Here is a 72089-nt window from a genome sequence, read left to right as displayed (position 1 = left end):
AAGTGTTTTACCTTGCCGCATGGATTTCAAATTCCTTCCCTCTTGCACATGTGTTTAAAATTTGAATTTAAATCAGATTTGGTTGAGATCTGATTTGGGTTGTTCCTATTCCTTTGCATGTGCCAACTAAAAGAGGTTTTCTGAAAATAAATTTCGAATTTTGAATGAAAATTCGGAGGCCATTAAAAGGGGTCAAACATGGGCACCAAAAACACATCCATTGCAGCCTTCTTCCTCACCTGCCTCCTCCTCCTCTTCTTCTCCATTTTAGATAGGGTTTTCAGGGTGAATATCTAGAAGATTCAAGATCAGATCTGAGTCCTCTACTTTCCTTACAAACCTCATCTCTATCTGCTTCAAGACGATTGATCAAGAGTTGATTGAATCCCGGCGGGCAGATTTCAGCTTTCAAGTGTTCTGCAGCTGCTAGCACTGTTGCGGAAGAAGATCCTTCAGGACTTCGCGTGTACTTCTCGTAGAGGCCATTCGTGTGCGTGGCTGCGAAGTCAAGAATCAGATTCACAACTTTCATCCATCATAAAAGGTATTAATCTAGCATTAATCATTTATTATGGTGTCAAGGTCTAGGTCCAATTCTCCGAGGTTTTACCCTCTTTTGGGGCTCCTCACGGAGATATCTCCAGAATCCACTCGATGGATATTCGGAGATTAATTGGAATAGAGTTCTTAAGTTTCAGATCTGATAGTTAATCATGCATAAAAGTTTTAGCATAATTGTTTAAACGATTCCGGCATAATCCTATGTGTTCTTAAGGTGCTGATTTCTAGATTTGATCTTGTAAGCATGCATGAATTAAATTGTTTGATTCGGTTTTTCCGCTGCGTTTTAAAACTAAAAAAGAACTACGTATGGCTTGATCCCCCTTATGAAGGGGTACGTAGGCAACCCGATCAGGTTCAGCCATGGTTTTCAAAAAAAAAAAATTCAGCATGCTAAACACCGAAGAACCTAGGATTCACTTTCAGGGTCGACTCGAGCAAATCTGGGATCGGCTCAAGTTACTGTTTATCAGGCTGGGGTCGGCTCAAGCTTTTCTAGGGTCGGCTCAAATTACTGTTCATCAGGATGGGGTCGGCTCAAGCTTTTCTGGGGTCGGCCCTCTCAGGAAATCCAGAGACTTGCTTTCTTGACATTTCAATCTAGGGTCGTCTCAACTTTTTCTGAGGTCGGCTCAACCTAGGGTCGGCTCAAGCTTTTTTGGGGTCGGCTCAACTTGGGGTCGGCTCCAACTTTCTTAGGGTCAGCCCTCTCAGTGAATTGCAGAAGGCTATTTTTCTGATGTCTGAAGCTGGGGTCGGCCCGAGCATTTTCTGGGGTCGACCTGAGCTGGGATCTGTTAGATGTATGCCCTAGAAGCCAATCTGGCTGACACATTGTTAATTCTAGGGACATAATTTTGTACTTGACTATTTATTATTGAATAAATAAAAGGCATCTTTTCATTCATATTAATTATGTGTCTATGAATCGTCCAAAAAATTAATAAGATGATGATGCATATTCTCAAGAGTTGAGAATTTGAGCCATGTATCATTGGTGATTAATTTCTAAATGCTCCTGATCAATGGATCATCACGAGGACGGTGATCGATCCGATCAGTGCACAGATCACTTTCCTTCTGGATGGACGAGACTTGAGTCCACAGTGTAGGGACACTGAAGTAATAGTGCAGGTGCTTGTTAGAGAACAAGGGTACTGAGCGTGACCAAGACAAGAAGTTACTTGGACGTCTATCCACTCGTCAGTGACTTGCTTGATGTTGCAGTAGTATGACTGGTCCTTTAACCTGCGGTGCTTCGGCTACTCACAGTGAGGTTATTGTAGTTTGACTACACGTATACATGGTCTCTAGTCATATGGGTCCTTGTAGTGTAGATTGGCTGCAGTAAGTTCACTGTAGGAGTAGGGTATGCACTTACATGGAATCTATCGACCTTGATAGAAGAGGAGTGATCCTATGTGATTTGTTAGACTGAGTTCTAAGACCTTGGCCAGGGCAGTAATATAAAGTGGAGAAAGAGTTTTCCACTATCGAACTCGAGTCAAATAAATCTTGACATATGACAGACGAAAGGGTTTGACGAGTTATCCATGACCTCCGTCCTGTAGGGATCCACGATAGAAGGACTGTATCACATGATAACTGCACCTAGAGGTTCATCATTCTATTCTGCTGGGTAGCCACTACATGCTGCTAGGTGTCACTGGTGGATGGTGGGACTCATAGGGATTATCTCGATGATCGATAAGCCCTAATGAGTAGAGTTGGAATCATTCCGACCCATTGAAAGGAGTTTTCAATGATATTGTGATAGAGATCACAATATATCTCACTACCAGTCAGAGTAGAACCTATGGGGTCACACACACTAGAGGCATTGACCGATCCGATGGTTGAATCGTGATTAGGAATCACAAGTAATCAATTCGATTGATAATAAGCTGAAGAAGGAACAAAGAGAATTAATTAATTGGACTTAAAACAAGAGTCCTACTTGGAGTAGGATTCCTAGAGTCCTAATTGGATTAGGACTAGGAATCCTACTTGGACTGAGATTCCTACTTGGACTGGGATTTCTACTTGGACTGGAAATCCTATTTGGAGTAGGACTGGGATTTCTACTTGGAGTAGGATTCCTACAATCCTAATTAGATTAGGAGTTTTGAATTAAATTTGGATTCCTACTTGGAGTAGGATTCCTAGAGTCCTAATCGGATTAGGACTTCGAATTCAAATTAGAGTCCTAATTGGATTAGGACTAGAATTAAACAAGTCCTAATTGGATTAGGATTTCTTAAGTCCTAATTAATTATTAATCTAATGAATCAACATGACTCCTAATTGGATTAGGATTGAAGAGTTCAATTGAGTCATGGTTCATTCAAGTTCTAATTGGATTAGGACTAGCATAGATTGAACCCAATTGATTCATGATTTGGACTAAACCAAATAGGAGCCCTAGATGCCTTTATAAGGCTTTGAAAGGAAGTGCCCTAATGATAAGTGAAGCCCTCCTCCTCTCCATCACGTGGCCACCCTCCTCTCCTCTCTTTTCAGCCACCAACAACAAAGGGAAGAAAAGGATCTTGGTGGCCTCCTTCTTCCTCCACCGTTTGGTTCCAACGCAAGGAAGAAAAAGAAGGCTGCAGGGCTTCGTTCCTCTTCTTCTCTTCATCCTTCTTCTTCCTCCTCCCAAGCACAATCAAGGATTGATTGAAAGGGAGGATATCAGCCATCAAAGTTATCTCTGCAAGGGAGCTAGCACCCCGGGGAGATAGAAAGCTTGGATCGGTTTTCTGCTTCGTGTGGATACCCGTAGAGGCCGGGCACTTGAACGGCTTCAAGCGAACCTTCATCCTAAACCACGAACTTCAGTTTGCGGTGATCATCTACCCGCACAAGGTGAAGATCTGATCTTCTAAAGTTTTTAAAAGTTTTTAATCCTTATCTATCTACGAACGGTTTTTGAACAACGTTCATGCGATGAACGGTTGATCCCGCGCATGCCTCTTCCGCTGCATCTGAATTTTTTTAAATTTCAGCGGCATGATCGGGGTATTCTAACAGTGGTATCAGAGCCAAGGCTTCGTAGATTAAGGTAAGGATTAATTATTAGTAGGCTTATTAGATCTAAAAATTGAAAGATTATGCATGCTAAAAATTTTCTGCATGCAGATTTTTTCTAGGGTGCTGATTTTTGCATGCTGATTTTTATGTGATAAGATGATGATTCTATTTGCATTGTTAATGGGATTACAAAGTTTAGAATCATGATTAGCATGATCAGCAACCTATGTCATGAGATAATCAGTTAGTTTTCAGATCTAAAAATTATAATTGCTGCATGTGGTGATGATCATAGGATTCAAACCCTTTTGGTATTAAATGTAAAGACCTGCGATGTGATCTGCAATGTCATGTAATTTTTCAGATGCTTGCATGCATCTTATTTGATGTTTTGAGAGGCCTACGTGCCTCCTAAAAGAAGATGTAATTTATTATTATTTTTATTTTACATCTGGTTGTATTTCTGTGATGTGATGTACGTCAACGATCAAGTTGAAGACAGGGCATGAGATGAACAGGGGTCTAAGCGGTTGATGGCGATTGGATCAAGAGTTGGTCAAGGATCGAATCAAGAGGTTTGGAACCAATTCAAGAGTTGAAGACCAATTGATCGATTGACGTGCATGTTCTTGTAATACGACCTAATTAGAATACATGATCATCACCCATTTAAAGTTTAGCTTTAATTATTGCTGCGATTATAACTGCCTGCAATGTGCCGTTTGCATGTGATGTGAATGAGAGTCGGGTAGATAGGTTTACATGTGATGTAGCAAACCCAATTGAGACCTAAATTAAAACCTCCTCAATCAAGTCGAGAGTGAATCAACATGAGCAAGTCATATTAGATTAATTGATCTAATTGGTGTCTAGGAAAGCATGAAAGGTGGTTACTTAATTAGGACCTTACTCTCTGAGTAAGGGGAGCCTCTCACCTGCTTACCTGGCCAATTGTTCGATTACCTCTTATGAAGAGCTCAAGTTGCAAACACTAAGACCTGATTAACCAATATTAAGTCAATAGGTCTTCCACTGTAGTAGAGCTGCTAAGACCTTTCTGATGTTGATTTGTCTCGGCTGGATACAGTGGTCAAGTTGCATCGGGGGGCTGGACCTCTCTATAGACATGAGATGTTGTAGGGTAAAGGTGGGGTTGGGCACCAATAACTGTTAGGTGAGGACCCAATGACGACTTTATTCCTACGGTTATACGGTGGGTCTGACTTAACTAAGAAATGGGACCAATAACTGTTAGGTGAGGTTTTCATGGCTTAGAGACCAAGTAGCACTGCAACATGCTTGAGAAGCATTGTATAAGAGTTGTACATTCATCAATCTATGTGTCACCAATAACTGTTAGGTGAGGTGGCATGTAAATCGATGGGACCGCAGTACCCACTAGAAACCCTAGTCGTGTGGGATTTCCGTTTTCCTACCAGGGGAGTGTGAGGAATTCGAGAAAATAGTGGGAGTTACATTTGTTCTAAAAAGACCTTAGAACAGATTAGGATCAAGTACAAAAGTCTAACTAGAATCTTTACTCTCTAAGGATTATAAAGTCAGCTTCTAGACTTTTAACTCATATCCTATAGAACAACCGTTTGACCAAACCCAATTATAAAGATTGGCTCAGCAAATTTCAAAAAATAGTTTTGAATTGTGAGAAATTCGGGTATATGCTAGACCATGGAATCCCCATGTTACCAATCCATCCGATCATTGATCAGCGTAAGACACTTGTTAAGTGGACGAACAATGACAATAAAGTTAGGTGCTGCACAATGGCATCCATGTCCAATGCATTACAATGCCAGCATGAGAACATGAAGACTGCCAGGGACATATTAAATCACCTACAAGAGTTGTATGGTGATCAGTGTCACGCAGCTCGGTTTGAAGTGTCCAAGAGGCTCTTCAAAGCCAAGATGCACGATGGGCAGTCTGTCCATGATCATGGTTTGACCATGATAAAGGACTTAGAGAAGCTTGAGAAGCTTGGCATGACCATGCACAAGGAATTGCAAACGAATTTGATCCCGCAATCCCTTCCAGTTCCATATGAATAGTTTATAGTAAACTACCATATGAACAAGGTTGTATGCACTAAAATAGAATTGTTAAATAAATTGGTAACTACCTTAGGGACCTTGAAGAAGTTCAAGGGGCATCATTTTCGCTGTCAAGTTGGTTTCTACTTTCAAGAGAGAGTCTATTTGGAAGAAGAAGAAGCCTGCGAAGAAGTAGAAGACTAAGAAAACACCAAGTAAGGAAGTTCCAAGAAAAAGGCCAATTGCAAGGAAAAGTGTTTCTATTGCATAATGGACGACCATTGGAAGAGGAACTGTCCTACATACATGGGAAGCATAAAGAACATGAAGGGTGACAGACCTTCAGAAGGTTTGTCAGATATGCTCAGGATACTTAGGGACTGTTACCTATTGCTAGCAGAAATTTGATTTCTGTATTTTATTTAGCACAGAAAGATTTTTATTTATTTGAAAATTAAATTGATTCAAAATGGTTTTATGATTGACAGTCTCTATCACATACATATGGATGTATCTGTGAATATATCTGAGCAAACAGTGAATACCATAGGATCTAATAGATTCAAAAATGAGATAAATCTAAAGTATTCATGGCACCTCAGGCTTGGCCATATAGGAGAAGACAAAATAAACAAATTGGAGAAACATGAGCTTTTGAGCTCATTGACTTTCGAGTCATATTTGATTTGTGAATTCTGCCTTCAAGGAAAGATGGCCAAATTATCCTTTCGTAGGACACAGGGAGGTCCACTGAAATACTTACCCTAGTACACACTGATGTGTGTGGCCCATTCGATGTGCAGGCTAGGGGTTGTAATTTTTTACTTCATTTTACCGATGATTACTCACGGTATGGATATGTGTATGAGACACAAATATGAAACTTTTGAAAGGTTCAAAAAGGCTTAGATATGAAGTAGAAAAATAAGCACAAAAACTCATTAAGGTTCTTCGATCAGATCGAGGAAGTGAATACCTTAATGGAGAGTTTCGTGATTATCTCAAGAAGAATGGTATAGTTTCATAATGGACTCCTCCTGGTACACCTCAGCTCAATGGAGTGTCAGAGAGGAGGAATCGGACTCTATTGATATGGTCCAGTCCATGATGAGCTTCACTGATTTACACTTGTTTCTTTAGATAGATGCCCTATTTCCAGCTATTTACTTGTTGAATAGAGTTCCCTCTAAAGTCCATTCCTACCGCACCATATGAGATATGACATGGTAAGAAATTCAAGATTTGGGGATGTCCGGCCCACGTCAAAAGACTACAGGCGGACAAGCTAGAGGCTAGGACCATAAGTGCTCGTTTTATAGGATATCCTAAAGAATCATTAGGATACAGTTTTTACGTCTCAGAGGATCACGATGTGTTTGTGAGCCGTCATGCCATCTTCTTGGAAAACCAGTTTATCCTTGATAGAGGCAGTGGGAGGAAAATTGAGCTTGAAGAGAAAGTCTCTGAAAAGCAACGAGTCATGGATCCTATCGAACCCATTCATACAGAGCCAGTACACGATGTCCCTCGACCACCTCGTAGATCTAGTAGGGTCTCCCATCCTCCCGATAGATACTTAGGTATACTAGAAGAGGATACCGAGGAAATGTTCCTAGTGGGAGATAGGGATCATACACAAGATCCCAAAAATTACGACGAGGCGATATCTGATATCGATTCCGAGAAATGGCTAGAAGCCATGAAGTCAGAGTTAGACTCCATGCATTCCAACCAAGTCTGGACCTTAGTAGACCCACCAGAAGGTATTGTACCTATTGGATGCAAATGGATCTACAAAAGGAAAATAGATTCGAATGGAGAGGTAGAGACCTATAAGGCAAGGCTTGTGGCGAAAGGGTATAGTCAGCGCGAAGGCATTGACTATCAGGAGACCTTTTCACCTGTAGCCATGCTAAAATCTATTCGAACATTGCTTGCCATTGCAGCATTTCATGATTATGAAATCTGGCAGATGGATGTGAAAACTGCTTTCCTGAATGGATATCTTGATGAAGATATCTATATGGAACAGCCTTTGGGTTTCACTTCCAGTGATGGAGATCACAAGGTCTGCTAGCTGCAAAGGTCCATCTATGGACTAAAGCAAGCATCTCGGAGTTGGAACACTCGTTTCGATGACGCAATCAAAACATTTGATTTCATCAAAAACAAAGAGGAACCGTGTGTTTACAAAAGGGTTAGTGGGAGCGCTGTCGTATTTCTCGTACTGTACGTGGACGACATCCTCCTGATAGGGAATGATATTCCCATGCTAACCTCGGTCAAGGTCTGGTTGTCAAAAAGGTTCTCCATGAAAGACCTTGGGGAAGCATCCTATATTTTGGGAATAAAGGTCTATAGAGATAGATCTAAAAGGATGCTTGGCCTATCACAGAAGATGTACATAGAGGAAGTGCTGAAAAGGTTCAGCATGGAAAACTCTAAAAGGGGTCTCTTACCCCTAAGGCATGGAATTAATCTCTCCAAGAAGATGTGCCCCAGCACATCTGAAGAGATTCAACGCATGAGCAAGATCCCCTATACATCAGCAATAGGGAGCCTCATGTATGCCATGCTATGTACATGACTTGATATAGTACATGCTGTGAATGTCACGAGCATATGTCAATCAGATCCAGGCAAAAAGCACTGGATAGCTGTGAAGAACAGTCTTAAGTACTTGAGAAGAACTAAGGACATGTTCTTGGTCTTTGGGAGAAGATCAGAGTTGAAGGTAGAAGGATGCACGCATATTGATGATAGAAAGTCTATATTAGAATATGTGCAATGGTGGTTCAGTAAATTGGAAGAGTTCCAAACAACCGATCATTATAGATTCTACCTTAGAAGCTGAATGTTAAGCCGTATCTAAGGGTGCAGTGGAAACCTTCTGGTTAAAAGTTCATTGCAGAGTTAGGTGTAATGTCATTAGATGCCATAACACTTTACTGCGATAACATTGGCACCATAGCATTAGCTATGGAGCCAAGGTCTCATCAGAAGTCCAAGCACATAGAGCGGCGCTTCCACCTCATACGCGACTATATTGAGAAGAAATATGTAGAGGTGCAGAGAGTAGACTCCGCGGATAACATGGCAGACCCATTCACTAAGCAGCTAAGTCAGCAAAAGACTGAAGCCCACCTTGAGAAGATGGGGCTTAGATATATGACTGATTGGCTTTAGTGCAAGTGGGAGATTGTTAGATGTATGCCCTAGAAGCCAATCTGGCTGACACATTGTTAATTCTAGGGACATAATTTTGTACTTGACTATTTATTATTGAATAAATAAAAGGCATCTTTTCATTCATATTAATTATGTGTCTATGAATCGTCCAAGAAATTAATAAGATGATGATGCATATTCTCAAGAGTTGAAAATTTGAGCCATATATCATTGGTGATTAATTTCTAAATGCTCCTGATCAATGGATCATCACGAGGACGGTGATCGATCCGATCAGTGCACAGATCACTTTCCTTCTGGATGGACGAGACTTGAGTCCACAGTGTAGGGACACTGAAGTGATAGTGCAGGTGCTTGTTAGAGAACAAGGGTACTGAGCGTGACCAAGACAAGAAGTTACTTGGACGTCTATCCACTCGTCAGTGACTTGCTTGATGTTGCAGTAGTATGACTGGTCCTTTGACCTGCGGTGCTTCGGCTACTCACAGTGAGGTTATTGTAGTTTGACTACACGTATACATGGTCTCTAGTCATATGGGTCCTTGTAGTGTAGATTGGCTGCAGTAAGTTCACTGTAGGAGTAGGGTATGCACTTACATGGAATCTATCGACCTTGATAGAAGAGGAGTGATCCTATGTGATTTGTTAGACTGAGTTCTAAGACCTTGGCCAGGACAGTAATATAAAGTGGAGAAAGAGTTTTCCACTATCGAACTCGAGTCAAATAAATCTTGACATATGACAGACGAAGGGGTTTGACGAGTTATCCATGACCTCCGTCCTGTAGGGATCCACGATAGAAGGACTGTATCACATGATAACTGCACCTAGAGGTTCATCATTCTATTCTGCTGGGTAGCCACTACATGCTGCTAGGTGTCACTGGTGGATGGTGGGACTCATAGGGATTATCTCGATGATCGATAAGCCCTAATGAGTAGAGTTGGAATCGTTCCGACCCATTGAAAGGAGTTTTCAATGATATTGTGATAGAGATCATAATATATCTCACTACCAGTCAGAGTAGAACCTATGGGGTCACACACACTAGAGGCATTGACCGATCCGATGGTTGAATCGTGATTAGGAATCACAAGTAATCAATTCGATTGATAATAAGCTGAAGAAGGAACAAAGAGAATTAATTAATTGGACTTAAAACAAGAGTCCTACTTGGAGTAGGATTCCTAGAGTCCTAATTGGATTAGGACTAGGAATCCTACTTGGACTGAGATTCCTACTTGGACTGGGATTCCTACTTGGACTGGAAATCCTATTTGGAGTAGGACTGGGATTCCTACTTGGAGTAGGATTCCTACAATCCTAATTAGATTAGGAGTTTTGAATTAAATTTGGATTCCTACTTGGAGTAGGATTCCTAGAGTCCTAATCGGATTAGGACTTCGAATTCAAATTAGAGTCCTAATTGGATTAGGACTAGAATTAAACAAGTCCTAATTGGATTAGGATTTCTTAAGTCCTAATTAATTATTAATCTAATGAATCAACATGACTCCTAATTGGATTAGGATTGAAGAGTTCAATTGAGTCATGGTTCATTCAAGTTCTAATTGGATTAGGACTAGCATAGATTGAACCCAATTGATTCATGATTTGGACTAAACCAAATAGGAGCCCTAGATGCCTTTATAAGGCTTTGAAAGGAGGTGCCCTAATGATAAGTGAAGCCCTCCTCCTCTCCATCACGTGGCCACCCTCCTCTCCTCTCTTTTCAGCCACCAACAACAAAGGGAAGAAAAGGATCTTGGTGGCCTCCTTCTTCCTCCACCGTTTGGTTCCAACGCAAGGAAGAAAAAGAAGGCTGCAGGGCTTCGTTCCTCTTCTTCTCTTCATCCTTCTTCTTCCTCCTCCCAAGCACAATCAAGGATTGATTGAAAGGGAGGATATCAGCCATCAAAGTTATCTCTGCAAGGGAGCTAGCACCCCGGGGAGATAGAAAGCTTGGATCGGTTTTCTGCTTCGTGTGGATACCCGTAGAGGTCGGGCACTTGAACGGCTTCAAGCGAACCTTCATCCTAAACCACGAACTTCAGTTTGCGGTGATCATCTACCCGCACAAGGTGAAGATCTGATCTTCTAAAGTTTTTAAAAGTTTTTAATTCTTATCTATCTACGAACGATTTTTGAACAACGTTCATGCGATGAACGGTTGATCCCGCGCATGCCTCTTCCGCTGCATCTGAATTTTTTTAAATTTCAGCGGCATGATCGGGGTATTCTAACAGGATCGACCCGAGCTTTTCTGGGATCGACCCGAGATCTGTGCCATTTGTGCCAGAATGTGCCAAAGTGTGCCAAATTGTGCCAAATTGTGCCAGGATCGACTCCATCTCTTCTGGGGTCGACTCTAACCCTATTTTTCTGCATCTTTAGGTTAGATTTGCACATTAAACATATAAAAAAAGTAACAACATTGCAAATCATTTCTTTCTCCTTAGTATGCTTGGCACATTAAGGTTTAAGCTCATTAAGCATATAAATGACAGAGTTAAGCTTCAATCAAAATAACTTGACTCTAAGGCATATTAAACTGTAAATTAGTTCTTTTGTCAAGTTCTTCCAATATAATTTATTTTTAGATGTACTCTTGAAGGTTCTTTTAAATGTATCAAGCAAAGTGTATCAAGGATGTATCAAATCTTTCTTCCTTACTCACTTATGTACTGGATTAATTGATTTAATAGCATTAGCACTTCCATATGGCCTCAATGGCTTTGTAAGCATCAAAATAACACTAGGATCCTCAATCTCTCCCTTTTTGATGATTACAAAATATTGAGTATAAGCAAATTGATATTCATGTGAGAAGTAAGGTTTAATGTATAAAAAATACTTCTGGTGTAAAAGTTTCAAATAGTCCAATTTAGAGAATATATCAATGAACCAAAAGCTTCCCCTATTTTATCCAAGTAGAATGCCTAATGAATTTTAGCTTTGCTCCCCCTTAAAGCAAGAGTTTCAAGCTATGTATCGAGGCAAGAAAAATCTCTATGATTATGTGCAGATTCAGATTTTCTCTTTATCAAATGTCTTCTCCTTAAGTGTATAATACATGTCTCCTCTGTAAGTATACAATATATACCTTTTATATTTTCTTCCTTATACAGTCTTTTTTTTTATAGAATTATCTTTCTTATAGAATTTGTTTCTAGTTTCTCTCTTATACTTTCTCCCCCTTTTTGTCATCATCGAAAAGAATGAATAGCAATGGATAGTATTGTAATGACACAAAGATCATGAGTAAAGAAAAAATGTATTTCATCATCTTTGCCAAAAGTATAATATTCTAGAGAAGAAATGCAAACAATAACAAAGAGTAGATACTAGTCAAAACAAATACAAAATCTAGAAGACACTAGTCATAATGAGCATACTTCATTATGAGCATATACTCAGATATTATTTTCTTTTTTTTGATAACATCAAAAAGATTGCAAAATAATGAAATATTAAGCACAAGACAATATTTCATTCATTGCATGCCAAATTATCGCAAGAATATGAATTATGTGACTCAAGGCAATACTGTCAGGGCAAGATAATGAGTATAGATCAGAGCCAATTAAGATAGTTTTAAAATTATGATTGGATCACATCAAAATCAAGGATGAAAAGTTTGGCTTTAAAAATGAGACATTTAAGATGTGAGCCAGAAGAGATCTCTAAATGTAGATTCCAAAGATAGTTTTCAAATCAAGTGTAGATGAAATCTTTTTTAAGTTATTTCAAGTAGTATCAAGAATAATATTCAAAGAAGGCACGAATGAAAATCCAACACCTCTTTTTTTTTAATATATTAAGTATATAGCAAAATGAGAGCAATCTAATTAATTTTCAGAGTATAGTATAAGAGCAGATAAAGATCAAAACTTATATACTCGAAAAACATAAGATTATGTTGAATCCTTAATTCTTAATGACTTCAAAGTTCTTTCATGATATAAAAGTGTTGGGGCATAGATACCAAAATATGAATTTATGCAATGTAGGATACATAAAATTCAAGATTTTGAAAGTTCTTTTAGAGCTCTTTTAAAGATTTTATTTTACTCCTTTAAAGATCCTAGCATCAAAATCAATTAAAATGAATTGGTTCAGGATTGAAACACTAAAGTGCAACCCAATAAGAACTCATAAGTAGATTCCAAGATAAATTTTCGATACTAAGATAGATGGAATCCTTTTCAATTAATTTTCAGAAACAAATGATTTACCGATGAATATAGATGAAAATCTAACTTTCAAAAGATATTCAATGAAGCACAGAGTTTAATACCACTTTACATTTAGTATTCTTTCTCTCATCTTTAGTTGTGAATTTACACGATTAAGTTCTATATGATCTCTCCCTCTGAAATTTTCTTTCTCCCCCTTAATTAATCATTCCATTTGAGAGTTTAGAGTTTGAAGATAATTTTCAATAAAGAGATTGAGTATTTAAAGCTCTCCCTCAAAAGATTCATTTTCTTTCAAACTTTCTTTTCTTCTATAATATCAAGAATGTAGAGTGATCCAAAAATTTTCAAAATTTATAACAATAACTCTTTTTAATCTTTCAAGAATAAATTATATTTTCTCTTATTTTTTTTGAATATGTATGAAAATATTAATCAGAAAATAATTCTTTTGAAGCTCAAATTTCTTTCAAAAGTATTTACATTTTCTTTCCTATAAGAATTATTGGAGTGAATTAAAATATTTTAATCTTTAGGATCATTAACTCTCTTCTTAAAAATAGCTTTTCTTTTTAATGATAGAAGCATTTAATTATGCAGGAGTGTATATTCAAAATATTATTTTCTTAGTCATAGTTTTTCAGCAATATATATATGAAGCATGATAAATCTTTTTAATATCAAAATAATATCGTATGTTTAGAAACATTTGTTCGCAATCAAGATCATTGAAAAACACATCATTTAGACCAATTTCAGTACACTTATAAGATAAAAAATGATATGTTTCAGATGTGTATCGGAGCAAACAACCAAGGTATCAAAATTAATTCTATTTTTCTTAAGCTGTAGTTTTTATCTAAGAATCATAGTAAAAGTATTCTCCAGCATGATGAAATCTTTGAAGCATATAATGAAAATTACAAAAATGTAAAGATATAAGCATTTTATATGGAGTTTAAACTTTTATACTAGGTCATATTCTGAATTTCATAAAAATTTTTAAGGAGGCTTTCAAAATTTATAATTTGAGATATGTATCTTCTACATTGTAGCTCATCTTAAGTCATTAAGACTGAAAATACATATTTCAAGCACATCAGAGCACATTCAGAATCTTTATTTTTAATATTGAGTTTTGGTACAAATTGGAGAATATTTTAACATGTATCAGAACATTATGTACCAATTTTAGGCAAAATGGAAGATAAATCCGAATTAATTCATTCTGCCTAATTTGCAAATTCAGATTGTTCTTTTCTTTTATTTTTCAAAAGATATTTACTAAAACAAAATGATGTTGTTGTTGATAGAAACATGTTTCAATCAAATTATCTAGGCATAGAGCATTACAAATTATATTTGAACAAAATCCTCAAATTTTTTTTTCAATATTGAAAACTCACAATTCAAAACATCATACTACATGCGAAATATAGTATGCATACCATTAAAGCATTAAGAACAAGTATGCCAAGGATTAAAATCAATTCTTTTCAAATAAAGTTTCCTTATTTAAATACAATTTAGCACTGATTTTATCCTTTCCAAAAGAATGCTCACACAAGTCTCACAAATGTGCCGAATATATTATGTTTGTTTTGCCTTTCCTCAAGATTGGAGTATTTACTTTTACTTAGGTTATACTTTCCTTAATTAATGTTCATTTTCTTTTCTTTATCTCTCTCTCTTTTTATTATTCTCAAGTAATTTACATGAAAGAGTAGAATAAAGAAATAATCTAATGTATCATATAGATGTATATCATGCAAACAACATTTTAATTATGCTCAAGAATTCATAGTTTATCATAAGTTATTTTAAATCAAAATTTGAAGCATAAACTTGTGTATTTCATGGTTATGCATTATATAGGCAAAGGTATATTTCAATTTAGGCAAACCATAAAACAATTTCCAAAAGCATAAGTTAGTCAATACATCTGTAGGCATGATATTAAGAAATTAGTAATTAAAGACTTTAATCATACCACAATCAGATTTAAGTTATTGACTTTGCTCAGTTAATTTACAAGAGAGATATCTGAAGTTACCAATTCATTCTGCATTCTTCAAGTCAAATACCTACTAGATTTCTTATGTATAAAGTTTTTGGCTGAAGAAGATCCTCTCTCTTGTTTGCATGTGAATGTTTATTGTACCTTACGTGAAGGTATCCTTCAAGTTGAAATCTCTCATTTCTTGCTCATAGATCCAGCATTATTAGTAAAATCTTTTTCTTTCTTGAAGGAAAGTCATTAGTTTCTTCAAGATACAAAACATTCATACAACATATTTTTTTTTAACTAGATGACTCAAAATAAGACATGGCAATCATTGAATATTGAGTCATTCTACTCAAGAGATTGCCTAAATATAAGCAAGCACAAGTCACTTGAACTAAAGAGATAGTTTCATTAGGTAAGATGGTTCAAAGATAAGCATGTGAGGCAATAGGAAGATTCATCAAGGTCAAATCAATTTCTTGTTTTCAAAATTAATTTAGCTTAGATTTTATTTGCTTAAGATAATTATCAATAAGATATACAAGTTAGGTTTTAATCAAATTATCTTAAACAATTGTTTCTATCAGAATTCTGATTATGTTTCAACTTTCAACACAAGTAATCATGTTTCAGAGAGATAAGCAATCTTCTTTTAAAGCAGATAAGATTTTATTTTTGACTTATGAGAGATAGTTCAAAGGAATTAATATTCATGCTTTAAAAGATTTTTATGCTCAGATTAAACGTGATAGGTTAAAAATAATCAGCAGAGTTCGAGATAATTTTAGAGAAAGATATTAATCATGGATACAATGATTATGCTCAATGAAATATTTTAGTGATCAGATTTATTGATTTTGAATTTTAGAATAGTCTTGAGCATTACTTGTAAGAGGGAAGACGATTTGTTATTATAAAAATTTTTATGTAAGTTTCTTATTATGATCATAACACATTAATCATTTATGATTGAACCAATTTGAGATGATTATGGTTTAACCTATGATGCATATATGAGACTTATAAAACAAATCATAATACATTTCAGATAATCATATAAGGAATGAATGGTATAATAATAACATGATGAATTATATTCATACCTTCACAAAGGATAACATAAGATTTCATAAGTATTATGCTCAATAAAGTTTTAGCATGAAATCAGCATCAAACATTTATACTAGAGAAGAAATTTAGATTTTGAAAAACTTAAAGGGGAAGGTTATACATATTCATTCATTGTTTTCTTATTATCATGCAAGCACTAGAAAAATTTTATGCTAAGATTGTTGAGATAAAAATTTAACATACATATAAGACATTTAAAGCTTTGATGTAGAGAGTATCGTAATTTTAATATATGATGTAGAATGTTAAATCTGATACTAGATTTAATGAATAAGTTGAGACTTATTTTAAATTACGTGTCAGCGCACCCATTTGTATGAGAGTTCCATTTATTCCATGGGTAACTTGGCACACCTATATCTACACCCTCATATTTTCATTTTAGGTACCCAAACTTGCTTGGGTCCTTGATGGTTAGTGCATATGGTTCCTTTTGGAACCCAAATTTGTTTAATAGTAACAACTTTACCATTTGTTTTAATAGTATTGGAACTATAGGCAAAGTTGTTATACCCAATCTTTTCATGTTTGAAATAAGTTATCTTATTTGATGGTTTGCTTGGTGAATTGATAACCCTTTTATTTAGGGGTTTAAGTAAAGAAGTCCAGCCAAGTCTTGATTTATCAAAAATAGCATGTTGGCTTTCAAACATCGTTTTTAATCTTTCTGAACTTACAGTGAATTTGTTAATAAAAAAATTTAGTTAGTTAACTTTTTCATTTAAGTTTTGATTTTCTTCAATTAAATTTTGATTTTTCTGAATCAATTCTTCTGAATTTAACCTTAAGTGTTCATTCTCAGAATTTAATTTGTCTTTCATTTCAGTAGTAGAATTTTTTTCTTCTGACATTTTAAGATGTAGCTTTTTATTCTTTAAACTAAGCTTCTTATTCTTAAATTAAGCTTCTTGTATTCTAAGTATAAATCAGAAAATGCATCATGAAGTTCATCAAATATAAAATCAGATTGAGCTTCAGTATGTACTTGATTTTTGAATGAGAAATCACTTTGTATTCGAGTATATATCTTATCTTCATGTGCCACAAAGCATAGATTTTCAATTTCAGTTTGCTGCTCTTCTTCTTCGGAGCTAGTTTTAAATTTACTAGAAATGTTAGTGTATTCATATTTAACTTCAAGCATACTCCATATTTTCTTAGCAGTTATGCAAAAGATATGTTATTAAGTTCACTATCATCCAATGCACAATATAGAATATTCATGGCTTTTACATTTTGCTGAGCCATTTTCTTATCATGATTAATATTTGTGTGTAGCCCATTGACTATGATACTCCATAAATTGTAGTCATGTGCTTGAATGAAAATGCGCATGCGTACTTTCCAATGTGTGTAGTTTATACCATTAAATAATGGAGGTCTATCAATTAATTGTTCCTCTCCTAGAAAATTATCTATTTGAGTTGTCATGATCTTTGGCTCTTTGACGGTTAGGTCAAAGTCACAAGGTAAGAAATTATACAGCACCTACTCTGATACCACTTGTTGCCCAAGGTGACAACCCAAAAGGGGGGGTGAATTGGATTTTTCCAAATTTTTAGTGCTTTAAAAAACTTCCTTAGTTGAGTGCGGTGGATGCTTTCTTAAATTACTTCAATGAATTAAACTATAGCAAAGATGAAAGATAATGCAAGAATAATCACAAGTGAAGCCACAACACAAACATCACGATGTATAGTAGTTCGGTGCACCCTTAGGCACCTACGTCCACTCCCCAAGCATTCTCTTGGAAATTTTACTATAATCCCTCGGATTATAGTAGGATTATTTTTCGGGCTCACAATCCAAAATCTTTACAGTTTGGTTTTCTGGGATCACCAATAACCTACGTTGGTTTTGCGGGCTCACCAACAACCTAACGTTGGTTTTGCGAGCTCACCAAAAACCTATGTTGGTTTTACGGGCTTACCAACAACCTACGTTGGTTTTACGGGCTTACCAACAACCTATGTTGGGTTTACGGGCTCACCAACAACCTACGTTGGTTTTATGGGCTTACCAACAACCTACACCAAACCTTACAATGAATAAGAAATCAAAGGTATAAAGCTCCTAAATGAGCAAATATAACAAATATGCACTAACGAGAAGAAAAGAAAAATGTTATCTCTTCACAGGCTCGGGTGTTGGAGCTGATCGCGGGCATGGGAGCGTTGATCGCGGGATGATTACGGGGTAGCTGGGACGCGTTGCAGATCTGGTTGTGCGAGAGGAGCGGACGGCTGGGAAGAAGCTGGGCGATGGCAGACGGCCGGGCGGTGATCGCGGGCTTGCGGGAGCTGTGGATGCTGGGAAGAGGCGCACGCGGAGGGAGGTGGAAGCACAAAAACATCACGGACGGCTGGGGAAGGGAACGCCCGATTTGGAAAGTTTTTGGAATTCTTCCCCAACTACACGTGATCTTTCTTTATTTTGATCCCCAATGTGCTCTAGAAGCTGTGGCATGTAGACATGTGTAGCTCCGGTGCAAGTATACTCAATGAATGGTGAATTCGATCAGACCATGACGGGGTTGGGCATACGCGGTCTGAGTTATGCATCTGTCTAAGCCCAATCTGTACTAAATACGTATTTTGGCCTCGATTTACGATCACCTATACTTAACAAAAATATAATATTAATCTAGTGAGATTATCATTATCTTGTTAGCGATAATACTAATTTATGTGGTATGTAGATCGCACTTTTGTGCTCTCATCACACCCCCCAACTAGCTTATTGCTAGTCTCTAGCAATTTAGAGTAAACAATATCATGAGAGTACAAAAAGTGTTGGTTGATCCTTTGATGTTTTATTAGAACTAATTGCATAAAATTAAGATAAGTACTCACTTTCGTAGGAATCACGATTGCACTTAGCATGTGCAACAAGCCGTTAAACCCCTAGGTTACCCTAGTGGACGAGTGTTGTCTCGTGAGGGTTTGCAGTGATGTTACCCACAAACATCATTCATAAAATGATATATAATGAAATTTAAGTCAATGCACACGTGATATATATTTTTCTCAAGCATGGCAACTATCAAAGCAAGGGTAATACTAAAGTGTAGTATGCATAAATAGATGACTTTCTTAGAGCACTAATACATCCACCACAACATGGTACCACTTGACTTTTAGGTGCACTACTCAAGTTCACAGGTGTTTATTACAGTTTATTGGAGCCTGATCCATCAAATTTTCAGAATATCACATGTTGTCTACATTCGTCAAGAATGGTTCGTATGTAAAGAAAGAGCTATCAATCCCAACTAAATATCCAAAGTACACAAAGGTCCAATACAATGGAGTCAAACCAGCCATTACCACATGTCACTGGGTTCAACCCGACCAACCCTATTCATGCTTTTTTTTTTATTTTTTTTTATATATATATTGGAAACACATATGGTGATTACAATAGTCCAACCCCCTTAGGCTCTAGCAAGGTCCATGCAGCGAGTTTTCGGCCAATGACTCTTGATCCAGTTGGCTCAAGGCATTAGGTGTAAACACCCCTCGAGCTTAATTACTCGAACCAAACTAAGCCACGAGGTTAGACTTGTCATCTCCTCATTTATTTATTTATTTAATTTTTTTTTTCAAAATAAAGAAGGTAAACTGAACCATATAATGTGACTGCAACGTGACTATAGGTCAACCAAGATCGGAACATAAGGCACATAGATGATCTAGCTGGGGTATTCAACCTCGATCTTTATGTGAAAACCAAATCAAGAACCTTATAGTACGGACAAGGATACTCGTACTTCTTTTACAGATATAGCTTAATAAAAATGCATTAAACAAATGTGAACTCCTGAGGCCTTCCTATAATCATTAAATACATGTGCGGGGATCTAATAATAGGTCTCTAATCAGTCATAGTACGCATGTATTCCTTGCCTTAATAGTTGCACAAACTCAATATGAAAATACATGTGCATTTGCTAAAAAAAAAGAATGCAAAAACATTTTTTTTTTCTTTTGCAAAATACTTCCCTCCCCCCAACTTAAACATTGCATTGTCCTCAATGTAATAGATACAAGAAAATTATAATGAAAGACAGTAGAGAAAATAACATTGGAGAGAAGAGGAATACCTTGAGCTGTTGATATCCAGAAAATGAAACCTACAAAACTAGAAAAATAATCCTAACTGATATACACATACCTTTGCCTTCATGTTCAGTCATAAGAAGGCTCCCCCAAGAAAAAGGAGTCTTCTTCATCTGCAAAATTCTCAAGAAAAGGTTTAAGTCTGTGTCCATTTATCTTAAAAATTCTACCATTCCGTGGATTCTCAATCTCAACCGCCCCATGTGGAAAAACAGTTTTTATAATGTAAGGACCTGTCCATCTTGATCGCAACTTACTAGGAAACAGATGTAAGCGAAAATCATATAAAAGAACCTTTTGCAAAGGTTCAAAAGATTTTTTTAAAATTGATTTATCATGTAAGATCTTCATTCATTCTTTGCAAATTTTAGCATTGTCATAAGCATCTCTGCGGATCTCATTAAGCTCGTTCAATTGCAATTTTATAGCTAGACCGGCATCTTGTAATCAAAATTCAATTTTCTAATTGCCCAATACGATTTATGTTCTATTTCTACGGGCAAATGACACGCTTTTCCGTAGACTAGCCGGTAGGGAGACATGCCAAGAATGGTTTTGTATGCAGTACGATAAGCCCATAATGCATCTGATAGTTTCAAGGACCAATCCTTTCGTGATGGGTTCACCGTTTTCTCTAAAATACGCTTGATCTCCCTATTGGCTAATTCTACTTGGCCACTAGTTTGCGGGTGATATGGGGTAGCAACTTTGTGGGTGACACCATACTTTTTTAATAATGTCTCAAAAGGCTTATTACAAAAGTGTTTTCCACCATCACTAATTATGACCTTAGGCATCCCAAATCATGAAAAAATATTTTCTTTTAAAAACTTCAGGACAGGTTTGTGATCATTGGTCCTACAAGCGACAGCTTCTACCCATTTGGACACATACTCGACACCAACTAAAATGTATTCATATCCAAAAGACGGTGGGAATGGGCCCATAAAATCGATGCCCCAACAATCGAAAATTTCGATAATAGTAATGGGTTGAAGAGGCATCATTTGCCTACGAGTTAGACTTCCAATACGTTGACATGGATCACATGTCCTGTAGAACTCGTGGGCATCTTTGAACATAGTAGGCCAATAGAAACCACATTGCAAGACCTTTGCAATAGTTTTCTTAGAGGCAAAGTGTCCACCGCAAGCATCAGTATGGCAGAAAGAAAGTACGCTTTGTATATTATGATCCGGTATGCATTGTCTAAAGATTTGATCATTGCAATATTTAAACAAATAGGGTTCGTCATAGTAATAATTCTTTACTTCGCGCAAGAAAATTTTTCTATCTGTCGACCCCCAATGCTCCGGCATCCGGCTTGTAACAAAAAAATTTACAATATCTGCATACCGTGGTATACTAGAAAGTGCAAACAACTGCTCTTCAAGGAATGAGTCCTTGATGGAAAACTGTGGCACTGAATCATGAAAAACTAATCGTGATAAATGGTCAGCAACCACATTCTCTACTCCTTTTTTATCTTTGATAGTGATGTCAAATTCTTGGAGTAGAAGTATCTATCGTATTAAGCGTGGTTTGGCCTCTTTCTTATCCAACAAATATTTTAGTGCCGCATGGTCCGTGAAGATAACAATAGGAGCACCAAGGATATAAGAGCGAAATTTATCTAAGGCAAATACTACTGCAAGCAATTCCTTCTCGGTGGTAGTGTAATTCATTTGAGCATCGTTTAAGGTTTTGCTTGCATAGTAAATGACATATGGCTTATTATCCTTGCGTTGTCCTAAGACAGCTCCTATTGCATAGTCGCTAGCGTCGCACATAATCTCAAAAGGTAATGACCAATCGGGTGGTCGAACGATGAGTGCAGTGCTAAGCATAGACTTTAACTTCTCGAATGCATCTTGGCAAGTTTCAGTCCAATTGAACGGTGTATCAAGGGATAGGAGATTACATAATGGTCGAGATATGATACTAAAGTCCTTGATGAATCTCCTATAAAATCCGGCGTGACCCAAAAATGATCTAACATCTCTAACCGTCTTGGGTGCAGGTAGCTTAGCAATTAAATCAGTCTTAGCTCTATCTACTTTCATGCCCTTCGATGAAACAATATGTCCTAAGACAATTCCCTTTGGCACCATGAAGTGGCATTTCTCCCAATTCAGTATCAAATTCTTTTCCATACATCGAGCTAAGACAGCTTGTAAATGGGACAGGCAATCATCAAATGTGTCGCCAAAAATGGAGAAATCGTCCATGAACACTTCCAAAAATTTCTCGTTCATGTCTTCAAAGATGCTGAGCATGCATCTTTGGAATGTTGCAGGTGCATTACACAACCCAAATGGTATTCGTCGGAAAGCAAATGTGCCAAAAGGACAAGTGAAGGTAGTCTTCTCTTGATCTTCTGGTGAAATTTCAATTTGATAATATCCCGAATAGCCATCGAGAAAACAATAGAAATCATGCCCTGCAACCCTCTCCAATACTTGGTCTAGGAAGGGTAGAGGAAAGTGATCCTTTCGTGTGACCAAATTCAGCTTTCGGTAGTCAACACACATGCGCCAACTCGTCGGGACACGAGTTGGAACTAGTTCACCTTGTTCATTTTCTACTACCGTCAAACCCGATTTCTTAGGAACGACTTGAGTAGGGCTTACCCACTTGCTGTCGGAAATTGGGTAAATAATACCCACATCAAGCAATTTGAGGACTTCTGCCTTAACCACATCTCTCATCGTAGGATTCAACCTTCGTTGCATTTGCCTTGTGGTTTTGGCATTGTCCTCCAAATATATCCGGTGTGTGAAAACTAAGGGGCTAATCCCCTTCAAGTCGGCAATAGACCACTCTAAAGCTCCTTTATGATTCTTTAGAACACCAAGTAATTTTCTTTCTTGGTCATGATTAAAATCAGACGAGATAATTATAGGGTAAGTGTCCTCGGGTCCAAGAAAGGCATACTTGAGTTCCTTCGGTAAAGGTTTTAACTCGAGCTTAGGCACTTGCTCATGGGATGGTACTATCTTTGCTTCTCGAGGTGGCAACTGTTCAAATTTTTCTACTTTTGGTCTCCACCCATTGATCATCATGGCGTTTGAAAAATTCATACTAGGTTTGACCAACAAATCATCTTCATTGGTGCCATTAGAACACCAATCAATTAAACTATCGCCGGATGGATCGTTAAATGCTTCAGCTAACAAATATTCCTCCGCGATAGTTTCAACCCAATCAACCTCCTTACTCTCTTCGGGATCATTAGGTTGTTTGCACACATTAAAAATGTTCAGTTCTAAGGTCATGTTACCAAAAGAAAGCTTCATGACGCCATTCCGACAATTAATCAATGCATTAGAAGTTGCAAGGAATGGACGTCCTAAAATGACCGGAATCTGAGACTGTGAGTTCGAAGCCGGATGTGTGTCCAATACGATAAAATCGACAGAAAAATAGAACTTATCTACTTGGACCAATACATCCTCGATAATCTCCCTCGGAATTTTAACTGACCTGTCAGCTAATTGCAAAGTGACGGAGGTTGGCTTCAACTCACCTAAACCAAGTTGCTCATATACAGAATATGGCAACAGATTCACACTTGCCCCAAAATCTAACAATGCTCGCTCTATCCTAAAGTTGCCTATGATGCATGAGATGGTTGGGCAACCTGGATCCTTAAATTTAGGGAGAATGTTGTGCTGCAAAATAGCACTCACATTTTCAGTTAAAAATGCCTTCTTCTTAACATTTAATCGGCGTTTGACAGTACACAAGTCCTTCAAAAATTTGGCATATGAGGGTACTTGTTTGATTGCATCAAGAAGAGGTATGTTGATCTTTACTTATTTAAAAAGCTCAAGAATTTCAGAATTAGGTTCGAGCTTTTGCAACGGCTTTAACCGTTGTGGAAAAGGTGGAGGAAAAGGACATTCAACTTTCTTGGTAGAAGTTGGGACCTCAACTTCTTCTTTGTCCCTTTCATCGACTTTGGGAGCATCAGAATTAGAAGTGACCTGCGGTCTCAATGGGACGGTCTGATCAATGACTTTTCCATTACGCAAAGTCATGATGCTCTTTGCATGCTCTGTATGCGAACTAGAAGGAGCCGTATTATTACTACCGTGCACTTGTGGGTTAGGTTGGGGTTGATAGGTACTTAGGACGGTAGTCAATATTGACAATTGGTTCCTTATGTCTTCAAAATTTCGAGTATTTTGAGCATTGATATTCGCTTGACCTTGTAGAAAAGTTTGTATGGATTGCAAAGTATCCTCGATATTTGGCTTTTGAGAGGGTGGTGATGCAAAAGTAGGATGTGCAGGTGGAGGAGCTGAATGGTGTGACTGTTGAGGATGATCATTTCTCCACCTAAAATTTGGATGATTCTTCCAACCAGGGTTATAGGTATTCGAGTATGGATCATTATAAGGCTTTTGGTAGGAGTTCATAGCATTTGCTTGATCGTGCAAGACTTCTTTGAATGCCGGTATTGTCACGACCCCCGCCCCGTTCCCGGCGGGCCGCCGCGACGGTCCTAGGGTGCGGGTAGGCATAAGGCCACCAGCCACCACGTAGAACCCTACTACCTATCAATCATCCATAAATTCTGAAAAATTTTGGCATGATGCATGCACAAAATGATCACCTTTCCTATGGTGACCTGTCAGGATTATCTCAATACATATAACACACTACCTGTCAGAGCAGCAATCACATAATCTGTCACATAATAAACCTGGACAATATATAACAATACATCATCTCAGGCATATAACTCATCTGCACACATATATATATACCTGCTTCCTAATCCATCCATGGTCAAACCCATATCCACAACAGGATCTATGACTGTAATTATGCACTATATACAATAGAAGGTTTATAATACACCAAAAGGTATAAACCTCTATCTACATTATACTATACTATACTATGGAGCGGCACAGCTAGCAGGCAACCACTAATCCTGCTCCTCTCTATACAATACCTGCCCTGCAATCAAAAACACCAAACTGGGGAGTGAGTATATAAATACTCAGTGAGTGGAGTAGAGAGTACTATGCACATGAGACAGAATATAATCATGGCTCGAGATGAAATCTCAAGATCAATAACAACATGAACATGAACTCAACATAGAGAATATAGAGTAAATCATCAATATCACCACAATCAATATCAACTCATCTGAAGCATATATGGAATAATCAAGTAAACATATATGCTACTCATGAATATGCTCAACAGATCATAATGCTGGAACATACAAATCAGGTGTCAATATGCTGAAATCATCACTAGACAGCTGTCGGGAGGTGGGTTTTACGCCCCAGGCGAACCAGCAACAACTCCCTACTGTCACATGCATATGCAGGATAAGACACCATATCGATAATGTAAATGCTAGACAGCTGTCGGAAGGTGGGTTTTACGCCCCAGGCGAACCAGCAATAACTCCCTACTGTCACATGCATATGCAGGATAAGACACCACACTGATCATATAAATACTGGCCAGTATCCAGAACAGAAATCCATCTCACATCTACATACTAAACGGCACCTCGCGGGAATTCTACATCCGCAGAAAGCCATACTGCACCTCGCGGGGTCTTACTATGCCCGGCGGCAAGCAGAATATAAGTCGTAGGACCGGCCGATCCTACGCCTAGGGCCGTGTCCCCCCTAGGAAGGGACTGGGCTCCGCCCACCCAGAAGGCTACTATGTGCACAAAGGCCGATGTTCAACCCCATCGACTATAGGTGTCCTGCAAATACTGCCAAGCCATGCATAAATGCCATAATGCACTCTCCCAATACTCTACTAAAAAGGAGCATAATCAAGACTACCACTCACTCGGCCACGACCCAATTATAACTAACATCAGGGTTGGGAGTGAGGAATCACGGGAGTACAATGCAACTCAATATACCATGAGAAGGGCTCTACAAGTCTTTGAAATAGAGGAAATGAAATCAATTTACAAAAGAAGTCATTTCACAATTCAGATCCAATTTAATTACTCATAAAGGAGTATAATCAAGCTACGACTCACAAGTCTTTAAAATAGAGGAAATGAAATCAATTTACAAAAGAAATCATTTCACAATTCGGAATCAATTTAATTACTCATCAACCCCTCGTAATTCCTCTCAATGTTCCCTCAAATGCATGTACAGAATAATCAAGCATGGAGAATCAAGATTATAGAGGAATCTACTACAATATCAATCAATATGCTCAAGTGGAATCAATTCACACTTGGCGACATTCATGAAAATGAATTAAGGATGCTCATGGTGCAAAGTACATGACTCCCACTCACTTATCAATCTGGCACAGCCCTGATACGCCTCCAAAAATCTACAGCTGGCAGTGGGAAACTTCTTCCTCTTATTTCCTAGCTTCTTGCCCAACTGTGACATGCATTTACAATACATTTAGTTTTGTATCAAGGGCTATAATCTACGTGCCAATTATAATATAGGGAACTTTAATTGATTCAACTTCCCCATTCCCTAAATCTTTTCTTTTCTTTCTTCTTTTTCTTTTTAATTAATTAACTTACCATTTATATGTATTAGAGACTCCCTTGCATGAGTACAAGGTCCCTTTTAGCTTGATCTAGGCTTAATACCCTATTATAGCATGAAATCCCCTATTTTTCCACCCGGATGAACAGTAACCCGGACCGACAGCCGGTTACTTCATCCCGGGTTTGATCCACTTTCCAGACTCCAAATTTGATAAAATTTTTACCTAACATTCTACACTCATAGAGGATTCCAGAATAGTAATATGCATCACTATCGGAGCCGTTTGTCCCCCGAAATAATTTGCCGAAGTTGAGACTTCGACACAGTTTTTCCGTAATACCGGAAAAATTTGTCGAAATCCGATTCTTCCTCTTTTAACCACCTCTACAACCCTTATCCGACCCCTCTAGACTATATCCACCCTTTGTATAGCCTAATGTCATCAAAAGACTAGATAGGGATGGATATTTACCTTTTTCTTTTTGGAAATCGAGGTCCTTGTGTAGAGGGGAAGGAGATCTACGTTTTTCCCTTCAGCTGGAAGTGCAACCGGGATCCCTTTCCTCCTTGAATCCCCTTCCTCTTCTTCTTTCTTCTTCTTCTTCTTCTCTTTTTCTTTCTTTCTTTCCTCTGTTTCACGCCTGAGAACCCCCTCCCTCTTTCTCTCGGTTTCATTCCAAAAGCCAGCTCAAACCCTCCAATTAAATCACATCAAGATACTATTCACCCTTTGTTTAATATTATTAAATTCCCATTTTGCCCCTAACACTTCAACATATCTACCGTTATGCCATTAACTTTTGATTCCTTTCCAATTTTACCCTTACCACTTCAACACATCTACAACTATGCCATTATCTTTTCATTCCTTCCAATTTTACCCCTCATATCAATTTTAAATGACTATTCTATCCTTTTTTATATATAAAAAAAAATATTTTGGGGTTATTACATCCTCCCCCCCTTATATAAAATTCGTCCTCGAATTTAAAAGAGTAAATTACCTGTCATAGCTGCATTCGATGTCTGTGCCTCCTGTGGATTTACCGTGAACACCCTTCCTTGCCCTCTGCCTACTGAAGCTGACAGTTGAGATGGTCCAGCACTCTGCTGTGATGTTTGTGCTTGACCTCTACCTCTGCCTACAGGCTCCCTACTACTAGGCCTGTCCATCTGCACAGAAGGATAGGATGCCAAAGGCACAAACTGCTGGGTGGCACCCTGCGGGCATTCTCTGACAAAATGACCCGGCTGTCCACATCTGTAGCACACTCCCTGACCCATTCTACATCTGCCAGGGTGCTGCTTCCCACATATGCCACATACTGGCCATGATTGGAACCTAGATTCAGTTCTGGCCATAGTGACTGGAGGACGAGGTACTGATGGTAGAAAAGTATCTTGTGATTGACCTCTTCCCCTCCATTTTCTCTTACGTGGGGCAGGTGGAGCTGAGCGTACAGACTGCTCCATCGGGCCCTCCGGGAGACTTGCTCCCTCAGATCTACCTCGGCTGCTTTGCCCTTTCCCCTTACTCATTTTCCTCTGTTCTCTTTCAGCCCTTTCCTCTTTGTTTCTGATCTCCCACTGTTTTGCTTTATCAATCAGCCTAGACAAGGTGGGGACCTCTACTGCCAGTACTGCATTATAAAGCGGAGAAATCAGATCTCGTCTGAACCTTTCTATCCTGGCAGCTTCAGTGGGGATGATGTAAGGAGCATACTTCCCCAATCTAGTGAACTCACGAGCGTACTCAGATACGCTCATTCCGGGCATCTGCTTCAGCCTCTCAAACTGAAGAGCCCGATTCTGCCTCTCAGCCGGAGACAAAAACTCATCCATCACTGCTTGCCTGAACTCTTCCCAGGTTGGAGGATTCCTACTGTACAATTTGTCCTCCACTTGTCTCTGGTACCAGTCCCAAGCATCTTCCTTCATTGTAAGCCCTACAAGTTCTATAGCTCTTGCATCAGAACAGGGCAGTCTCCGTATCATCTTTTCAGTCTCCTCCAGAAATCTCTGAGGATCTTCACCTTCTTCCCCCTTAAACTCCGGGGTTCTGAGCCTCAGAAATTCCTGTACAGTAATCCCCTCATCATCTAGAGCCCGCCTGGCCAAACTTCTTGGCACAGGTACAGGAGGTGGGATGGATACTACTGACGGGGCAGGAGATTTCCCCCGAGCAATCTGCTCCCTCAGAGCCTGATTCTCCGCCAGTAACTGTTCCATCAATGTATCTCTACTTTCTACATCTCCTTGATCATCAACCCTCCGTCTATCAGCAGGAGGAGGTTTTTCTCTTTGGGGCTCGACATGTGCAGAACCCGCATCCAATGCTATATCTGGCTCCATCCTCCTTCCAGGACGAGCAGGTCCTCTCCTTGGAGGTATTCTTTATATCTCTCTAAAAAAGTCAAAAAGAGAGGATGGTCGTTACACACTGAGTCATGATATATTTTACTGAGTTGTAAATGACTCATAAAATAACATACAGAAAAATCCTATGCTCCATAGTATAATCCTATACTTAATCCTGACTCATCCTATTGCTCTGACAGGACTCTTGTTTAATCTTTGCTCTGATACCAAGCTTTGTCACGACCCCCGCCCCGTTCCCGGCGGGCCGCCGTGACGGTCCTAGGGTGCGGGTAGGCATAAGGCCACCAGCCACCACGTAGAACCCTACTACCTATCAATCATCCATAAATTCTGAAAAATTTTGGCATGATGCATGCACAAAATGATCACCTTTCCTATGGTGACCTGTCAGGATTATCTCAATACATATAACACACTACCTGTCAGAGCAGCAATCACATAATCTGTCACATAATAAACCTGGACAATATATAGCAATACATCATCTCAGGCATATAACTCATCTGCACACATATATATATACCTGCTTCCTAATCCATCCATGGTCAAACCCATATCCACAACAGGATCTATGACTGTAATTATGCACTATATACAATAGAAGGTTTATAATACACCAAAAGGTATAAACCTCTATCTACATTATACTATACTATACTATGGAGCGGCACAGCTAGCAGGCAACCACTAATCCTGCTCCTCTCTATACAATACCTGCCCTGCAATCAAAAACACCAAACTGGGGAGTGAGTATATAAATACTCAGTGAGTGGAGTAGAGAGTACTATGCACATGAGACAGAATATAATCATGGCTCGAGATGAAATCTCAAGATCAATAACAACATGAACATGAACTCAACATAGAGAATATAGAGTAAATCATCAATATCACCACAATCAATATCAACTCATCTGAAGCATATATGGAATAATCAAGTAAACATATATGCTACTCATGAATATGCTCAACAGATCATAATACTGGAACATACAAATCAGGTGTCAATATGCTGAAATCATCACTAGACAGCTGTCGGGAGGTGGGTTTTACGCCCCAGGCGAACCAGCAACAACTCCCTACTGTCACATGCATATGCAGGATAAGACACCATATCGATAATGTAAATGCTAGACAGCTGTCGGAAGGTGGGTTTTACGCCCCAGGTGAACCAGCAACAACTCCCTACTGTCACATGCATATGCAGGATAAGACACCATACTGATCATATAAATGCTGGCCAGTATCCAGAACAGAAATCCATCTCACATCTACATACTAAACGGCACCTCGCGGGAATTCTACATCCGCGGAAAGCCATACTGTACCTCGCGGGGTCTTACTATGCCCGGCGGCAAGCAGAATATAAGTCGTAGGACCGGCCGATCCTACGCCTAGGGCCGTGTCCCCCCCTAGGAAGGGACTGGGCTCCGCCCACCCAGAAGGCTACTATGTGCACAAAGGCCGATGTTCAACCCCATCGACTATAGGTGTCCTGCAAATACTGCCAAGCCATGCATAAATGCCATAATGCACTCTCCCAATACTCTACTAAAAAGGAGCATAATCAAGACTACCACTCACTCGGCCACGACCCAATTATAACTAACATCAGGGTTGGGAGTGAGGAATCACGGGAGTACAATGCAACTCAATATACCATGAGAAGGGCTCTACAAGTCTTTGAAATAGAGGAAATGAAATCAATTTACAAAAGAAGTCATTTCACAATTCAGATCCAATTTAATTACTCATAAAGGAGTATAATCAAGCTACGACTCACAAGTCTTTAAAATAGAGGAAATGAAATCAATTTACAAAAGAAATCATTTCACAATTCGGAATCAATTTAATTACTCATCAACCCCTCGTAATTCCTCTCAATGTTCCCTCAAATGCATGTACAGAATAATCAAGCATGGAGAATCAAGATTATAGAGGAATCTACTACAATATCAATCAATATGCTCAAGTGGAATCAATTCACACTTGGCGACATTCATGAAAATGAATTAAGGATGCTCATGGTGCAAAGTACATGACTCCCACTCACTTGTCAACCTGGCACAGCCCTGATACGCCTCCAAAAATCTACAGCTGGCAGTGGAAAACTTCTTCCTCTTGTTTCCTAGCTTCTTGTCCAACTGTGACATGCATTTACAATACATTTAGTTTTGTATCAAGGGCTATAATCTACGTGCCAATTATAATATAGGGAACTTTAATTGATTCAACTCCCCCATTCCCTAAATCTTTTTTTTTCTTTCTTCTTTTTCTTTTTAATTAATTAACTTACCATTTATATGTATTAGAGACTCCCTTGCATGAGTACAAGGTCCCTTTTAGCTTGATCTAGGCTTAATACCCTATTATAGCATGAAATCCCCTATTTTTCCACCCGGATGAACAGTAATCCGGACCGACAGCCTGTTACTTCATCCCGGGTTTGATCCACTTTCCAGACTCCAAATTTGATGAAATTTTTACCTAACATTCTACACTCATAGAGGATTCCAGAATAGTAATATGCATCACTATCGGAGGCCGTTTGGCCCCCGAAGTAATTTGCCGAAGTTGAGACTTCGACACAGTTTTTCCGTAATACCGGAAAAATTTGTCGAAATCCGATTCTTCCTCTTTTAACCACCTCTACAACCCTTATCCGACCCCTCTAGACTATATCCACCCTTTGTATAGCCTAATGTCATCAAAAGACTAGATAGGGATGGATATTTACCTTTTTCTTTTTGGAAATCGAGGTCCTTGTGTAGAGGGGAAGGAGATCTACGTTTTTTCCTTCAGCTGGAAGTGCAACCGGGATCCCTTTCCTCCTTGAATCCCCTTCCTCTTCTTCTTTCTTCTTCTTCTTCTTCTCTTTTTCTTTCTTTCTTTCCTCTGTTTCACGCCTGAGAACCCCCTCCCTCTTTCTCTCGGTTTCATTCCAAAAGCCAGCTCAAACCCTCCAATTAAATCACATCAAGATACTATTCACCCTTTGTTTAATATTATTAAATTCCCATTTTGCCCCTAACACTTCAACATATCTACCGTTATGCCATTAACTTTTGATTCCTTTCCAATTTTACCCTTACCACTTCAACGCATCTACAACTATGCCATTATCTTTTCATTCCTTCCAATTTTACCCCTCATATCAATTTTAAATGACTATTCTATCCTTTTTTATATATAAAAAAAAATATTTTGGGGTTATTACAGGTATGGTGGGACAATCTGTAGTAGTATGACCCGACATATCGCAGATACCACAACACTCATTTCTAAGTTCTATAGTCTTGACAGGCTCAATCTTCCTAAGCTCAATTTCTTCTACCTTCCTAGTGAGGGCTGCCATTTTAGCATGAAGATCATCCTCAGTTCTGAGGTTGTAAAGGCCTCCCTGTACAGAGCTAGTAGGCTTAGGTAAAGATTTATTGTTTCTATCCCCGTTATCCCAAAGTTGGGCAGTCTCAGCAAGGGAATCCAAATACTCCCACGCTTCATCAGGATGTTTTTCTAAAAATCTACCATTGCACATGGTCTCTACAAACTGTTTCAACTGTGGAGATAAACCTTCATAAAAGAAGCTAATGGTTCTCCAAGTTTCGAATCCGTGATGAGGGCATGAGAGAAGAAGGTCTTTAAATCTTTCCTAACATTCATAAAATGTTTCATTATCTTTTTGTTGGAAATTGCTGATATGTCTTTTCAAAAAGTTGGTCCTTTGTGTGGGGAAGAACTTCTTTAAAAATTCTCTCTGCATATCTTGCCAAGTTCTTATTGATCTAGGTCGCAAAGAGTTTAGCCATGTTTTGGCCTTATCCTTTAGAGAGAAAGAAAACAATGTCAGCTTGAGGACATCCTCGGTGACGTTTGGCACTCTAAATGTAATGCTCAATTCTTCAAAATCCTTTAAATGAAGATACGCACTCTCGGATTCTAACCCGTGAAACTTGGGCAGCAATTGAATTACCCCAGGTTTGATGTCAAAATGTCCCACATTATCAGGAAAAATTATGCATGAAGGCTGACTAGTCCTAGCCGGTTGTAGGTATTGTCTTAGAGTCATAACATGGGGTTCACGTTCTCGATCGTGGTGACTCCCCGCATCTTCATTTAGATCAGCCATGTCACAAGGTGTGAGATATTGCGAAGGAATTTCAGGGGTATGTCCTAAGGGATGATCTAAAGTTGTACGACTTAATCGACCGGTGTCGTCCCTATTCCACTTTAACATGCAAAATAATTCCCTCTCTTTTTTCTTTTTTTTTAAAAAAAAATATAAGTACCAACTAAGATACCCTAAAACGACACCCTAAAACAAAAATCTATTCACAATCAAAAATGCAACAAAACATTACACCTCAATTTCTAATATTTTTCTTAAATTTCTAGACAGCTCCTAACTGGTTTGAAGAGGACACCTAAGCCTCCAATCCGGTCTAATGAACCGAGTTGACCAGGTAAGCTCCCAGGTAAGTGGAGGGGTCACGATGCGTTCGCAAAGGTCCCACTTAAAACCCACTTGCCTCGAACAGATGAACTGTCTCCCTTATAGGGACAAAACTTGCCTAGACATCAACTAAGCCACCGAGCAAAATTGGTGCAACTTTCGGTGGTCTTCGTCCTATTGAGCTCGAATGTCCTTAGGGGCCAACGTCTAGTTGATTTTAGTTAAGCTTGGGACATTTATGCACTGGGGTGATTTTTGGGCTAAGGACGAGTGATGAAATCCCGACCTTATCTTTTTAAATAGGTTCAGCCCTTAGAATATTTTATGTTGATGCCTTATACTATATGCAACAATCAAGAGATTTTTTTTTTTAATGTTTTATGACATGACATTAAATTTCATTGAATAGGTGATCAAGCAAATTATTTATTTTTTTTTAAATTTTATGAGTTGACGTTTGAAATTTGAATTCTGAAATTTGAAATTTGAAATTTGAAATTTTAGGTTTTTCCTCTTTTTTTTAATTTTTGAATAATCACCCTTGATCTTTTCTTAAATTTTTTTTTTCTTAAATTTTTAATTAGCACCAAGGGTTAATGAGATATGATAACGATAAAATTCTGATTCAAAAAAAATAAATAAATAAATACAGAAAATTTAAAGTAGAAAGCAGCAAAGTTTCGTATTAATCTGATGGTCTTACAAATATCAGAATGTCAATCAGACCGTTCAGATTATCTAACAATGTGTCTTGCACTAGCTGACCAAATTTAAGTCAAATCAGACGGCTAATTTCTATGATATCAGAGTTTGATGCAAACTGTGCAGGGAATTAAAAATAGTAGTAAAGATGCAATTTTTTTTTTCAAAAGAAAAATACTAACTACTAAGGTAAAAATTAAATCTAAAATTATACTAATAACTCAGCCGTTCCCCGGCAACGGCGCCAAAAACTTGGTGCTTTTGAAAAACTGTTCTCCCAAGTGCAGGAGAATCGCACAAGCAGTATAACTCGAAAGTCCGAGGTCGATTCCTCAGGGAACGAAATATGGATTATTAGCGTAATTTCAGATTTAATTAATACAATAAACTTGTGGATTAAGATGATGTTTTGCAAATAGAAAATAAATCAATAAATAGAGAATCGAAGTTAGGATAGATTAAGATGGTGCAGGGATCCAGAATCTCCTTTGATAATATCAAATTCTTGCGATAAATTCTATGATTCTTTTGTTTTCTTTAAGAATTATAAGCAGAAAATTTAATTATGGAGTATGTTCTTGATAACATGAATTCTTTTGTTAAGCATTCAACGTGCCTTATAACGTCAACGATGAATCAAATAATCGAGGAAGACATGTATCAATAAGCATAAATCATAAAAGAATTTTCAACATATAAGAATCATGGCATAATCAAAAGATAAATCGTATAAAGCAAAGGATTAGAATTTACATCATGAATTTGGTACACCAAATGATCTCCCTTCACCCATCACCTAGGATATCAGCCCTCCATCAAAGAGATAAGCCTCCTCATATTTTTTTTTTCTATTTCTCTCTTTTTTTTATTTTCGGAAACAGGGCATACCCTGTTTCCCTCTCTTTCTTCCTCTGTTTTCACTCTTCTTTTCTCTTCGGATGCCGGCCCCCCCTCCCAGCCGAGAAGGCCCTCTTCATATAGATCGCCCCGGAGCCCATGGACAAGTTAGGATTCCCCTGATCGCACGTGGAGAGGAGGTGACAACGGAGTGAATCCGGCGCTGATGGGTGCGAAGCTTCACGGAATGCTGTGGAGGAGATTGAGGGCGTATCACGGCAGATGGCTGAGAGCACGGGAGAAGCGGACACGGTGGAGACGGGATGCTGGGAGGCTTCACAGGCTCGGGCACTGGAGCTGATCGCGGGCATGGGAGCGTTGATCGCGGGATGATTACGGGGTAGCTGGGACGCGTTGCAGATCTGGTTGTGCGAGAGGAGCGGACGGCCGGGAAGAAGCTGGGCGGTGGCAGACGGCCGGGCGGTGATCGCGGGCTTGCGGGAGCTGTGGATGCTGGGAAGAGGCGCACGCGGAGGGAGGTGGAAGCACAAAAACATCACGGACGGCTGGGGAAGGGAACGCCCGATTTGGAAAGTTTTTGGAATTTTTCCCCAACTACACGTGATCTTTCTTTATTTTGATCCCCAATGTGCTCTAGAAGCTGTGGCATGTAGACATGTGTAGCTCCGGTGCAAGTATACTCAATGAATGGTGAATTCGATCAGACCATGACGGGGTTGGGCATACGCGGTCTGAGTTATGCATCTGTCTAAGCCCAATCTGTACTGAATACGTATTTTGGCCTCGATTTACGATCACCTATACTTAACAAAAATATAATATTAATCTAGTGAGATTATCATTATCTTGTTAGCGATAATACTAATTTATGTGGTATGTAGATCGCACTTTTGTGCTCTCATCACTTCTCCTCCATTATTTGATTTAGCAGAGGCCGGGAGGGAGAGGGAGAGGGAGAGGGAGAGGTGGGGGTCCTCCGTTGTTTGATTTAGCAGAGGCTGGGAGGGAGAGGGAGAGGGAGAGGGAGAGGTGGGGGTCCTCCGTTGTTTGATTTAGCAGAGGCCAGGAGGGAGAGGGAGAGGGAGAGGGAGAGGGAGAGGTGGGGGTCGTTGGGGGGCTTCTCATCCTTCACCGCCGCCGCAGCCACCGCAGCGACCGCGGAGGGCTTCTCCTCCTTCGCCGCCTCCTTCGCCGCCGCCGCAGCCACCGCAGGCTTCTCCTCCTTCGCAGCCACCGCAGCCACCGCGGCCACCGCAGGGCTTCTCATCCTTCGCCGCCGCCGCCGCCGCAGGGAAAGACCAGGTCCATTCCGGTCAGGCCGGCAGGGAGAGAGAGCGAGGAGGCGAAGGGGATTTGGGGCGAGGGCCTTTTCTTGGGCCGGCAGGGAAAGAGAGCGACGAGGGATTTGGGGACAATAGTTTTGTTTTGGGTGGAGAGAAAGAGAGGGGAGGGATTTGGTTGGCTTTCATCCCTTCACTTTTTTGGCTTTGGTCTTGGTTTTCCTTCCCTCACGTCACTCCTGATCCAGATGGGCCATCGGGAAGAAAGACAGGGGGATTGGAGATGGCTTCTTAGAGGGTGAGATTCTTTTAATTGTTTGGGTTGGATGGTTGCCGTGCTGTGATGTAGCTTGGGTATCGATTCCTTTAATTGTTTGGGTTGGATGGTTGCCGTGCTGTGATGTAGCTTGGGTATTGAAGGGGAGATGGGAGATGGGAGATGGGAGATGGGAGATGGTGGGATGGGATTTCTTTTAAACTAATTATTTTTCCATTCTTCTATTCGAGGATTATATTAAACTGAAGAGGCTTCTTGTCTATCTTTGTTAGATTCATGCATCTTTATTGAAATAGTATACTTGACAACTATCTATTTTCATATCATTTTTTTAACTATTTTATACTTATTAAAATTTATTATTATTATAATAATAATAAAAAAAAGAAAAGGCCCCATTCACTGAATTTGTCTTAGACCCCCAAATGTATTGGGCCGCCCCTGGTTTTCTGCTGCAATTTTTTTTGCAGGGTACAAAAATAAATCTATAGACTAATCAATCTAACTTGATGAAGTACTTTGTAGGTCAGTCAAAATGAACAAGAGTTGGATGACAATAAAAAATAGAATGAAGAGTAAAGAATATAGAGAAGGGGTGAAGTCCTTTATTGAATTTGTGGTGGCAAATTTAGGCTCAGCAAATGATATTTGGTGTCCTTGTGTCGAGTGCATGAATGACAAAAAACAAAGCATTCAAGTTGTCAAGATTCATTTGATGTTGAAAGGAATCTCGCCTTCTTACAAGACTTGGGTGCAACATGGAGAATCTGTTCACGTGCATCAATCTTGTGTTTCAAATGATGCTAACTATGATAATGGTGGAGGTGTTGAGGATAGAATGGCTGGGGATGGCACCGATGATAGGGACGAATTGTCTAATATGCTGGAAGCTGTTTACATGGGCGCTTTCATGAATGACAATATTGATGAATTGCCTAATAACTTGGGGAGGGAGGATGCACAGAATTTTGATAAGTTGTTCGATAATGCTCAACGACCCGTTTATCCTGGTTGCAAAACTTTTACAGTATTATCATTTGTTATTAAGATGCTTCATATTAAGGTGTACAACCAGTGGAGCAATTCCTCTTTTGACCTAACAGTTATTGGAGACACATAGACGATGAGCGTACAACTCTTGTACAATGCTTCGTAAGCATATTGAGCTAACCTAGTCTCTAAGTCATAAGGATCTCACCTAACAGTTATTGGACCCGTTCCTTGGTTAAGTCAGACCCACCATATATCCCGCAAAAATAAAGTTATGATTGGATCCTCACCTAACAGTTATTGGAGCCCAACCCCATCTTTACCCCACAATATCTCATGTTAATAGAAAGGTCCAATCCCCTGATGCAACTAGCCCACTGTATCCAGCCGAGACTAATTAACGCCGGAAAGATCTTAGCAACTCTACTACGGTGGAAGACCAATCAACTTAATATTAGATAATCAGATCTTAGTGATTCCAACTTTGAGCTTTCCATAAAAGGTAATCGATCAATTGGCCAGATAAGCAGGTCCTAATTAAGTAACCACCTTTAAGCTTTTCTAGACACCAATTAGATCAATTAATCAAAAATGGCTAGCTTAATGTATCGTTCACTCTCGATTGATTTAAGAAGATTTTAAGTCTCTTGGGATTTACATCTAATATAACCATCCACCCTATACCATATGTCATTCGATTTACATCTTATGTAAATGTTACATTGATTCAGGTTTACATCCAATGTAATTATGAAACCCTTTCATATATTATGTAATTACATCTTATGTAAATGACATAATTGTTTCAGTTTACATCTTATGTAAATGTCCTATTGTTTAAGTATTTTATTTACAACTCATACAAATAAATTTTGTTTAACTAATATATACATCTCATGCATACATTGTTTTAAACATAACCTTAAACAAGTATGAACATTATGATTACCACATGCTCCCTAGAACCATGGCTCTGATACCACTACTGAGTTACGTCCCGTTCGATGCGACGTTCGCAGCGAAATTCGAACGGAACGTCGTTCATCAAATGAACGCGCCTCGGATCGTAGAATTTAAAATTTTTTCTGGATCCAAATCCAGAAGATCTTTGAACTCATTAGGAAGGAAAAATAGGATATGAGGAGGGTTGATTAAGATTCATAAAAATGAAACAAAAATCAGAAGTTATAAATTTGAAGATCTCATCTTCAAAAATATTGTAGGTGTAGAACACCGCAGCTTGATGATCTTTCTAGGTTCTTGGTTAAGCCGCACATGTGTCCGGCCTCTACAGATATCCACACGAGGATCTAATCATCCGAGATAGGGTCTTACCGGAGTGCTAGCTCCTTGCAAAGATCTCTCATGACTATCATAATATTGGAAGATAAAAATCTGCAGGATACCTCTTTGAAGAAGAACGCTTTCTTCTTCAACCTTGCTCGCAATTAAGGAAGAGAAGGAGGTAGCTTTGCACGTGGATCTTCCTAGCCTTGCTCCCGTGGAAGAAAAGGAAGAAGAGATCCTTTTGCTGCCGTGGAGAAGGTGGAAGAAGAGGGCTTGAGGCATGATGGAAGAACTCCTTCTTCCTTAGCGTCGTGTGGTATCTCTTGTCTCCTTTTCTTCTAACGCCACCAACGCATTGGAGGAGGAAGAAGATGGACTCTCTTGCTGCCGTGGAGAGGAAGAGGATGGACTCCTCTTGTTGCCGTGGAAGGCAGAAGAGAGGAGAAAGGGAGGCGTGGGGAGGAAGAGGAGAGAATTGCTTCATGATGTCTCCCTTGCTACCCTTTTATAGATTGGGTTTAGGGCTTCTCCTAATCTTATTAGGAGTATGGGATAATAACTCACCCTTGAATTAATGCCAAGTGTCCAATCCTTGTGCTTATGGCACCATCAAATAGATGCATGACATGTGTCCACTTAATCAATTTCCTAATCACATTAGGTTTTGATCAATTTTCTAGATAAGCCTAATTCCTAATCAAATTAGGACTTAGGCAATTCCTAATCATATTAGGATAATTAATTTGGGAGCATGCATCCTACGACGCCATGTGGACTTTAAAGTTTGCGTAGTGTGAACACGACTTAAGTCATATTCAACCTACGACGACATGTGGACTTTAAAATCCGCACAAATCATGGTTTATTCAAATTGACCCAATCATGAACCCGAATCAATTTGGGTCGAACCCAATTTGATTTGGCTCATTAAATCAGCCCAATTGCAATCCAATTGCAATCAATTCCACTTAATTCTTCTTCCATTAACTCACTAATACTTAGTGGGTTAATTCAATCACCAATCATATTGATGATTGATTTCTATTGTGATTCCAAATCACAATTATGATAGTCTGACTAATTAAATTCTCTATGTGTGTGACCCCGTAGGTTCTATTCTGACTGGTAGTGAGACATATTGAGATCTCCATCTCAATATCACTAAAACTCCTTTCAGTGGACTGAAACGATTTCAGTTCTACTCTCAAGGTTCACTAATCACTAAGTGAATGCCTTCAACTCTCACAATCCACTAGTGACACCTAGCAGTATGTGGTAGCAACCCAGCATAATGGAATGTCTGAACCTCTAGGTGTAGTTAGCGTATGATACAGTCCCTCTATCATGGATCCCGACGTGACGGAGGTTATGGATATCTCATCAAACCCCATCGTCCGTCATATATCAAATTTATACGACTTCTGTTGCCCAAGGTGACAACCCAAGAGGGGGGGTGAATTGGGTTTTCTAAAAATTATGTTCCCTAATTTTTACTTTGAATAGAATGCAGCGGAATAATAAGATGTTATTTACTTAAGCTCTAGGCAATTACAAGTAAAGCAGTGGAAAATTAAGCTAGAGCAATTATACTATGGCTTTAGGGTGCAATTGATCTAAAATTAACTTTTAGTTGTATGATCAATTTTAATCTGTGTATGGTAAGAATGGAGTGGAAGCTAAGCAAATTCTAAACAATCACTTATAACTCTATAGAAAATAAAGCTAGAGATATTACACAATCAAGCATGAATGTAAGGCATGAAATACAAGAGATAAGGCATCACAAACACAAAGATGTATAGTGGTTCGGTGCACCCCAGCACCTACATCCACTCCCCAAGACCTCTTGAGAATTTCACTATAATCCCTCAGATTACAGTCGGTTGTTTTACAAGCTCACAACCCAACTTGTTGTTTTGCGAGATCACAACGAACTCGGTCGGTTTTCACAGGCTTACCGACTAGAACCAACCGATTGTTTTCACGGGCTCACAATCCAACCCAGTTGGTTTTTCCAAAGGCTCACCAACCACAATCTTACAACGATTGTTTTCCGGATTTACAATCAATCTAGTTGGTTTTCCCAAAGGCTCACCAACCACAACCTTACAAAGTTGGTTTTTCCTTTGGCTCACCAACAAACCTTAACCCCTTAATTCAATCTCTTGATTGAATCAAGTTACAAGATAATAGAGCAAGAGTTTAAATCAAATACAAGCTTCTCAAATAAGCAAATATAGCAAATATAAATAAGTAAAGTAAAGAGATGAAGCCCTCAAACAAATTTGTAGATGGAGGAACTCGGCTTCTCCTTTACTTGACCCTCTTCTGATTTTGCACGAAGTAGAGGATCACCGAGGCAGCACACGGATGGAGAGGAAGCTTTGGGATTCACTTGGATGCTCTTCTTCTCTCTATTTTACTTTGAATGGCCCTTTTGTGCTTATGGGAGATTTTCCTTGTAATCTCTTTGAAATCTCTTCCCTAAATGTTCTCTCCCACTTCCATACTCTCTTTCCTAACTCTCCTCTTGATTTTATAGCTTTAGAGGGAGTGCAAATAAAAATCTAGCCGTTAGAGACAAAAATAGAGCCGTTGGAATCAAGAAAAAACTAGCCGTTATGCCTCCCAGCGTGCTCGAGTCGACTCGGCTGAAGTAGGAGTCGACTCGGCTAAAACAGGAGTTGATCTGTGAATAGTAGTCTGCCGGCATTGTAGCTGGGAGTCGGCTCCGCACTGTAGCGCTGAAGTTGGAGTCGGCTCGAGATCACTGTAGCGCTGAAAATCAACTCTCTGTCTTTTTGTTTGTTCTCAGTCGGAGTCGACTCGTAGAGTATCGGAGTCGACTCGAGCACTGTTTCTTGAAACTCTAGAGTGCCAGAGTCGACTCTAAACTTCCCGGACTCGACTCGAGGACTATTCTTTTGAATCTTTCTTTGAATTTGCTCCTCCAACTTAAATCCTTTGAACTTGAAACTTGGGCCAATAAATTGTAGCTTTCTTCTAACTTTTCTTGAGAGTTTTTGAGGCCTTCTTGTATTTTTCCAACTTGCTATGTTCCTTGCAAAATAAATTATCTTTCTTCTTGCAACACAAACATTAGTAATTATACTTAAAGGTTTTGTGATCATCAAAATCAATCTTTAACTCAATCTTTGGATCATCAGTCTCCCCCTTTTTGATGATGACAAAACTTGTAGTATGTGCAATATAAAATATATTGTGTTCTAGGACTAATGCATAGCTAAGTTGCATGAAGTAGAAAACATATATATTTAAAACATATTTCATGATAATGCTTTAGATTTAATCAGTTTAACACAATCAACATATTTCAATTTAAGCTGATTTGTATTCAATTCAAAACATAAAGCATTATAAGCATATACTTAGAGATTTCTCCCCCTTTTTGACAACATCAAAAAGGTTGCAAGATAATGAAACATTAAGCACAAAGATAAGAATACTCAAATATTTCTTTTTCTTTTTGTACTCTGATTTGCATGTCAAATTATTGCAAGAATATGAATCATATAACTCAAGGCAATAATGTTAGAAAAAGATTAATGAGCATAGATCAGAGCCAATTATAATGAGAACACATCGAATGTGGTTCCAAAGATAGTTTTCAAATCAAGTGTAGGTGGAAATTTTCTCAAGTTAATTCAAGAAGTACCAAGAATGATATTCAAAGAAAGCACGAATGAAAATCTAATCATTCTTAATAATAAGTATGAAAGCTTGTTCATTTAAGATCTTTTGCCCAATATATGAAGTATTTTAGCAGCATGAGAGCAATTGAACTAATTTTCTTTTTGGAGTATAATAGCAATATATTAAGTATGATTTCAAAGTTCTTTTATTCCTTTAAAAATAAGTACATTTTGATACATATAATAATGAATTGGCACAAAATTGAAGTTCTAAAGAGCAAGCCAATAAGAACTCAGTAGTGAATTCCAAAATAGATTTTCTAAGAGATACTCAATGAAGTTCAACATTATTCTCCCCCTTTTTCATTAAGCTAGAGGCTCTTAAGATCAACTGTTTGAATTGCAATTAGGATCACTTCTTATTCAGTGTTCTTTCTCTCTCCTTTAGTTATGGATTTATGCGATTAAGTTCCATAAGATCTCTCCTTCTGAAATTTTCTTTCTCCCCCTCAATTGATCATTTCATTTAAGAGTTTAGAATTCAATAAAGTTGTCAATCTCAAAAATATATTTTCTATAAGTTTCAGCTTATTTTCATAAGACTCAATGTTTGAGATAAGACAACCTTTATAGAACTCATCTCAAGGTATAAACTTATTATATAATTAAAGCAAGTCTTGCAATATAAGGAGGTTCATCAAAATCAATCCATAAAAAATCAAGGTATGCATCAAATTAAAGTAACTTTAGGATAAGATACTGAATATCTAAAGCTCCCCCTCAAAAGATGCATTCTTCTTTAATCATTCTTTTCTTTTGTTGAATTTCAGATTTTAATGATAAACGTGGATAAAACTGAAACTTTATGATATCAAGAATGTAGAGTGATCTAGAATTATTCAAAATTTATAGCAATCACTCTTTTTAATCTTTCAAGAACAAGTTATGCTTCCTCTTAATCTTTAAGAAAATGTACTGAAATATTAATCAGAAAATGATTCATTTGAAGCTCAAATTCTTTCAAAAGCATTTACATTTTCTTTCTTTTAAGAATCATTTGAGTGAGCTGAAATGTTTCTAGACTTAAGATCATTCACTCTCTTAATAATATATATATATATATTGATGGAAGTCTTTAATAATGTAGGAGAGAAAACATATAGATGATCATGGAAGTAGATATATTTATAGAACTCAATTTCTTAATCATAGTTTTTCAGCAATGTATACATGAAGCACAATAAATCTTTTTAATATCAAAATAAAATCATATATTTAAAAATATTTGTTTGCAATTAAGATCATTGAAAGACACATCATTTAGACCAATATTAGTACACTTTAAGGATAAGAAAAGATATGTTTCGGATGCGTATCGAGACAATCAACCAAGGCGTCAAAATTAATTCTGTTTTTCTTATATTAAAATTTTTATTTAGAAATCATATTGAGTTATTCTCCTGAATGACGTGATCATTGAAGCATATAACTAAGGTTACAAAGATGTAACGATATAAGCATTTTTAAGTTAAGTTTAAGCTTTTATACAAAATCAGTTTCTGAATTTTCATAAGAATTTCCAAGAAGGCTTTCACAATTATAATTTGAGATATGTATCTTCTACATTGTAGCTCATCTTAAATTACTAAGATTGAAAACACATACTTCAATAACATTCGAGCACTTTCAGAATCTTTGTATTTAATATTGAGTTTCGATACAAAATAAAGAATATTTTAACAAGTATTAGGACATTATGTATCAAAGTTAGGCAAGTAAAAAGATAGATCAAGATCAATTCATTTTGCCCAAATAGAAATATCCTTCTCTTCTTCTTTTTGTAAATCTATTTAACTTTCAAAGATAATCGTGAATGATAAAACTGAAATTTCTTTTTAATATTACTTATAAAAAAAAACTTTATGTAGTATTTTAAACATTCAATCAAATTGTCCAAGCATGGAGCATTACAAAATATTGAGAATCCATAATTTAAAGCATCATGCCATATGCAAAATATATTATGTGTTAAGTCATGCATTAGAATATTAAGAGTAAGCATGTCAAGGATCAAAATAAACTCCCCCTATTTAATTATAATCTTGCACTGGTTTCATCCTTAAGGTGTGTTTCCAAGTGACTAAAAATTTGAATTAATTCTTCTTATATATTTTCATTTACTTTGTCTTTCATTTTTACTTTCTTATGCTCTATACTCTATTTGCTCCCTATCCGGTGGAGTTGGAAGGGGCACGAGGTACTACCACTAGCCTCCCTCTTGTGCCGTCCCTAATATATCCTACACCGAATAGTTGGGTCAAATAGTGCCGGGTACTACCACTAGCCTCCCCATTGGCACCATTCCTATGATGAGCAATATAGAAATGTTAAAATGTTTACTTCAAACTCTCCCTGTTTAAGTGTAGTTAATTACGGATTTTATCCCTTCCAAATGTGCCGAATATATTATGCTTGTTTTGCTTTTCCTTAAGATTGGAGTATTTGCCTTTGCTTAGATTTTACATCTCTTGAATAATATCCATTTTCTTTTCTTTATCTCTCTCTCTCTTTTTGTTATTCTCAAGTAATTTATATGAAAGAGCAGAATAAAGAAATAATCTTATGTATCATATAGATGTATATCATGCAAACAATTTTTTCATTGTGCTCAAGGATTCATAATTTCTCACAAGTTATTTTAAATCAAAATTTTAAGCATAAACTTGTGTATTTCATGGTTATGACATAGGCAAAGATATATTTTAGTTTGGGCAAACCATGAAACAATTTCTAAAGGTATAAGTCAATCAATATATATATATAGACATGATATCAAAAATTAATAATTAAAGACCTTAATCATGCCATAATAAGATTTAAGTTATTGACTTTGCTCAATTAATTTATGAGAGAGGTATCTAGAATTACCAATTCATTCTGCATTCTTCAGTCAAATACCTACTAGATTTCTTATGTACGAACTTTTGGCTGAAGAAGGTCCTCTCTCTTGTTTGCATGTGAATGTTTATTGTATCTTACATGGAGATATCCTTCAAGTTGAAATCTCTCATTTTCTTGCTCAAGGATCCTGCATTATTAACAAACTCCTTTTCTTTCTTGAAAGAAGGTCATTAGTTTCTTCAAGATACAAAACATTCATCCAACATATTTTTTAACTAGATGACTCAATATAAGATATGACAATAGTTGCATGTTGAGTCACTTTACTCAAGAGATTGCTTAAATATAAGCAAGCACATATCACTTGAACTAAAGAGATAGTTTCATTAATCAAGATGGTTCAAGGACAAGCATGTGAGGCAATAGAAAGATTCATCAAGATCAAATCAATTTCTTATTTCCAAAATCAATTTAGTTTAGATTCTATTTGCTTAAGATAATTATCAATAAGACATGTTAGCTAAGTTTTAATCAACTTATCTTAAACGGTTGTTTCTATCAAAATTCAGATTATGATTTATTTGTTATCAATAAAATATGATTCATTAAAGTTAGATTGAAATCTTGCACAAGGGCACATGATGAGCATACAATCTGGTCTACTAGCTGTATGATAAAATGATTATTCTATCATGCTTCAATACAGCTTTAAAACAATAGATCTACTTTGCTCATCCTTTTCAAATTCTACAAGATGGGGTCATAGACATACCTTCTTCATGCCAATCTTCTATAAGAGTTTTCTTGTGGACTAACTTTGGTCAATGAAGATCCCCTTTCTTGTTTGGCTTAATTTGGAGTTCGAAAGAAAATGTTAATTCATTTATCATACATATTTCAAACTCACCTTGCATGAGTTTAGTAAAATCTTCATATAAATCTCCATTAGTAGAACCAAAAATGATGTCATCAATATATACTTTGAGCAAGTAAGATATCACAAATTCTTCTTTTTGATGCATAGATTTATCACTATTACTTTCTATCAAAAAGGTTGCTTAAGCTTTTATATCATGCTTTTGATGCTTGTTTCAAATCATATATTGCTTTATCATATTTGTAATGAGTGTTTTCAAATATGGTGGTTAATTAACATATATTTTTTTTAATAAAGTAAGCACATAGGAGTCCATTCTACACACTCATTTGATAGAATATAAAGCTCATAAAGCAAGCAAATGATAATGTTGATCTTTACTTCTAATCATGCAAGAATTTCATCAAGATCTATTTCATCTTTTCTTGATTTAGTCTTTTAGTAGTCATCAATTTTTCTTCATTAAGTGCATTTCTGAAAAATTCAATTTGGTTCTAATTATTAACATGTTTTCACATTGTTATATGTAAAAGATTAACCATATACATATATAATTTGATTTTAGTATCTTGATAATAAATCATTAGTCTCATAAAGAATAAAATGAATTGATATTTCTGCAACTAAAATTTTTTCATTGAATATTCTATATGCATTGCTTGATGAATGATATCCAAGGACAGACATATCTATCAGATTTGGCATTACTTTCAAGAAACCATATCAAGTATAACATATACTACTGATAAATATGAAAGATATGCAATAGTTCATTTTCTATTTTTCAGAAGATCAAAAGGAGTTTTTATCAAAAATAGATCTAATATAAATCATATGTATGACAAGCAGTGATGATAGCTTTTAAAAATCATTTAAGTAGATGACTATCATACACAATTGTCTTTTTCATTTCTTCAAGAATTCTATTAATCCTAATTTACTTATGGTGTCCTTGGTGCTGAAACAATTGTATTCAATATTATTTTCTATGCACAACTTAATAAAAATTGGTTTTCAAGACTATCCCATGATACTTCTTTATTTTCATAGTTTGCAAACTTTTTTCATTTGAACCCTTTTTGTGAGTTTGTGCCAATGCAGAAAATATTTCAATTTACGTGCCAAGAACAAAGCCAGTGTAAGCTTTTGAAAACTTAGTATTGGAAACAACATCATTAGATTTAGAAATTGATTTTTGTTTGTTTCCTTAGTTAACATGCATAGCAAACTTTGACCTTTCAGAAGATAATCTAAGTAAGCCAATGGCAAGGTCTTTTGAGATTAAGTACATACTAGCATGAGTTGATTTTATATGCCAAAGATGGTTTCTTTAATCTTGGTATCCATAGTGCATATATTCAAAAGCACACCAAGTACACATTATCATATCTATGATCAATAAACAATAATGCCATGGATAAAAACTCTCAATCAAGCATATAGAGAATTCATAGAGTTATTCTTAATAAATTGATTAATCATTTAGCAACTTATCCAATAGTGAGTAAAGTATACTATAGAATGAAGTGATTTGATTATATTTCCAAAAGTATTTTCTATATCACAAAATTGATCAATACTTGCAATTCATATTTTAATCAAATACTAAACAAAAAATAATAATGAGATGCAAGGATTACCGATTTCATTATTATTATTATTATTTATTTAAAATTACTTTTCATAAGTATGTTTTAAGTTTCATTTTTTGACGTGTGTCTAGAACACTCATTTGTATGAATCTATTTGTTCCATGGGTATCTTGGCACATCTATGTCTATATTTTCATTTTGGGTACCCAAGCCTGCTTGAGTCCTTGAGAGTTAGGACATATGGTTCCTTTTGGAATCCAGATTTGTTTAATTTTAATAACTTTAACACTTGATTTAATTATGTTAGAACGATAGGTAAAGTTGTTATGCCCATTCTTTTCATGTTTGAAATAAGTTATTCTTTTTGATGATTTGCTTGACAAATTCAAAACATTTTTCTTTAGGGATTCATTGCTAAGTGAAGGAGTTAAGCCAAATTTTGATTTATCAAAATCAGCATGTTGGCTTTCAAACATCATTTTTAATCTTTCTGAACTTACAGTAAACTTGTTAATAAGAGATTTCAGTTGGTCAACTTCTTTACTCAAGTTTTGGTTTGTTTTCATTAAGCTATGATTTTTCTGAATCAATTCTTCTGAATTTAACCTTAAGCTTTTATTTTCAGAATTTAGTTTGTCTTGTATTTCAGCAATAAAATTTCTTTCTTTTGAAATTTGCAAATTTAGCTTTTTAAGATTTTTATTTTTCATAGTTAATTTTCTACATTCACCATACAAATCATGAAAAGCATTTAAAAGTTCATCATAAGAAAATTCTTCTTGAAAATTATTTGATGTAAGAGTAGATTCAGATTTTACCTTATCTTCTTGTGCCATAAAGCAAAAGTTAGTTACCTCTTGTAGTTCTTTGGAGCTAATATCATCATTGTTGCTCCTAGCTTTCATTTCCTTGCTTGACTCTTCCTTGGTCAAAACATTCTTCCTTTTTATTTCTTTCTTTCTTTCTTCTTGCTTCCTCTTCTTCTTTGTCTTTAGGAAGCTTTTTAATCTTTTTGTTGTTCTTTTTTCCTCGAGTCGACTCGGGTTTACTTGGAGTCGACTCGACTGACTTGAGAGTCGACTCGAGATCTTCGGGAGACGTCTCGTTCTCAGAGGCCTAAAAGATGATTCTCTGTCTTTTGAACTGTTCTGCCTCGGAGTCGACTCGGGCCTTGTCGGAGTCGACTCGGTTAACTTGAGGGTCGACTCTGAAATACTTGGAGTCGACTCGTTCACAGGATCTCCAAAACTAAGTCTCTGTTTTTCTCTAGGAGTCGACTCGGACAACCTGGGAGTCGACTCGGTTGAGGTGGGAGATTCAACACCTTTTTCTGCAGTCTCATTGTTAGTATATAATTGAAGCACATGTGAGCTAATTTGAGATTTATCATAAATATTTTCTAAAGTATCCCAGATCTCCTTAGCAGATAAGCATGCAGAAATTTCATTAAACTTCGTTTCATGAATAGCACAATATAATATGTTCATAGCATTAGCATTCAATTGTGCTAAGTCCTTTTCATTAATAGTTTGAGACAGTGTGTGAAGGTCATTTATTATGATTTTCTATAAATAATAGTTTTGTGATTGAATAAAAATGCGCATGCGTGCTTTCCAATATGTGTAGTTTATGCCATTAAACAGTGGAGGTCTATCAATTAACTGTCCCTCTCCTAGAAAACTATCTATTTGAGTTGTCATGATCTTTGGCTCTTGATCGCGAGATCAACAATTAATCTTGAGCACCTGCTCTGATACCACTTGTTGCCCAAGGTGACAACCCAAGAGGGGGGGTGAATTGGGTTTTCTAAAAATTATGTTCCCTAATTTTTACTTTGAATAGAATGCAGCGGAATAATAAGATGTTATTTACTTAAGCTCTAGGCAATTACAAGTAAAGCAGTGGAAAATTAAGCTAGAGCAATTATACTATGGCTTTAGGGTGCAATTGATCTAAAATTAACTTTTAGTTGTATGATCAATTTTAATCTATGTGTATGGTAAGAATGGAGTGGAAGCTAAGCAAATTCTAAACAATCACTTATAACTCTATAGAAAACAAAGCTAGAGATATTACACAATCAAGCATGAATGTAAGGCATGAAATACAAGAGATAAGGCATCACAAACACAAAGATGTATAGTGGTTCGGTGCACCCCAGCACCTACATCCACTCCCCAAGACCTCTTGGGAATTTCACTATAATCCCTCAGATTACAGTCGGTTGTTTTACAAGCTCACAACCCAACTTGTTTTTTGCGAGATCACAACGAACTCGGTCGGTTTTCACAGGCTCACCGACTAGAACCAACCGATTGTTTTCACGGGCTCACAATCCAACCCAGTTGGTTTTCCCAAAGGCTCACCAACCACAACCTTACAACGATTGTTTTCCGGGTTTACAATCAACCCAGTTGGTTTTCCCAAAGGCTCACCAACCACAACCTTACAAAGTTGGTTTTTCCTTTGGCTCACCAACAAACCTTAACCCCTTGATTCAATCTCTTGATTGAATCAAGTTACAAGATAATAGAGCAAGAGTTTAAATCAAATACAAGCTTCTCAAATAAGCAAATATAGCAAATATAAATAAGTAAAGTAAAGAGATGAAGCCCTCAAACAAATTTGTAGATGGAGGAACTCGGCTTCTTCTTTACTTGACCCTCTTCTGATTTTGCACGAAGTAGAGGATCACCGAGGCAGCACACGGATGGAGAGGAAGCTTTGGGATTCACTTGGATGCTCTTCTTCTCTCTATTTTACTTTGAATGGCCCTTTTGTGCTTATGGGAGATTTCTCTTGTAATCTCTTTGAAATCTCTTCCCTAAATGTTCTCTCCCACTTCCATACTCTCTTTCCTAGCTCTCCTCTTGATTTTATAGCTTTAGAGGGAGTGTAAACAAAAATCTAGCTGTTAGAGACAAAAATAGAGCCGTTGGAATCAAGAAAAAACTAGCCGTTATGCCTCCCAGCGTGCTCGAGTCGACTCAGCTGAAGTAGGAGTCGACTCGGCTGAAACAGGAGTCGATCTGTGAATAGTAGTCTGCCGGCACTGTAGCTGGGAGTCGGCTCCACACTGTAGCGCTGAAGTTGGAGTCGGCTCGAGATCACTGTAGCGCTGAAAATCAACTCTCTGTCTTTTTGTTTGTTCTCAGTCGGAGTCGACTCGTAGAGTATCGGAGTCGACTCGAGCACTGTTTCTTGAAACTCTAGAGTGCCAGAGTCGACTCTAAACTTTCCGGACTCGACTCGAGGACTATTCTTTTGAATCTTTCTTTGAATTTGCTCCTCCAACTTAAATCCTTTGAACTTGAAACTTGGTCCAATAAATTGTAGCTTTCTTCTAACTTTTCTTGAGAGCTTTTGAGGCCTTCTTGTATTTTTTTAACTTGCTATGTTCCTTGCAAAATAAATTATCTTTCTTCTTGCAACACAAACATTAGTAATTATACTTAAAGGTTTTGTGATCATCAAAATCAATCTTTAACTCAATCTTTGGATCATCAACTTCCAGTTCGAGATATGGAAAACTCTTTTTCCAAAATATCTAGCCATGAATTTATCGAACTCAGTCTCATAAATCACATAGGATTACTCTTAATCTATCAAGGTCGATAGATCCCATCTAGATGCAACACTATTCCAAAATGAACCTACTTGTAGCCAATCCGCATTACAAGGAGCCGAATGGCTAGGGCCCAAGTTCACATGCTCGTCAAACCATAGCAATCTCACAGTGAATAGCTGAGGCATCGCAGGTCGAAGGACCAGTCATACAACTGCAGCATAAGTAGTCACTGATGAGTGGATAGACATCCATGTGACTACTTTCTTTGGTCACGCTCAGTACCTTGTTCTCTAACAAGTACTTGCATAATCACTCCAATGTCTCTACACTATGGAATCGATACTCATCCATCTGACTAAGTGATCTGTGTACTAATCTCATCGGATCGATCACCATCCCTCATGATGGATCCATCGATCATGAGCATTTAAAATTAATCTCTAATGATACATGCTCCAAATTCTCAACTTCTTGAGAATATGTATCATCATCTATTAATTTTTTGGACGATTCATGGACACATACAAACATGAATGAAAAATAAATTGCCCAATCTTATTTATTAATAAGTGCCAAATTATAAATTTATGCCCCAGATTACAAATATGCGTCAGCTGCGTTGGCTTCTAGGGCATACTTCTAACAATGAGTCTATTCAATGTGGTGCATGGTTGCAAACCTAGGTAGCCCATAGATCTGATCCCAATGTCTCATCAGTATAGAGTGTCTGAGTCTGCACAGTTATTCGCATTGCACCCATATTCATTGCATCAAAAAATTAGCAAATATATTTACTTTAATAACTTAAAATATAATTTTTTTGTTGATTTACACGGACGTTATAAAGAGCTAAGTGAAAGAGTATGCCATGATAAGAATTAGGCTTGAACAACTTTCTTCGGGAATGTTCAAGAAATTGCAAGCTCGTAGTGCAGAACCATTCAACATCCTTAGAAAATCAGTTCGAATATTTATATTGTAGATCTTTCTCAAGACTATGGAATTAGTGTGGATTTAATATTGAAGATTTAGTCCCATACAAAAAGACAACATTCATTCCTTCTGACCCCTTTGTTGATATATCCGCTTTTGTTGATCACCCTAATCCAGTACCTGCTGTTGAACTGCTACCTCCAAAATTTTATGCACGCAGAGAACAAATAGAACATATATTAGATGAGCAAGTTATATCAACCAGAAAAGGCGATTACCAGCGCTACCTTGTTCGGTGGAAAGATCGACCAAAGTCTGATGTGACGTGGATCTCTAGAGCTGAGTTGCAGCGCCTTGACCCCGATCTCCTGGAGTAGCACGACAGCCGACCAAACCTCTACTCGATGAGGTCGAGTTTTTTCCACCTAGAAGGAGTTGATGGGGATATCAGAGCTATTCATTTAGATAATCTCAAGCCACCGGATTGAGTCAGACCCAGATTGGATCCATTGAGTCTGAGTCACTTTTATTTTATTGCATTATTTGCTTTTATTTTAGTTAAGTCAATTTAGTCAGTTGTTTTGTTATTAATCAAGTCAATTGAGTCAAGTAAATAGATCGCGTGATTGGAGCGATTTTGGTATGTAATCAATCGGTTGACTTAGTCAACTGATTGAGGGTCCAATTTTGATATGTCGTCAATTGATTAACTTGATATGGTCATAATGTAAGGTCTATATAAAGGCCAACCCTCTCATGCATGAAGCAATTGAATGATTGAATAAAAAAAATTCTTGCCTTCTTTCTGCTTCTTCTTCTTTCTCCTCCTCTTCTCTTATTCCTGCATCTCTATAACCTCTTCTTCCTGCGTCTCTGTAACCTCTTCTTCCTCCTCCTTCCCTTCTTCTTCCTCTTATCCTCTTTCCCTTGTAGTGGTCCGCCATCGGTTAGCATTGGTGAAGGAGATTTGTTGGCCTAGATGAAGTTGGTTCGTGTGGTGTGGGATCCATCCTACAAGCATAAAAAATGATCAGGGGGTTGCTAAAACTTATTTTACGGGATACCCTAGGATGCTTGAGCTACGCAGAGCTTTCATGGAATAGAATAAGGTAGAAAGGAGAGCTGAAGTAAGAGGTACGAGCTATAAGCGAGGTAAAAGTCTCCTTACCTAGAGGTCTCCTGGCTTAGTTTATATAGAGAGGAGGGTGAGAGTCTGTCGCAATTTGGTTGCATGATTCTCGAACATGCATTTACGCCTTTCTTATCGGCTGCTAGGAGATCACACCGAGTTGTAACCACCCACGTTATTAGCTTGGAGCCCATCTCAAGTATTGATTGCACATACCTTGTATCACTTAGCTATTGGTTAGTTGAGCTAGCAATTAAAATTCTTTTGGGCATTGAATTCGGGCAATATCGCTTGCCCTATACTTTTGAGTCTAAGTTATTCTCCTTAGCTTGGACGAAAGAAGTAGCCAAACTGCCTAGTTGGTCAGTCGATTGAACTCAGGTCAAGCTATTTGGTTTGGTCAGGAAGCTTCTAGAAGCAACATTAAGTGCTTGGTGGAGTTTCCATGGCATCAATTTGCCATCGCCTTCCTAATGGGATGTTAAGAACTCTTCCATGTGATCATTTGGGGTTGAATACAAGGGTGATGCGTGGTAGCTCATTAGGCTGAGTAGTCGATCAAATGTCTGGATTTGAGCTATTTAGGGCTCATTATAAGGGGGGAAACCTCAACATCTTTGCCTCATTTGGAGAGATCCAAATACCTGTTCAAGTTTCTCTTAGCTTGGTCAAGGCTTCTCCAATCTCTAGTCTTCTCCGACAAATCGTTCTCAACATTCTTTAGGTTGGTTGGTGGTCCTCTTTCTTTAGTCTCTCTACCCTTTTTTTCACCAGTTTTTATTTTTCATCTCTTTTTTAGTTCTTGTTCATGTGGGTCACGATGAGTGACACACTTGGGAGTTGGTCATCCAGCTTGCCTTCTTCGTGTGGTCGGTCTTTAGGCAGCTCAGAAGCTGTCAGTAGGAAGTCCCCTGAGGATGATAGTGTTATTTTGATGATTAACGAGTAATTATCTAGAGCATGCTATAAGTTAAATTGATACTTCATTTATAAGTTCATTACTCTCAGTACATTTGTTTAATTGAAAATATATATATGGTCTTGTTCATTTGGATGAATCTAACCTTGAGAATGCAGCAAAGTGTGGATTGAGTCGACCCATAGGTTGATTGGGTCGACCCCAGCACATCTAGGAATCATCTGGCACACTCCTGCAAAAACAGCACAAATGAACAGTGAGTTGGGTCGACCCAAGGTAAGCATGAGTCGACCCAACCTCCAAAGAACCTCAAAACGCAAAGGAAGAATGCTCACTGGATTCACTGAGAGGGTCGACCCACACAGTGGTTGAGTCGACCCAAGCTTGAGTCGACCCAAACTCTGAGAGGGTCGACCCAAAGGGCAAGACAGAAAGACAGACAGAAAACGGTTCTCTGGAATTACTGAGAGGGTCGACCCAAGAAGAATTTGAGTCGACCCAAGTGAACTTTGAGTCGACCCAAAGAATGGTTGGGTCGACCCATGGGAAGAAAGGCTGAAATTGAGGTTTCTGTGGTTACTGAGAGGGTCGACCCAAGAAATGGTTGAGTCGACCCAAGGCAAAGTTGGGTCGACCCAAGGACAGGTTGAGCCGACCCAAACACGGGCTGAACATAACGGCTAGTTGTGCAGAAATGCTTTTTGGACTCCCAACGGCTATAAACGGCTAGTTTCTTCAATCCAACGGTCAGAAAGGACTATTTGGAGGTTGGAGAAGTATTTAAGAGGGAGTATTCATCAGAGAAAGCAAGCTTTTGGGAAAATACATTAAGTGCATTCAAGAGAGAACCCTAGCAAGGCAAGCTTCATCAAGAGCTTCATTCAAGAATCAAAGAAAGGGATTGAGCACATTCAAAGAGGCATCAAGAGCTCCTTCCCCCCTTGAAGAGTGAAGCTTCCTTGAAAAAGAAGAGCAAAGCGACTTCAAAGCGATAATTTCTTTCTAACTCTTCTTTATTGTTCATATTGTTTTATATGCTCATTTAGGAGTTTAAATCTTTTCTTTTCATTTGCTTAAATACTTTGTAAAGGTTCGTTGGTAAGCCCGCAAAACCAACAAAGGTTTTTGGTAAATCCGGAAAACCAAAGTTGTATAGGTTCGTTGGTGAGCCCGCAAAACCAACAAGGTTTTTGGTGAACCCGGAAAACCAAAGTTGTATAGGTTCGTTGGTGAGCCCGTAAAACCAACAAGGTTTTTGGATTGTGAGCCCGGAAAACAATCCAACTGTAATCCGCGAGATTATAGTGAAATCCCAAGGGTACGCTTGGGGAGTGGACGTAGGTGCTAAGGAGAGCACCGAACCACTATACATTGTTGTGTTTGGATTGTGCTTGTGCTTTCATTCTCTCTTGCTTTATCTTTTATTCTTGCATTAGTTAACTCACACAAATAACCTAAGAAAGCATCCACCTCACTTAATTACGAAAGTTTTAAAAGCACCAAAAGTTTAAAAGAAATCAATTCACCCCCCCCCCCCCTCTTGGATTGTCACCTTGGGCAACAAGTGGTATCAGAGCAAGGTGCTCCAATAGTGCTCATTGATCTAACAATCAAGAGTTAAAGATCATGGCAACCCAAGTGGGAGGTGCAATGAGTGAGGGGCAATCCACGAATAGACCACCTCTATTTAATGGCACAAACTATGCATATTGGAAAGCTAGAATGAGGATATTCATTCAAGCTTCAGATTATGAACTATGGCAAATAATCACTAGAGGACCTCACACACCCACACTCAATATAGAAGGCACTATCATACCCAAACCAGAAATGGATTGGAATGAAAATGATAGAAGACTAGCACAGTTAAATGCAAAAGCCATAAATATACTTTATTGCTCTTTAGATGTAAATGAATTCAATAGAATATCCACTTGCTCCACTGCCAAAGAAATTTGGGATAGACTTGAGGTCACACATGAAGGGACCAATCAAGTCAAGGAATCAAAGATAAACATATTAGTACATAAGTATGAATTGTTTAAAATGGATTCTACCGAGTCCATAACTGATATGTTTACTCGTTTTACTGATATTATAAATGGGCTTAAAAGTTTAGGAAAATCTTATTCTAATTCTGATTTGGTGCGAAAAATTCTCAGGTCTCTACCAAGAAATTGGGAGGCCAAGGTAACCGCCATACAAGAAGCAAAGGACCTCAACACACTGCAGCTAGAGGAGCTTCTAGGATCACTCATGACCCATGAGTTGACTATGAGGCAAAATTCTGAAGATGAGGTCAAGAGAAGAAAGCCTATAGCCCTAAAGACTACCACCCCTAGACAACAATCTGAATCAGAAGATTCAGATGATGATGAAGATATTGATGAAGAAGGGATGGCAGTTCTTGGGAGGAAATTCAGAAAATTCATGAGAGGTAAGAATAGATTCCATAAAAAGAAGCCCTTCTCTAAAGGTAACTCAAGCAAAGAGAAGGGTAAGGACAAAGAAAAGGGTAAGGACAAAGAAAAGGAGAAAGAAACCCCCATTTGCTATGAGTGTAACAAACCCGGGCATTATAAGATAGATTGCCCAGATTTGAAGTGGATGGCAAGAAAATTGAAAAAGAAGAATTTTATGGCTGATTGGAGTGAAAGTGAGGAATCAAGTTCAGAGGATGAAGATCATCAAGACACGGCCCAAATATGTCATATGGCCAATGACGATGAGGTAGATTCTGAACTTGACTGTGATTTTACTGTTGATGAATTACATGATGCATTTTTAGAACTCATGGAAGAACATAAGAAAGTAATTAATAAAAATAAAGCTCTAAAAGAAGAAAATCAATCTCTCATTAAAGATAAAATAAAACTATCTAATAACTATGAAACGTTAAGTAGGAAACTTGAAAATGAAACCAAGAATCTAATTGCTGAAAATATTAAGTTAAAAGAAGATGCTGAAAAGTATAAATCCTTGGTAGATAAATTTACTCTTAGTTCTACCAAATTGAATATGATACTTGATAGTCAAAGAGCTGTATATAATAAGGCTGGTTTAGGTTATAGAACAAATACAAAACAAAAATTCTTAAAGAATATCTTTGTAAAAGCTAAAAATGAAAATGTTACTTGTTATTGTTGCAATAAGATAGGACATAGAGCATATGAATGTAACTTTAGAAAGTCTAGTCAAAACAAATCAAGTAATAATCAAAAGATTAAATTCAAGAAAGTTTGGGTTCCAAAAGGAACATGGAGTACTAACCCTAAAGGACCCAACTTAGTTTGGGTACCTAAAGTTTCATCTTGATTTTGATTGCAGGTGTGTCTTGCAGCTGATAAAGTTGAAAAACGTTGGTATCTAGATAGCGGCTGTTCAAGACACATGACCGGTGACGAAGATCAATTTGTCACCTTGGAACCAAAGAAAGGTGGAGTAGTAACCTATGGAGACAATGGTAAAGGGTATATCATTGGAAAGGGTAAAATTTTCATTGCTCCATCTGTTTTTATAGAAAACGTTTTGTTAGTTAAAGGTTTGAAATATAATCTTCTTAGTATAAGTCAATTTTGTGATAAAGGATTTAAAGTTACATTTGAAGCATCTGTATGTATAATCACAAATCCTAAAGATAATAGCATTGTACTTGTAGGACAAAGGCAAAGAAATATTTACTTAGTAGATCTTCATGAATTAGGCAAGAAAAATGGTTTATGCTTAATTACTAATGAAGAAAAGAAGAATGAAACTAGTTGGCTTTGGCATCGAAGACTAGGACATGCTAGTATGGAATTAATATCAAAACTAGTTAAGAAGGAATTAATAAAGGATGTGCCAAAATTGATTTTTGAAAAGGACAAAATATGTGGACCATGTTCATTAGGAAAACAAACTAGATCATCTTTTAAATCGAAAAATGTAGTATCAACAACTAGACCATTTGAACTCATACATATGGACTTATTTGGACCTACTAGAACTACAAGTCTAGGAGGAAAGAAATATGGACTAGTCATTGTTGATGATTTTTCAAGGTATACATGGGTTTCATTTTTGGCACATAAGAATGAAGCATTTTCAGAATTTTTGAAACTATACAATAAAATCATAAATGAAAAGAAACTCACATTGGTAGCAATTCGAAGTGATCATGGCACGGAATTTGAAAATCAACACTTCGAGGAATTTTGCACTAAAAATGGAATATCACATCAATTTTCAGCACCTAGAACGCCTCAACAAAATGGGGTTGTTGAAAGGAAAAATAGGACATTGGCAGAAATGGCACGCACAATGTTGTGCGAGTCAAATCTTCCAAAGTACTTTTGGGCTGAAGCTATAAACACTTCTTGCCATATTCTAAATCGAGTTTTAATACGACCTATAACTAAGAAAACTCCTTATGAACTTTGGAAGAATAAGAAACCCACTGCAAAATATTTTAAAGTGTTTGGATGTAGATGTTTTATCTTAAATAACGGCAAGGAGGACTTAAGTAAATTTGATGCCAAGTCAGATGAAGGTATCTTCTTAGGATACTCCACATCTAGCAAGGCATACAGAGTATTCAACAAAAGAACCTTAGTAGTGGAAGAGTCGGTCAATATTATATTTGATGAGTCTGATAGTGAGTCTGCTAGGAAAGAAAACTCTATTGATGATGATACAGGAATTATCGATTTTGAGAAGTTAAAAATTGATGACGTACCAAATCAAGATAAGGGAGATGATTGCGTGCCACCACAACCCCAAGACGTGCCAAAAGAATGGAGGTATGCACATGGACATCCTAAAGACTTAATTATTGGTGATCCATCTCAAGGGGTAAGAACTCGATCCTCTCTTAGAAATTTAAATAATTATCTTGCTTTCGTTTCACAATTAGAACCTAAAACTTATGAAGAAGCTGAAAAAGATACTAACTGGATAAATGCCATGCAAGAGGAATTAAATCAATTTAAAAGAAGTAATGTATGGACATTAACTGAAAGACCAAAGCATAATTCAGTAATTGGAACAAAATGGGTATTTAGAAATAAACTAGATGAAAATGGAGTAGTTATAAGAAATAAGGCCAGACTCGTAGCTAAAGGATACAATCAGGAAGAAGGAATAGATTATGATGAGACATTTGCTCCTGTAGCTAGATTAGAAGCTATTAGATTACTTCTAGCATTTGCATGTTTTATGGATTTTAAATTATATCAAATGGATGTGAAGAGTGCATTCTTAAATGGTATTATTGAGGAGGAAGTATATGTAGAACAACCTCCAGGATTTGAAAATCATGAATTGCCAAATCATGTGTTTAAACTACATAAGGCATTATATGGATTAAAGCAAGCACCTAGGGCATGGTATGATCGACTAAGTAAATTTCTGCTTGAAAATGATTTTTGTAGAGGAAATGTAGATAAAACTTTATTTATCAAAAGAAAGGACAAAAATCTATTAGTGGTACAAATATATGTAGATGACATAATCTTTGGTGCCACTAATGATACTCTATGCAAAGAATTTGCTGATTTAATGCATGGAGAATTTGAGATGAGTTTGATGGGAGAACTAAGTTTCTTTTTAGGATTACAAATCAAACAAACCAAAGAAGGCATTTTCATTCATCAAACTAAGTATACAAAGGAAATACTGAAGAAGTTTGGGAATGAAAATCATAAGGGAATTGGCACTCCAATGAATCCTACTAGTAAGCTTGACAAAGATGAAAAAGGAAAAAGTGTTGATATTAAGCTTTATAGAGGACTAATTGGATCCTTGCTCTATCTTACTGCTAGTAGACCCGACATTGTATTTAGTGTAGGGATATGTGCTAGATACCAATCGGATCCTAAGGAGTCACATTTAAGTGCAGTTAAGAGAATCCTTAGATATTTAAGAGGAACTACCACCATTGGATTATGGTACTCGAAAGACTCATGTCTAGATTTGCTTGCATACTCAGATGCAGATTTTGCCGGATGCAAATTAGATAGAAAGAGCACAAGTGGCACATGTCAATTCTTAGGAAGCAATTTAGTATCATGGTTTAGTAAAAAGCAGAATTCAGTGGCACTATTCACAGCTGAAGCTGAATACATAGCTGCTGGTAGTTGTTGTGCCCAAGTATTATGGCTCAAGCAACAATTAGAGGACTATGGAGTTAAACTAGATAATATTCCTATTAAATGTGATAATACTAGTGCTATCAATCTCACTAAAAATCCAGTTCAGCACTCTAAGGCCAAACACATAGAAATAAGGTACCATTTCATTAGGGATCATGTGCAAAATGGAAATGTATGTATTGAGCATATATGCACAGAAAAACAATTGGCCGACATATTTACAAAACCATTGAGTGAAGATAGATTCTGTATGCTCAGGAGGAAATTAGGTATATGTGATCCTTTTATTGAATAAATATGAGAGGGAGCTAGTAGTCTCATGATACATTCCTCTAACTTCAAAAATCCCATGAAACATGAGTCAAACTTGTTATCTATAGATTTCTTACTCATGTATCATTGTTCCATAAAGAGCTTATAAGGATTGGAAGCAAGGAAAACCTTTTAGAAGTAAAAAGGGAGAGAAAACAAATTTCTGCACTTGGGTCGACCCAACCCAGAATATGGGTCGACCCAACGTTGAGTCGACCCAAGAAAATTCTTGAGTCGACCCAACGTCGGGACCCCACTGTTATAAGGGGGCCCGAGAGCTCATCTAGGGCACTGTTTGCCCTTTGTCTTCTTCCGAAAAGCCTAGTCCCCACTCTCCAATCTCCACTAAACTCTTCCAAACAGTAGATTTCCTAAAGATCTTGGAGAAATGGGACCCAAACGAGCCGTAGCCAAGAGATCCGGAAGAGTGACCCGAGTCCAACAAGAGGAAAGACGCCCTACCGAGCCTTCTCCCGTGTCTCCACGACGTGAGGCACGTGCGGAGGTCCCTCCTCCTCCTTCCCCCTCAGTGATCCTTGCAAGATTTGCGGGGAGGCCGGTTACTACCGGGAGAAGGATCCATTCGGAGTTTTTCAACCAAGAAGGATTTAGGATTTGGGAATGGATCCAAAGATTAGGTTGGGAGTATCTTTGCTCCCTTGATGTGGTGGTTTACCCCGGGTTGGTCCAAGAGTTCTACGCCTTCCTCAAGACTGGTATGGGAGGGCTTATTTCAGATGTTAGAGGGTTTCGGATCCGTGTATCCGAGGAGAGCTTGAGTGAGCTACTACGCCTACCCTGCACAGGAGCTACTCCGGAGAGGCCAGAAGACAAAATGGGAGCCTTACGATTGATCATGGAAAATGAGAACTTCGACTTCTCTCAGAAGGTAATAGCTAGTTCTCTTTCCGCCGAAATGAGATTATTGCTCAACATGATCAATAGGATTTTATTTCCAAAGACCGGGAGATTCGATCTCATCTTAGAGCGAGATCTTGCAGTTATGGAGTGTATAATTCGGGAGATTCCCCTAAATCTTCCGGCCATGATATTGAGGCAGATGAGGAAGGTAATATGCAACAACAGGGTATCACTACCTTATGGTATGATACTTACATTGATCTTCCGTCAGCATGGGTTACCTCTCGAGGAGGAGGCATTCAAGAATCTGCATCCCACAGACACGTACACTGCACGGACACTCATACGCATGGGATATGCGAAAGTAAACGGGCAGTGGATTCACACCGGTGCAGGCATTCAGGGTGAGGCACCAGAGGGAGAGGCACCAGAGGATGAGGATGAGGAGCCTATGGATCATCCTACTGCACCCTCAGAGGCTGGACCATCGTCATCTGCTCCTCCGACAGATACGGATGACTTCTGGAGCAGGATGACAGAGCTCATGACAGCCCAGGCGAGGACTATTACTGACGGGCTCACGAGCCGATTAGACGCCCGGTTGGATGTCATGTCTGCTGATATCAGTGATCTGAGGCAGCAGATTGGAGCACTCCGGAGAGAGAGGGAGACACATGGACCATCTGTGCCACAGGCTGCTGAGTCAGAGATATCGGCACAGAGTCATCCAGCTCGACGTGCTCCACGCCAGACTCAGTCTCACCAGGCTCGACCTCCCCTCGCCACGTATGCTAGGAGGATGAGGACTAGATCCCAGCCATTAGATTCCCCCTAGGCTGATCTTAGTATCTATGTTTAGAGCCTAGGCTAGAAATCTAGTTCTCATATGTATCTTGCTTTTCCCTTATATCTTTAAATCTTGATTGAGGAACATTGTACTTATCTTTATTTTGGGCATTAATGTATGAAAATGTTCCTATTTTGATCAATGAAGTCTGAAGTTTGTTCTTTATTGCATCTTTTCCCATATATATATGTTTTTGATGATAACAAAAAGGGGGAGAAGAGAAGGAAAGAGTATATAAAGGAAAGAGTATATAAAGGACAAGAGAAGGAAAGAGTGGAGAAGAGAAGGAAAGAGTATATAAAGGAAACGAGAAGAAAAGAGTATATAAAGGGGGAGAAGAAAAGATAGAGTATTCACTTCGAGAAAAGAAAGAGTATTTCATTTGACAAGTTAAGAAAGAGTATTGATTTTGGGAGAAGCAAAGATAGTGTTTAAAGAAAAGAATATTAATTTTGTGAGAAAGAGTGAGTAAAGAAGTTATGAAAAGAAAAGAGAAATAAATGGGCAAACAAATTGAAAATCATATAAGAAAGCTTATATATCTAAGGGGGAGCAATTTGTAACAATGAAAACCATCAAATCAAAAAATTTCTATCATAATTCAGAATTTGGCACATATAAATTCAAAATTTGGCACGCTCCTCTCTCACCCCGATACATAAGCTGAAACTCATATTTTATCTCAAATTTTTGAAGTTTCATTGCTAATGAATTATAAATGAAAGGGGGAGCCATTCAAAAAGTCAAATTGGCAAATTTTGAATAATATAGGGGGAGATTTCACAAGTATATATGAAAAGCTGAAATTCTGAAATTCAATCCCTTTTATAAACTGATTTTAAAGACAAGTATCAATAGGCTTATACTCTTTATTTTGTAATCATCAAAAAGGGGGAGATTGAGGATGATAGTGTTATTTTGATGATTAACAAGTAATTATCTAGAGCATGCTATAAGTTAAATTGATACTTCATTTATAAGTTCATTACTCTCAGTACATTTGTTTAATTGAAAATATATATATGGTCTTGTTCATTTGGATGAATCTAACCTTGAGAATGCAGCAAAGTGTGGATTGAGTCGACCCATAGGTTGATTGGGTCGACCCCGGCACATCTAGGAATCATCTGGCACACTCCTGCAAAAACAGAACAAATGAACAGTGAGTTGGGTCGACCCAAGGTAAGCATGAGTCGACCCAACCTCCAAAGAACCTCAAAACGCAAAGGAAGAATGCTCACTGGATTCACCGAGAGGGTCGACCCACACAGTGGTTGAGTCGACCCAAGCTTGAGTCGACCCAAACTCTGAGAGGGTCGACCCAAAGGGCAAGACAGAAAGACAGACAGAAAACGGTTCTCTGGAATTACTGAGAGGGTCGACCCAAGAAGAATTTGAGTCGACCCAAGTGAACTTTGAGTCGACCCAAAGAATGGTTGGGTCGACCCATGGGAAGAAAGGCTGAAATTGAGGTTTCTGTGGTTACTGAGAGGGTCGACCCAAGAAATGGTTGAGTCGACCCAAGGCAAAGTTGGGTCGACCCAAGGACAGGTTGAGCCGACCCAAACACGGGCTGAACATAACGGCTAGTTGTGCAGAAATGCTTTTTGGACTCCCAACGGCTATAAACGGCTAGTTTCTTCAATCCAACGGTCAGAAAGGACTATTTGGAGGTTGGAGAAGTATTTAAGAGGGAGTATTCATCAGAGGAAGCAAGCTTTTGGGAAAATACATTAAGTGCATTCAAGAGAGAACCCTAGCAAGGCAAGCTTCATCAAGAGCTTCATTCAAGAATCAAAGAAAGGGATTGAGCACATTCAAAGAGGCATCAAGAGCTCCTTCCCCCCTTGAAGAGTGAAGCTTCCTTGAAAAAGAAGAGCAAAGCGACTTCAAAGCGATAATTTCTTTCTAACTCTTCTTTATTGTTCATATTGTTTTATATGCTCATTTAGGAGTTTAAATCTTTTCTTTTCATTTGCTTAAATACTTTGTAAAGGTTCGTTGGTAAGCCCGCAAAACCAACAAAGGTTTTTGGTAAACCCGGAAAACCAAAGTTGTATAGGTTCGTTGGTGAGCCCGCAAAACCAACAAGGTTTTTGGTGAACCCGGAAAACCAAAGTTGTATAGGTTCGTTGGTGAGCCCGTAAAACCAACAAGGTTTTTGGTTTGTGAGCCCGGAAAACAATCCAACTGTAATCCGCGAGATTATAGTGAAATCCCAAGGGTACGCTTGGGGAGTGGACGTAGGTGCTAAGGAGAGCACCGAACCACTATACATTGTTGTGTTTGGATTGTGCTTGTGCTTTCATTCTCTCTTGCTTTATCTTTTATTCTTGCATTAGTTAACTCACACAAATAACCTAAGAAAGCATCCACCTCACTTAATTACGAAAGTTTTAAAAGCACCAAAAGTTTAAAAGAAATCAATTCACCCCCCCCCCCCTCTTGGATTGTCACCTTGGGCAACATCCCCTATGCTTCGAGCATTGAGGAATGCGTCTTGGATCATGGGGACTTAGATAGGTTCCAAAGAAACTTCTACATCCCATGGGACTTCTCCCTTAGGTTTCTTGGGTCTAAAAAAAGGCCAATGACTACCTCCCTACTAAGCTCAAACTATACGAGGAAGCTCTAAAAGCAAAGCTAAAATTTCCCTTGCATTCTTTCATCATCCTCCTTGTAGATCGATTAGCCTTGTTACTACCCAGTTGGTCCCCAACTCATGGTGGATCATTATAGATTTCCTTTTCCTCCTAACTCTTTATGGTGTCCAGGTCATTGTGGAACTTTTCAAGGTTCTTTTTATTCTGAAAAAAACATCCCTCTGAGCGGGGCTAGTGGTCGAAGAGAGGTTGTAAGAAGGTCATTTTTGCCCTCCAAGAGAGCTAATGATGCCTCATACTCTCAAGTGAGTTGGAGCACAGCCAAATCCCCCTAGCTGAGCTCGAGTTGGAGATCTTGCTAGTTCCTTAGCCCATCACATCGCAATCTTCGTCACCTCCTTCTCAACCTACACCACCCAAAACCGATGTCCACAATCCCAGGTGGACTATAATGTCCTCGACCTCTGTGTTGGCCGATGAGAAGGTAATGCAGGAGTTGGTAAGGAGAATCATCCTCCATGAGGATCAAAAGAAGTTTGAGGGCAACGTAGCAGGCACTTTATTTGATGGAGCCTTTTGGGCTGTTATCAAGGTAAACACCGAGCTATAGTTTGTTGATGTCCTTTGATTGGCTTCATCACTTAACTTCTATTTATGGAGTTCCCCTCATACTACGCTAATTTAGGATAGCTACAGATCTCTCTGTTAGCATTCTCTAGAGTTGGAGTAGCCACAGGATGAGGTTGGGAGAAGGGCGATCAAATCCGAGGCATATCTAAAGGCCACCGACATTAAGCTGGAGCATGTAGAAGGTCGGCTCGAGGCAACTCGGCTCCAAGCTGCCGAAGCAAAGAAGGGGCGGTGAGCGGTAGAGTGTCGAGCAGCTATAGCCAAGAGGAAGGCCCTTTAGGCTATGGAGGAGTATAAGGCCTCGTAGGCCTATCAATAGAAACTCGTCACGAGCTCAGTTGACTCCTACCTGCAATGCTTCTTTGACTACAGGAGGTAGGTGGTGAGGCTCATGCCCAAGGTCAACCTCAGCAACCTTAGCCCCTCCATCGATGATGGTGATGCCGATGCTGAGTCTCTTTTTAAGCTTGTTTATATTTGCTTGCTTTCCAGAAAATCAGTTTGATCTAAGCTAAGCCGGGTGCCCATCCACTGAATGACCTGTTTGCAACAGACAAAGGTAGACCGCTATGGCTAGATGAAGATGCAAAACTAGGAGATAACTGCAAATCATGACACTTAACTAAACCCTGCGCGGTGGAGCTCGTTCCCTGAAATATGACCTAAATCCTTTTCGGGAGACCGAAGAAAATAGGGCCGATGTCGATGGTATCTGTTCTTGGCCGGATTGGATTTCTTTATGACTGACATGGCTGAGATCGTCTCATGCATGTGGGGGTCGGCTGAGCTAAGATGGAAGGACAAGAGTAAGCAAGCGAATAGTCATCTCAGTAGTCATTTAGGTTGACTCTTCTGAGGCCAAAGTATGGGACTTCTACAGGTCCTAGGTCTCTTGGCCTCCATTTGTGGTGCCATTAATTCAAGGTTGGGGACTTCAATTCTCCATGGCTATAGGCTTGCAAGCTAAGAGTCCACGGTGGTTTAACTCCCTCATCGCCTTGGATCTGTGATTATAGATTTATTGCTCGGGAGTTCCCAAAGGTTTAGCTCCCTCATCTCCTTGAATCCATTAGTCATAGATTTATTGGCCAAGAATATCCGAAGGTTTAGCTCTAAAGATGCTAAGGTTTGTAGATCGTAGATCCATTAGCCAAGAATACCTAGAGAATAATATCCTAGGATGCCAAGGTTTGTAGGTCGAAGGTTTCTGGGATATGTCCGACCTCTAATAATCTACAAGATAGTGTTTGAAAGAAAGCTGAAAAATATTTTATTAACTATTAGTAGTAAAGGGCACAAAATTTAGTATTTATAGTTCTTTCTAATGGTACATGCTGAGATTGTCAGAGTACCAAGTTCAGGGTATGGGTACCCCATCCAAATTTTTAAGTCAGTAGGTGCCAAGACGGACGACCTTTGTTATTCTATATGGGATCTTCTAGTTTGGTGCAAGCTTTCCTCATTCACTTTATTCTATGACCTTAGCTTTTCGGTGCGTGAGGTATCCGAATTGAAATAATCGATTTTTGACTTGAGAGTTGTAGTACTAGGCCACTCATTGTTGGTAGGCTGCTATTTGGATCCGAGCTTGCTTCTTTATCTCCTCAAGTAGGACAAGGTTAGTTCTAAGGTCGTTAGAGTTTCTCTACTCATCATAGACGTCCACTTGGTGGGGCAATAAGCCTATCTCCACAAGGATGGCTGCTTCCATGTTGAAGGCAAGATTGAATGGTGTCTTCCTAGATAGCATTCGTTAGCTCATGCGGAAGGCCTACAAAATGCTGGGCAACTTGTCCATCTATAAGCCTTTAGCTCAATCATGCCTAGTCTTCAAGCCATGCAAAAAATGCAGTTAGTTACTTTGGCCTCCCCATTGGCCTATAGATAACCAACCAAGATGAGCCGGTGGTCAATGTTGATCTCAATATAGAACTCCTTGAACCTGGCATTGTCAAGCTATGGGCCATTATCAGTGATTACAACTTTAGGAATCCTGAACCGGTAGATGATGGACCTCCAAAAATGTCTTGTGAATTCTCCTCGGTGATCTGAGCTAGAAACTTAGCACTGACCCACTTAGTGAAGAGGTTAATGGCCATGATCAAGAATTTTATCTAACTAATTGGCGATGAGAAAGGGCCCAGAATATCCATTTCCCATTGGGAGAACAACCAACTGACGATGATCAAGGACTCAGTAGTTCAGCACCGAATTTTTGCATGCCTTTGACAGTGGTCGTACTTCCTCACTAGTTGGTCTACATCCTCCTTCAAAGTTGGCCAATAGTATCCTTGCCTCAACATTTTATAAGTTAAGACCCTACCACCAAAATGATTACTATCGCTCCTTTGTGAATCTTCTCTCGAAGGACGTAGTTCGCCTTAGTAGGTCAGAGGCACTTGAGGTACAGAAATATAAAAGACATCATGTAGAGTTTATCCTCTATTAGCATATAGCACAATGCATGGTATCAATTTTCTCCCCTCATTTCCATCCTCAAGCAATTTTCCATCTTTGAGGTACTCTACAATAGGATCCATCTACCTCGGCTGATACTCTACTTGGAGCACCTAATCTAGTTCTTTGTTGATGCTCAACTTCTCCAGTACCTCTATATACATTGTCCTCTTTAGGTCTGAACAATCTAAACTAACCTTGATAGGGCATCTACCTTTCCTTTCCACATCCTAGGGATTAGTAGGATCTCGAACTCATCAAAGATCAAGAAGATCTCCTTCACCTTTGATGAGAGCACAAAAGTGCGATCTACATACTACTTAAATTAGTATTATTGCCAACAGATAACGATAAAATTGCTGATTTAATATTATATTTTTATTTGGCACAGGTTATTGTAAATCAGAGTTTAAATGCGCATTTTGTATAGTTTGGGATAAGGCATGGCTCCAAGCCTGATGATGTTAGGAGCATAATTGAACCTGGTCAAGCACACTTGCACCGGAGCTACACATGTCTACATGCCACAGCTTCTAGAGCACATTGGGGATCAAAATAAAGAAAGATCACGTGTAGTTGGGGAAGTATTTCGAGTATTGGCTGGCTATCCCACGCTTCATCTTCAGCTGTCCAAGCCCCCAATCCAGCCATCTGTAGTCAACTTCATGATTCCAAATCAGGGACTTCCCAAATTGAGCGTTCCCTTTCCCAGCCGTCCACGATCCTCTCGCAATGCATGCCAAAGATCCTGCGACAGCCTTCTTCGTCAGCAATCCCATGCGATCCCATGCGTCCGTCTGCTCCTTCCAAGCCTCATCCACCTGCGTGCATCTCCTAGCATTCCATATCTTCCCCAGTTGTCCACGAAGCATCCGGATCCCGCATCCCATGAAGCTTCCCAGCACCCGCGTGAAAGAGATTGCGATCCATCCGTGCGTCTTCCAGATTCGTGATCGCTCCAGTCATCCCGTTCGTCCATTCAAGTCCCAGTCCAAGCTTCCGCGTCTGCGTGTGAATCTCTCGCATCTCCTAGCATTCCGTATCTTCCCCAGCTGTCCACGAAGCATCCAGATCCCGCATCCTAGCAACATTCCCAGCGCCTGCGTGGAAGAGATCGCGATCCATCCGCCCCTATTCCCCTACGAGCATTAGGGCTCTCACGAACTATATGAGGAGCTCTCTCGGCTGGCATCGGGGGGGTTCTCATTCTAAAAAAAAAAAAAAATAGAGAGGGGATACTCTGTTTCGGGCCAAAGAAAAGAAAAAAAAAAGAGAGTGAGAAAAAGAGAGGAAGATGATCGGCTAAAGTCCTAGGTGATGGGTGAAGGAAGATCCTTTGATGTACCGAGTTCATGATGTAAATTCTACTCCTTTGTTTTATACGATTTATCTTTTTGATTATGCCATGATTTTTATATATTGAAAATTCTTTTATGATTTATGCTTATTGATACATGTCTTCCTCGATTATTTGATTCATCGTTGACGTTATAAGGCACGTTGAATACTTAAAAAGAGAATTCGAGTTATCAAGAACATACTCCATAATTAAATTTTATCTGCTTATAATTCTTAAAAAAAAAGAATCATAGAATTTATCGCATGAATTTAATATTATCAAAGAAGATTCTGGATCCCTACACCATCTTAATCTATCCAAACTTCGATTCTCTATTTATTGATTTATTTTCTATTTGCAAAACATCATCTTAATCCACAAATTTATTGAATTAATTAATCTAAAATTATACTAAATAATCTCATATATATTTCGTTCTCTGAGGATTCGACCTCGGACTTCCGAGAATTTACTACTTGTACGATTCTCCTATACTTAGAAGATTAGTTTTGCGAAAGCATTTTTGCAAACGCGTCAAGTTTTTGGCGCCGTTGCCGGGGAGCGGCTGATTTATTAGCATATTTTTAGATCCAATTAGAGATTTAGTTTAGGTAAGTTTCTATTTTCTATTAATAAAAAAAAAGAGAAATTTTTTTTGCTTGATCAACTATTCAATGTAATTTAATGTCATGTCATAAAACATTAAAAAAAAATCTTTTGATTGTTGCATATAGTGTAAGGCATTAGCATAAAATATTCTAAGGGCTGAACCCATTAAAAAAAGATAAGGTCGGAATTTCATCACTCGTCCTTAGCCCAAAAATCATCCCAGTGCATAAATATCCTAAGCTTAACTAAAATCAACTAGACATTGGCCCCTAAGGACATTCGAGCTCAATAGGACGATGACCATCGAAAGTTGCACCAATTTCGCTCTATAGCCCAGTCGATGTCTAGGCAAGCTTTGTCCCTCTAAGGAAGACAGTCTCTGCTCAAGGAAAGTGAGTTTTAAGTGGAACCTTTGCTAAACGCATCGTGACCCCTCCACTTACCTGGGAGCTTACCTGGTCGATTAGGTTACTTGACCGGATTGGAGGCTTAGGTGTCCTCATCAAACCAATTAGGAACTGTCTAGAAATTTAAAAAAAAACATTAGAAATTGAGGTGTAATATTTTGATGCATGCTTGATTGTGAATAGATTTTTGTTTTACTGTATTAGGGTGTCGTTTTAGACATCTTTAGGTGGTACTTGTACTTAAAACAAAAAAAAAACAAAAAAAAGGAGAGAGAAAAATTTTGCATGCTAAAGTGGAATAGGGACGACACCGGTTGATTAAGTCGTACAACTTAGATCATCCCTTAGGACACATCCCTGAAATTCCATCACAGTATCTCACACCTTGTGAGATGGATGATTTAAATGAAGATGTGGGGAGTCACCACGATTGAAAACGTGAACCCCATGTTATGACTCTGAGACAATACCTACAACCGACTAGGACTAGTCGGCCTTCATGCATAATTTTTTCTGATAACGTAGGACACTTTGAAATCAAACCAGGGGTAATTCAATTGCTGCCCAAGTATCATGGGATGGAATCCGAGAACCCTTATCTTCACCTTAAGGATTTTGAGGAAATTAGCATCACATTTAGAGTGCCAAATGTATCGGAAAACGTCCTTAAATTGACCTTGTCTTCTTTTTCCTTAAAGGATAAAGCCAAAATATGGCTGAACTTCTTGAGACCTAGATCGCTAGGAACATGGCATAATATGTAGAGAGAATTTTTGAAAAAATTCTTTCTCACACAAAGGACTAACTTTTTGAAAAGGCACATTAGTAATTTCCAACAAAAAGACCATGAAATATTTTATGAATGCTGGGAGAGATTTAAAGAGTTGCTTCTCTCTTGTCCTCATCACGAGTTTGAAACATGGAGAACCATTAGTTTCTTTTACAAAGGGTTGTCTCCACAGTTAAAACAATTTATAGAGACCATGTGCAATGGTCTATTTTTGGAAAAGCAACCCGATGAGGCATGGGACTATTTAGACTCTCTTGCAGAGACTACACAATTATGGAATACAGGGGACAGAATGAATAAACCTTTGCCTAAGCCTACTAGCATTGGACATGGGGGCCTTTACAACCTTAGTACTCAGGATGATATTCAGGCTAAAATGGCAGCCGTTACTATGAAGGTAGAGAAAATTGAACTTAGAATGATTGAACCCGTTAAGACCGTAGAACATAACAGCGAGTGTTATGAGATTTGTGAGATGCCGGCCATCTCACCACTCATTGCCCACAATACCCGCATTC

The 72089-nt window shown here is 38.2% G+C and overlaps 2 non-coding genes across 2 annotated transcripts; one reads left to right on the top strand and one right to left on the bottom strand.

Moving 5' to 3' along the window:
* The first annotated feature begins 32777 nt into the window (after positions 1-32777).
* Positions 32778-32886, top strand: LOC149753789 (small nucleolar RNA R71). Its single transcript, XR_016409274.1, has one exon. It is a non-coding gene; the product is annotated as a small nucleolar RNA R71 (small nucleolar RNA).
* Positions 32887-71584: 38698 nt separating this feature from the next.
* Positions 71585-71694, bottom strand: LOC149753788 (small nucleolar RNA R71). The gene has a single exon (XR_016409321.1). It is a non-coding gene; the product is annotated as a small nucleolar RNA R71 (small nucleolar RNA).
* Positions 71695-72089: the final 395 nt, after the last annotated feature.

This window comes from Phoenix dactylifera, chromosome 4 (genome assembly GCF_051530095.1).
Source record: "Phoenix dactylifera cultivar Ajwa chromosome 4, Ajwa_hap1_PhDact_Kaust_v1.1, whole genome shotgun sequence".
Lineage (NCBI taxonomy): Eukaryota > Viridiplantae > Streptophyta > Magnoliopsida > Arecales > Arecaceae > Phoenix > Phoenix dactylifera.
This window is presented reverse-complemented; position numbering and strand designations above follow the sequence as displayed.